This window comes from Tricharina praecox (assembly GCF_024521635.1).
Source record: "Tricharina praecox strain CBS 144465 chromosome Unknown BZA05scaffold_31, whole genome shotgun sequence".
NCBI classification, from domain to species: Eukaryota; Fungi; Ascomycota; class Pezizomycetes; order Pezizales; family Pyronemataceae; genus Tricharina; species Tricharina praecox.
The window spans coordinates 1-63,211 of NW_026250433.1; the positions used below are offsets into that span (position 1 = coordinate 1).

Sequence of the window (63,211 nt, forward strand, 5' to 3'; positions counted from 1 at the left end):
GCCCATACAAAACAAGCAATTAAGCGAGTGATGAGTGGATTCCATGCTCGGTTTCAGTTGCCGGGAGTACACGTACACTGTGCGCTTCTGGAATGAAAATCATTTACGCTCAGTGAGCTGTGAGCAGCCATCGGGAGGGAAAGCACAGGAACTCCGAGTCCCACGGTCATCATCCGGGGGGCAAATACGGACTGGTCGCCATCTCATCCTTCTTCTTCTGCTCCGTGACTGAGCCTTGAGGTCGTCCTTGTTCATACTCCGCAGCGGAGGCTTTCCTCTCCACATAGCATCCCCAATACCTCCACCGTCTTGACCACATCACATCAGAAGACTTCCTCTTAAGTTCTCCATATGCACGCCGTGCACCGTCTTGATCCCACGCCACACCTTTCGCACACGCCAGTTATTGCATCCTCCACCACTAATACGGTATGCAGCACTCGTCACGCTGAGTCACGGGGGAGATACTCATTCACCGCCACGCACGCACGTTCGTCGAAACAAAACGGACTGATCAGTCGTGAGTCCGGCAACAACCAACGTATGCCATACTAGTACAGCACTGCTGTTCAAGAGAACGGTTTCCGGAGCGGATTATGTAACAGACAGCTTCGTTTTCAGAAGTCAAGTCGGGGGTTGATCGACCCCCCCCCCCCCCCCCCCCCCCCCCCCCCCGAATCCCCGATACGTTGCGTGGGTGCGTGTATCCGCTTTGAATGCTGACCAGCAGGAAGACTACCTATGCCGTCGAGATCCGAGGAGCTCGATGCCACGACGGGCCCTACGGCCACCGATACCCTTGCGCCTGCCGATTCTATTGCGACCAGAGTGCGGTGGTGAAGGTTGGCGGTATGTAGTCAGTGTTCGACATAGTCCATTCCGTCCGTCCTGAGCCTCGGACTGGACAGGACTGCATCTTGGCAGTCTGTCTAGGAGCGGTGTTCGGACGGACTAGTCCAAAAAAATCGAGGGCAGGGCGGACTGCAGTCGACTATAGTCCGCACCCAGTTCACGAAATCCATGGACTGGACGGACTACTTGTACGCAGTCCGTCCAGTTCAGACTGCAGTCCGGACCGGACTATGTCGAACACTGGCTGCATTTCCCCGCACCTGAGGATGAGGATTCTTCGAGCCACGGAGCAAGGATGCGGATCGGGTAGTGGTAGATATAATACAACAACATCTCTAGTAGTTGCTAGGGATTTGTTACGGATTGTTTTGAAGACCGGTCACCAAAAGATAACTGCGCCCGGGTTTCAGAGGTGATGCTGCGCCCTTCCCAACAATACAGAACTGAAACAGCTTTTTGAATCTTGATGTTCTCGAGTCGTTGATTTCGATGCTGGGGTTGCGAACCTGTGCCTAAGTAGCAACATCGTCAGGTCCGTCTCTCCCGAGAAGCGTGCGAAATCTCTCCAGACTCCAGTGCACAGGTACGGCGGTAGAGTACCGCCGGTGGATCGCTTCATTGCCGCTCGAAGTTGCCATGGGAGTCGCCTGGTACCCCGCAATATATGATACAACATATCCAAACTCCGAACCTCTTCTATATCACGGCCCAGTCAACTTACCTTCATAGTTCACCCAAGAGTTAGCACCAAATACATTATGTCAGTGTTCGATATAGTCCGGTCCGGACTGGACGGACTGCGTAAAAGTATTCCGTCCAGTCCATGGATTTCGCGGATTGGGTGCGGACTGCAATCCGTCCTGCCCTTGATATTTTTTGGACTAGTCCGTCCAAACATCTCTCCCAGACGGACTGTCAAGATACAGTCCAGTCCGAGGCTCAGGACGGACGGACTGGACTATTATGTCGAACACTGAATGCAGCACCGATTGATGGCTTGTGCATGCGGAACTCGTTGTTGGTGGAATAGGAAATTGTTTCTGGGCTACCCATCCGTACTCTCCATAGCACCTAGAATATCCACGTGAGCATACCTCCAGAAGTACTATCGACAAGGGTGGCTGGTTGAGCTGTTGGAATAGTACCGTTTACCGATATTCCGCTAGAGAGGTGGTATGCCTGTGGAATTGGCCTGCCTGTCGAACCCGCTCAGACTTTAGGAGAGGAGTTTATGGATGATTGGTTAGCGTCTGAGCGGGTTCGACAGGTAGGCCAATTCCACAGGCATACCACCTCTCTAATCAGGCAACTTGACGGTGTGCGTAAGGGCAGCTACCCAGTGGAAAGCTTCTGTAAGTGCCCACAACATGTGGCGCCGCGCCGCCGTCAGCCACTGGTGCGTGAGTGTTGGTAGACTTCCTGTAGAGTAATGGTACCCGTATTGTGCCTCTGGTTTCAGAGCCGGATCCCTGGTAGCGAGTATACGAGAAAACATTCCGGTCTGACCACAGAGAAGGTGGCGAAGAAGAAGAAGAAGAAAAAGAAGAAGAAAAAGAAGAAGAAAAAGAAGAAGAAGAAGAAGCGTCTCTTGAGTCTTGAGTACGACTGGTAGGGTTGCCAAGATCGTATCTGCATGGACGGGAGGTTCGGTGTCCCCGTAAGAAGGGCGGGAATCTTCAAGAAAGAGCAAAGTAGAGTACTCTACTAGAGTACCTACCCTGTTGTGTAGCCTGAAAGTCTCATGTAGCGAACAAATCACAGCCTTCAAATCCTGTGTGACGGTTCCGAAGGCTGCGTTTATACATGAACTGGCAGCTACACGAACCCGAACGAGGAACCAGAGGCGCCTACATAATAACTAACAGACAGTCTAAGTAGACTTTGGTCCCCGTGCGCCTCATATTCTGGTCCTTGGCCATGGCGATCATTCCAGGCCTGGAAATGGGGGCTGGGATTCGTGTCGACAGTGAAAATATATGTTGAGAGGAGACCCGTCTCCTACCGTACACCGCAGTGTCGCCCCGGCTCATCCCCTAGTAAACGGCAGTCCCTTATTGATGCGTTTGTCCGTTCCATTCAGCAACATTTCGGACTGTACTTGATACGAGCGATACTGGATGTCGAACAGCCCCGCCACCGTGGTGTTCTCGCTCGTAGCACTTTGCCAGATGTCGAAAATACCCGCGGGAATTTCTGCGGTCACATCTAGATTTGGCCCACGGGTATTCGTTCCATTTGCGGTCCTTCCCGGCGGCCACGACTGTCCCGGGCACGGCATCGAAAACGCGCCACACAGCCGCGTGAAGCCGTACTCATCCCTCTCGGGAATGCCGACACCGAACGGGCCATCGTCGCGCACATACTCGAAGGGGCGGACCCTCGAGTGCTTCCCCGCAATCTGCTCTGAGAGGCCGAGAGGCGTGACTACTCCGGCAATAGCCAGGAAAACTAGCCCGAGTGCACTGAATATCCGCAGCGCGGTCACCCGTCCGTTCACGTTGTGGAAGTTGGTCGAGTCCGCGGACAGGATCGTCGGCCAGAACGTGGCGTGCACGAAGCGGCAGACGACGGACCTAAGGAGCTTAGAGGTTGATCGACATCGGGCTGCCGCCGGATGCAAGCACGTACCATGTTGCGGCCGTGTTGCCTTTGTTGAGCACTCCGGCTAGGACAAATACCAGCAGCAGTGGAAACGTGATTTGAGCTTCGGATTCGGTCGGGTCAGTCCTGGGTACATAGTCGTCGGGGATGGTGAGATGGAGCGAGTACAGACCGATGAGGATTGCAAAGTTGATGGCACCGGACACTTGACCAACCGTGATGTCGGTCATCTTGCTGCAGAGAGGCTCCTTCCGCATGTTCGATTCGCTGGCTTTGAATAACAGATACGGTATCATCGAGGGCCTAGTTGTTGACACCATAAATGGCGGCATCGCATTCCGTAATCATACCATCCCCACAGGACTCTCGCAGGGCGGCACATGGAAGGAAGACCTGCTTTGGGTCACGCCGGACACCGAGTGCGTCAACATGAACTTAACGCTCGAGTTCGTGATGCGAGGAGAGCTCGGCGGGCCGGGGCACTACGTCACCCTGCGGGATAACGGGGGGTTCAAGAACTTGGTCAAGGACTATCAATACATCGATCTTAACGATACGCAGGCTCGACCGACACTTGCGGGCCGCGCCTGGAAGGCCGCTTCGTTCAATAACCTGCTGTTGATGAGGTACTTGAACTTGACACGTACCGGAGTGATACCCGAGACCTTCAATATGACCGGTGAGCTGGGAAAGGCCCGGTTGGATCCGTATCAGCTTCGCATGCACGATACCGGCCTTAATCCTCTGCCAGGACTGCCATTCAACGATGAGCTCGACACCGGTAAGCCTAGGTTCTACATACTACCGTGTATCCTTGTATGTGCTTTGATGCTGATGAGCGTATGGGGATAGATGCCATTGCGGAAGGATATGGAGGTGCAGACATCGCCAGCATCAACCGTATCGCAGCGAAAGTGGGTCTCTTGATGGGCATGGCCAGCCCTCTCGGCAACAACATTGCGGCTTCGATACGGCGAGAATCCAACACGAACTGGAAGCAACCGCTCTACGTCTGCGCCTCCGCACTGAAGGCTTCGGTGCAAGAGGTGACCTTCGCCGTCAACGGCAGTTCCATCTCCGACATCCAAGTCATGGACGTTTCCAAAACAGCCCGAGTGAGACTCTGGGCAGTGGAAGACAGCGGGTATGCCATCGCCAACATAGACCCAATGTGGGGACTAGTCTCGGACGAGTGGGAGGACGCACCGGGCTGTCAATTCTCCGCAGCGACCGACTGTACCTCCCAGCCGGCGCGGGAGGAACCTTCTCCAGCGGCATCTCATACCAGCCGGATGCGATGGCCGGCACCCACGGGCTGCTCACCGTTCTGAGCGAAACATACACAAAAGTTCTGACCGTCGGCGCGCTTTCCGCGCCCGAATACCTGCCGGACTACACCGACTTCGTCAGCTACCCGATGTACACACGGTGGCAGAACCTGTCGAAGAGCACCGAGTCCGCCACACTAATCTTCAACCTCCTCTGGACGGACATCGCCGCGAGCCTGGTGACGGGCAGCAAGCCTCATCTCGCATCATCATCAACAGCATCCGCTGACCCCTCGCGGCCTGTCCTCGTCTTCGAGCGTCGCATCAAATACGACCTCCGCTACGCGATCCCGGCGATGCTCTTCGCGGCGCTATGGCTGGTCCTCGGGATCGCGTTCCTGCTCGTCCTGCTGTTCGCTGGCACCAGAGTTGCGCATATCACGCAGCTGCTCAATCACACCGCCACCGGAAGGGTCGTCACGAACATCGTCGCTCCGGATATGGCCCCGCCTGGGGCGCCGACAAAGGAGTGGGCGAAATCCGCCGGCGTGATGAGTTTTAGGCTGGAGAGTGAGAAGGTTGCCGTCGAGAGGGTGGAGGGGTGCCTGCCGGCGAAAGGGAGTTAGGTTGCGTACTTATACTTGGTTGGAAGGGGCGGATTTAATAAGATGAGATGTGGTGCGGCATCCAACGGTAACCAGTGGCCGTGGCCGTGGGAGGCAGGACGGATACGGTATAAATCGCTTATGTAGCGCAAGATATTCAGAGTAAATAAATGATCCCAAAGCTTTAAATGTGGTCACTCCCGCCGCAAATGTTCATATGTACTCACTCACTACTCAGTCAATGAAGGCAGGTGGCAATGGGTGGTTTCTGTCACCATGGATTTATATTTGTTGAAGTATTTGGGTAGAGAGATGGTGATATTCTATTCGGTACAGAAAGAAGTAGATACTGGTATTGCAATATCTCCATCTGATTCTGGGATGGTGGATGGCTGAGAACCTATGTAGTTCGAAAGTCTGGGGAAATCGGACCACCCTCTCGGAACCGAATGCATAACTTCGGTACTCTATATAGAGTAGCCTCGCAGTTTTCCAACCAATCAGACCCCACAGGCCGATCGTTAACCGAACCCACACCCATACAGGGCTCAGATACGTAGCGTCATTGATGATTGCAGGCGAAGATGCCAATGCTAAAAACAACCTCATTGCAGCACCGGGCCCAAGTTAACAATATTAAGGAACTGCATATTGTCGACTGAGCCACAACTTCACAGATTAATCTGCGGACAACCACCAGTACATCGTTGTCAGAAAATAAGAGCGGCGTGCTGTTGAACATCTGGGATTTCGGACGGGTCATCGGGGGAGATGAGCGTTTGCTTCCGGCTGCGGCTTTGGTAACCTTCAACTGGTCAGAAACCCCAGGTTGAAACTGAAAATGTAGCTGGTACCTGAGCAGTGTGGGACGCAGCTGGAACTGGCGTCTTGGTAGCACTTTTCGACCCTTGGCTGCGGACCTTGGGCGGATTTTTCGCCAAGACGTTGGGACTGGCTGTCGTACCTGGGGCTGCAGGGGGGACCTGTTTCTGTTTTGCTCGTCGATTCTGTTTTGTTTTGGTTGCTCGTGTTCTTCTTGACGGTTGTACGACGATGCGGCGGCGGCCAAAGTTGGCCGATCTGTTATATTTATGTCGGCGGGTTTGTCTGTCTCTCCCTCATCCTCCATCATCACTATTCTTCACCTATCGATAGTTCATCACTTGATTTCTTTGCTGCTTGCTTTCTTCAAGTCGGCCGACGGCCGCTCCGGCTCCTGCTCCCTCACTGCCAACCCAACCACAACAATAATCCGACATCATCAATGATCCCAATAATACCTCCCGATTACCCACCCTCATACATCACATTAATCCCTGCCAACAACCCGAATCCTTTGGTTCGGTTACTCACCATCTTCCGAGCCCTCCGTACCCTGATATTGAGCGGAGGATAATAACCGCCTACTACGCCCGCCACGCACGGGCCAAATGCATCCAATGTCGGTTGGTTCCGGATACCGAACGTTTTCCTTTTCCGAAAGTGGCACGAAATATGCCTGGCGAAGCAATTATTGAGTTTGCTCTACCGCGGTTGGTGAGTTCTTCCTTCGGTGCCTACCTATCCCACCGTCCTCATGCTAATTGCAATAGCTTCTACCACCTAGCATCGCACCGCAACCTCCCCCGCTACCGGTACTCCCGGTCTTCGCCGTACACTGTGTGTCCTGTGTCGTTCCGTTTCACAATGCTATTCGCAACGGAGGTTGGCTTCAGTGGATTGCAAAGGGCTTTGGCCCTTCCTATGATACCTGGGAATGGGCTTCGGCCCTGCCCACGGCAAAGGGTTTTGCGCTGCCGACAATCCCCGGTCAGACTACGAAGGCCGGCGGAGCACCGATGCCAATCGCAACGAGGTCCATCTGTCGGCTGTGCTTCACGCATACCTGTCTCACAATCCTCTTAATTAGGTGCAGAAATACCCCATATGTATGTAGAACCTGTTGTTGTTCTACGTTCAAACGGCTGATAATTGTTTCGGGGATAATAAGATCCTTTGCTTCGCGCCCGATTGGGTGGGCATCGCTGCTTCCACTCCCACCTGACTGCCTCTCTGTCTGGTACAGAAAACAAACCTCACAAAGCAAAGAAGTTATACTGGACGGTGAGGATGGCTACTCTATATCCCTGGGGCTTCTCGCCACAGGCCAGGTCTGGATGGATGCGGGAAATCAGGGGGGGCCGCCGAATCATGTATCGAATATGTCGTACACTAGGCCGGTCTTTTACATCGCGAGCGCCGCCTACTCCGCAGGGCTTACTGAAGGAGAGCTCTGCCACTATCTTAGCAGTGCGTCAATTCGCACCCTAGGACCACCACCCATCCCGCCTCGCACGAGCTCACTTCCACCTGTTACTGGCCGGATGTACAACATGGGAAACTGGAGCTCCGTCTCCCTGATTTCATCGTTGTCTTCTGGACCCAGCATGATGAATTTGGTTAGCATCTCATAAATCCGGCATGCACACCAACAATCCTGCAAGAAGAATTGAGTTTTGGCTTTTTAGTCGCTTGCATGTGGAGTGATTGTTTTTCTTATTTTTCTTTAGCACATCGAATCTGAATAGGAGGATGGTCTTGTTCATCTCCCATTGTGCCTGAAGATATTTTTGTCTAGTGTGAGAGATTCATTGTAATAAAAAGGCGTGGATACTTGGGAGAATCGAGAGTAACTCAATATCATGGTCCGGCGACAATAATACCAGTAGTAGATACTGCGCCATATCCCTTTGAATGTTTCCACTGAGTCGAGGTACGGCACGGAGGGGGTGGAGAGACAGGTGGGTGGAGGCAACTTCATAGTGTGTACGTTCTGATGTCGGGCTGACGTCAAGTGGTATGGTGAGGTAACTGTGCGGCCGACTAAGAGATCCCTCGCCACTGCCGTACCACCTATGCCCGTACCACAGGCCAGCCTCCTTCAGCCGGCTGATGTTACCGGTTTCTAGGCTTTGTTGAAAATAAACCAAGCCGAGTGATTTATGGTGAAGATCGGTGATGAATTGCCGAGATTTCTCCGGCAAGATGTTACACGAGGTCACGTGTGACCAATCATCGTCCCATTGGTTTTCCCCACCATCTTCTCCGCCAGCGCTCCTCGCACACGACCATCACCATCCTCGACCATGCCGCCAACTCTCCATCTTCGGCTACCGCCACCGCCCCTGAAGTGCCTCTTCAACTTGCGTAGCCAACGCCATGCCGTGCGGCACTCCTCGACTGCTGCGTCCACGCCCCCACCGTCGCGACGGCGGCCGAAAACTGCCATGTTCTTTCCAGGTAGAGTACCCATCCCACGCACGCACGCACGCGCGCGCTCCTCTGTGTGCCAGGGCTCCCTTTGCTTACACATGTCATGGCGCAACCACAGGCCAGGGCACGCAGAAAGTCGGGATGCTGACGCCACTGCTGTCGGCGTTTCCGCGCACGGTAAAGCCGCTGTTCGAGCTCCTGGACGACACGCTGCCGCCGGCGGACGGGCAAGCGCCGCTATCGCGGATCATTGCCGAGGGGCCCAACGAGGTCATCACCGCGACGGAAAACGCGCAGCCCGCGATCCTGTTCACGTCGATCGTGATCCTGCGGATCCTTGAGCAGGAGTTCAACCTCTCGCCGCGCGCGCAGACAGACTTCTTTCTCGGACACTCGCTGGGTGAGTTCACGTCGCTGGTGGCTGCGGGCGTGTTGAAGCTCGAGGAGGTGCTGCGGCTTGTAAGGCGGCGCGGAGAGGTCATGCGGGACTGCGCGATCCGCGCGTCGATACCGGAGATGGAGGGCGGGCCAGGCGAAACGGGAATGGTCGCGCTGCTGGTCGAGCAGAAGTACCTTCCCGGGTTAATTGCGAGCGTTGATAGCTTCATGCACTCGGAGACGCTGCCGAATGATGAGTTCCTGAGCATTGCGAATATCAACTCGTCCACGCAGATCGTCCTCAGCGGCCACTTGAAGGCGATCAATATGTGCATCTGCCACATTCGGAAGTTTTCTGGACATGACCCGCGCGCGCTGCGTCTTAATGTCTCGGCCCCGTTCCATTCGATGGTTATGGCGCCTGCTGTCCCGGTCGTCGCGAGGATGCTGCAGGAGATGGAGGTCGTCTTCCCCCCGCCGGATGGGGCGGAGGTGATCGCTAATGTTACTGCAAAACCTTACGAGTCCGCCGAGCAGTTGAGGCAGCAGCTGGCGATGCAGTGCACAGCGACCGTCAAGTGGGCGGAGAGCATCAAGTATCTCGATCTCGAGCGGGACGTGGCGCGGTGGATCGGGATTGGGCCGGGTAAGGTGGGGCGGAACTTGGTGGGTCGCGAGGTTCGGGGCGGCATGAAAAGAGTCGTTGGCGTCGAAGGTAATGACGCCAAGAACCTTGAGGATGCCGTGAAGGCGCTTGAGAGGATGGATGTCGATTAGTGCGATCCATGTTCTCTATGATGGGCGTTTCGATCGACCGGTGGACTTCTGCAAACTTGCATTGCGTTTCTTTAGATGTTTGGCGTCTTGGTGGAGCATATATTGAGTGATTTTCCTTTTTTTTCTTTTGGCTATGATAGTGACGGTTGGCACTTTCCTTCTCCTTCTTACTTGGCTCGAGTGGATAACCCTTTTACTTTTGCTTGTATTTTTACTTTCTCCCACTGTTTTAGGTATATATACCAGCTCATCACGAAATCTAGCTGATGAACACATATGCTTGACGCACACAACCCTCTCCCATCTCTCCCACTCTATCTATCTGAGCATGACCATCCCTCCATTGGCACACACAACCTGGCCGGTACAGTACTGCGCATCGGCACTACAAAGCATGCCGACAATCCCCGCCACCTCCTCGGGCGTTCCCCAGCGCCCTCCAGTCCCCGCGTACAGGTCCACCCGGTCCTTGTAAACGCCCGCCTTCTCGGCCGCGCTCAGCTGTGCCAGCGGCGTCAGCTGCAGCAGCGGCCGCATCTGGTCGTGGAACTCGGGAGATGTCGTCCCGTACCTGCCCATTGTTCATCAGCCGCCTATCCTTCAAGGGGGGGAGGGGGGCAACTCACATCCTAGTATCGACCGGCCCGGGATTGATAGCATTAACGGTGGCCCTCTCGGCGAGCTCCCTCGCCCACGTCCTCGTCATAGCCTCCAGGGCGGCCTTGGTACCACCATAGACGCTCTGCGCCATGAGTCCCATACTCGCGCTGATGCTGCTAACATTCACAATCCTGCCTGAGCGGTCCTTCGGCAGGGAGTTCACGGCCGCCTGCACCAGCAGCAGCGGACCACGGACATTGACGTCGTACTGCCGCGTGAACTCGTCGGCCGTTACCGCACCAAGGTAGTGGTTCCCTGACGTGCCAGAGTTGTTGATGATTATGTCGATTTGACGGCCGCCGGCGGCAGCGATCACGGATGAGGGACCGCTGACGCTCCCAAGGTCCGCACAGATGATGGAGACGGACACGGATGGGTATTGGCGTGCCAGGCTGCTGTGTACTTCTTTTATTGCCGCGAGAGAGGTGGGAGAGCTGTGGTTTAGCAGCAGCGAACACCCCTTGCTGGCCAGGTTGTGGGCTACTGCCGCGCCGATTCCTGCGCGGGGGTTAGCAGAGGCGGGGAAGGGAGACGGCGGGATACATACCACGCGAGGCACCGGTGACGATGGCGAATTTTCCGTCGAGGGAGAGGGCGGCGGCGGTGGACATGTTGGTTTCGTTGTTGCTTTTGATCTGGCAATTGGAATGGCTTCTTCGGTAGGTACGGCGGTTTGCAGGGCGAGCGGGCAATGGGGGGTTCAAATACCCCGTTCGACAGAGATTATTCCTGCCATTGCTACATACGCTCCAGCACGCACCAGCAATGGATCAATGCTCATCATCGTCGTCGCCGCCCATCTCCCCGCTGTGAATAGGCTGAAAGAACCCCCACTATTTAGCGTGCCCCGCATTAATCTACCGTAGATATGCAGATACGAGCGATCCCTAACCCACCTCGATATTGCAAGAAACGCGTGGGCTTATCAACCTTCCGGTGCATGCTCGTCCGCCCTTGCAGCGCGAGGAGCCATGCGTTCCGTGGCTATATAAAGCAAATATGTATGATAGATAGGTAGCTGGAGATGGACAATAAAATCGATGCTTGCATTTCAATTGACACTACAACCCTGACACTACAACTTCGACTTGAAGCCCTCCCACGTCAACTGAGCCGCCTTGAGCGACAACTCTGACGGCGGGCGACCACTGCCGAAATCAAACAGTGGGCCATCATGGAGTTCTATCGGGCCGACATACAGCTCCGCCCTGACACCGGATCCCGCACGGAACGACTTCTCCCACTCGAGGACGTCGTCGAGGAACACCTCCCTGCCGCCGACCGTAGTTCCCACGAACTTCACAGCCCGGTCCATTCCCTGCCACCAGCTCTCGGGCGCCCGCTTCGGCTCGGCGTGGTACCGGCCCGCGGCGAGCTCGGCCGCCGGTGCTTCAAGACCGATCGCCTCTTCGCCCCAGTACCGGAGGAGGTGCGGCGTAACGTAGTCTTCGCGCCCGAATTTGGCGAATGCCGGCGCCGATTGGTCGAAGGTTACCCAGGGGGAGACTAGGATTGCCGCTGCGAGGGGCGATGAGAGCGGCAGGACTGGCGGAACGGAGGGGTGTGGGTGCATGATGTGAGACAGAATCGAGAGAGTCAAGTGGCCCCCGGCGGAGTCTCCGCCCATGGCGATCTGCAAGACTTGTTAACGGAGAATCAAATCGCCAAGAGAGTGGGAGCGTACGTTGGACGGTGAGCAGCCGGCTGCTAGCAGGTGGTTCAGAGCCAGCACACCCTGGTGCAGTGGTACGGGGAACTGCTTCTCGGGGCCCAGAGCTGTCGTTCATCAGCAACCCACGATACTTGCTTAGCGCTAGGACTCGGGAGGGAGGGTGCAAACAGTATTCCAGTATTGCAACCGAGCACTCCTGCCCATACTTCTCGATCTCCTCCCTAATAACCCTTGCGAACGAGCAATGTCCGGAGTTGAGAGGCAAAATGAACCCGCCGCCATGGCAGTACAACAGCACCTTCTTATTTGCCGAATCGGTCTTCTTCCACGGCTTTCCGATCCACAGCAGCCGTGTCTCGACCCCGTCAACGCATATGTCCTCCACGGCTGGCTCGTAGCTGCTGCCCAGCTGCGGCTTCAGCTTGAACCATGCCATGTACGTGTCGACCGAGGGAGCCATCTTCGCCTGCGCCTGTCGCGTGTTGGTGCGGCCGAACATGGAACGGATCACTGCCGCGTTGACTTGGACTGGCTTCGGAGGCAGGGTAGACGGGGAGTAGATGCTGGCCGTTATGGACTTTTGGATAGTTGCCCGGACTTGCTGCTGTCAGTGATGGGCATCCGGGAAGGGTCTGGATGGGGGGAGCATACTGGCATCCGCAACTGCCAACGTCCAGCCGAGCTTCTCGGCGATCGTGAGGGAAACCGGCGTGTGGGACTTGAACGACGACATGGTGAGCTGTAAAGAATGCAATGGATGGAGTTGCAATGCTCAGGGGAAGTGAGGATCGAAAGGGAGCGAGGTACTCGGTAACCTCTTAAGTAGCATCACACTCACTGCTCCATCCTTAAGCTCGGTTAAGTTCCGATCCATAAGATGTGTCCCGCCCGCCAAGGCTCAGTGGTTATAGTTCCTCGCCTATCGAGCCATATCATAGAAAATCCGGGGGACGGGGTTGGAACTATGTCCGCAATCGGCGTTGCTTCCCCATTAAAGCATCGCGGTCGCCCGGGTAGGCGCGAATCATGCAGCCATCCGCTCAATCCGTCTGGGCAGCTAGCTAAAGGGTGTCACGGGCTACCTAGGTGGTTACTCTGTTTCCCGAAAGAGTGGTGCATCTACATACAAGATGCAGGTATATAGAGTGTTGTATTATGGCCGGGGCAGGAACGGAACATTCGTGGATGGATGCATAACGCGGGGTGCATGAGAGATGCTTGCTTAGTCACGCCTCCAACGTTTCGGCTTTGTCCTCGACTCCTCGCCCTAGTTACATATGCCCTTCCTACTCTCTGTAGTCGGTCCAGTGATGAGTTATAACTACGGCACCGTGTGCTGAGAAGTAATCCGGCGCGCCATTCGGACGTCCAGTGTTGGGCCGTTGAAGCTCTAATGAGGAGGTGTCGTGAGGCTAGGACATGGTACTTTTGGCGTGGCCGCCAGCGGTGGTCTCAATGGTTACACCAGTCTAGGTACTCTACACTTCACTCACCGCATGCAAGAGGGCCCCCACGCACTCCAATTTCACAGCAAGAGCTCCGCCTGTCCGTCGTATACCTATCATAAGAATACTTCATACAACATCAGGCCGGAGGAAAGGAAGGATGGCATTGCAGAGGATCCACAGACTGACTGGCCAGATTGGTCTGGTCCCCGGCCAACTACAGACGTGCCGTGGCAGTGTGCGTCCGGGCGGTGACCATCTACGACGCGGAGTTGGGGCGGAAAGGCACAGGAGTGCGGGGAACACACGGCAGGGCAGGGCAGACGACATGAAGAGGCTGGTGAACACGAGGAGGCGAGGGCGATAACGGGTTGCGGGATGCTGTCGATCCACTAATATAGCGGCCTCGCCATGGAGTCGGGCCTCAGGCCAGCACATGCTCAGCTCGACAACAGAACTAAGCGACGGCCCCATGGGGATCAGACTTAGGAGCCTCTCGGAGGGCGACCGGGCCAAGCTTATCTAGCGGAGGCACGTAACGGTCCGGCGCAAAATCGACAGCGCACCGACATTGGCGACTGAGTCCGAGAAGGTGGGCCTGACCAGACAAGCGGCCACTTCGACGATGAAGTTCATCTCCGAGGACCGGGAGTCAACGAAGCACGCGACAAATGACCCAACAGAACATACCTACTCTCACTGGGCAATGACCAAGAACCACCCGTCGGCGAAATGCTGGTGGTGTCGGCACAAGACACGAATGCGGGAGCACTTGCTTAAGAGCTATCTGCAGTGGAGACCTTAGCAGAAGGTCCTATGGGCGGAGGTACAAAAGATTACCGGACGAGGGGAGGACAGGTTGAGATCAGAGACCTCTTCGCGGACCGGGAGTGCAGCGCGGCCATCCTCTGGTTCCCCGACAAGATGGAAGTAGGGCGGTGAGTCCCTCCTCTTGGGCTGGAAGATAAACCAGTATCTTGAGATAAACTTTTGACATAGTGACTGCGTCGATGGAACCAGAATGTCCAGTCTCGGGATCAGAGAGGCTAGATGCGAGAAGGGCAGCGGAGGGGAGAGTATCGGATGAGAAGAAAGAAGGAGAGAATAAAGCCCCCGTTGTTTCTCGCACCATCAAACACGACGGTGGATTGGGAGGCCATGAAGGTAAGGGCGGAGGCGATACGACAGGGCGGGCAGGAGCAAGAGCAGGAGGTGGCGGCAGACTTAGTGGAAAACAGAGAGGAGGCGTTGGATTTCTCGATGGCATTGATGGGGGGGGATAGGATCGGGACCGGATTCTGACGACTTCCCACTGTCTCCTCTTTGCCCTTATTTTCTTTGTTTTCTCGCTGATGTGGCGAGCGAGAGCGTGGATATCGAGCTCGCGGCGCCGTGAGTGAAGCTGGGATAGAAGATATCTGGATGGCTCTGTGGGTCTTGCGGTAGAGTGAAGCTGAAGGCCCAGTGACACACTGGGACCTCAGAGTTCTGCGGTCTGACAGCTTCAGTAGCGGTATGAGACAGACCTCAGACCTGTGCGCTACTCTGCTCTGCTTGTATCCGTGCGGATTTCCCACTACAGCGATTCCAGGCTATGGTGACGGTAACGTATGGCCACAAGTATCCTTCGAATCAAATACCTGTTCGGACCCTGCTCTCGCTACGACACAGCCGAGCCCTTCGACAAGGTTCAGAGCGAAGTATGACGGATCGCCACCGCGCTTGTCGGCCCTTCTTCTCCTACACTTGATCTATGTACGAGTACTGTGCGAATAAACATCTACGCCATTTTAGCTGCCGTGAGGATGAAGGACCGACACGACTGCGCCTATGTACAAGCTTCGGATCATGTCTCAGACAAACATAGAGTCGAGGGAAGCTTAATCCAAGCGACTTCTGAGATATCCTATGTATCATACTAGTACTGGCGCTCCACCATACCTACTCTATTTTGGACCTTGGTTTGTCGCCACAATTCATTTGCAGGAGCCATACTGGAGTCTTAGACAAATTGTCAGTACGCCTCCGCTGTCGCAGTGCAAGATACGTGCCCATCTCGTTCGTATGTAATTCCTGGAAAGTTGGCCTCAGGCGTTTCGGGCAGGCAAAGTGCTGCTCTGGAGATCGATTGGTGCTTTGCCTGCTTTGCCTCCCCTGCCGCGTGTCGACGGTCGGCAGCCAATGAACCCGGGCACCGAGTGACAGCAGCAGCATAAATGACGTAACCGCCCAACATAGCAACTCCCATCATCTCGCGATATTAATTGTGTGTCACCACTCGTGGCCCATGACGCTGGGTTAGGGGAGGGAGGGGGAGCAGCCCCGTATTCCGGAAGGTTCAAGGAACGAACGAAAGCTCGGCCACTGATGACGGTGCCGATGCTGTGGCTGCCATCATGCGCAGGGATGAGACCGCGGCAAATCACCATGATCGATCGTTCATGGCCTGTAAACCAGTTTCGCCAGCAGCCTGGCGGGCGCGAAGAGCAGGAGAGGGTTTCGACGGCCAACAAGCGGGTTTCGAGACCAATATTGAGGGCGTATAAAATCACCCTCCAGTCCTTCATCCATTTGATCTTTTCTTCTTCTCATCAGCATCAGCATCGATACCAAACATCCAAAGATCAGATACCATCCTCACAAACATCAACGACCATCTTCCCCAACACACAAACACACAAACACAAACACACAAATACACAACCCACAACCATGCGCCACTCCACCCGCACCACTCCCGTCGTCCGCACCCGCAAGCCGAGCCTCCTCTCGCGGCTCACGCGGCCCCGTCCGGCGACCGCGACACGGGCGCCCCGCGCCCGCCGCACCTACGGCCGCAAGCCTCGCACTGTCCTCAACGCACCGGCCACCACCACCGTCACGCACCACCACCGCCGCAAGCCCTCCATGGGCGACCGCATCTCGGGCGCGCTGTTGAAGCTCAAGGGCACGCTCACTGGGCGTCCCGGTCAGAAGGCCGCCGGCACTAGACGCATGAGGGGCACTGATGGAAGGGGGGCGCATTCGCATGTCGGCTCGACTACCACTACGACTACTACTAGGCGCAGAAGATGGTAGATGGTAGATGTCGCGGAGGGATACATAGGGGATGATCTGTACTTTTACCTGTACTATTAGTTTCTTTTGTTTTTTTTTGGTGCTTTGTGGATAGCGACCGGTGGTTTTTTGATTTGACGACTTATAACTTTTTTTCTTTTTTTTTTCCTGCGATATTTTGGTTGAGAAGGAATTATACTTTATTACTGTCACTCTTTTCGGCCTATCGTGACGAACATTCGGAGTGATATTTTGTAATTAAAGCGAGTGATATCCTATGTACCCATGTACATTCGCTAAACAGCCTGTTTCACTTGACTGCATCATTTCCTTGGCGGCAGCTAGATGCCTGTCACCATGGCCACGCGTAATGATCCTTGCATCTAGAGCTCCTTCATCTAATACATGTATCTCGCCGCGCCACCCGTAGGAGTGAAACCATAGTTAGAGCTCTTGACAGTGTATACCAGCAGCGGATTCCAACATTTTTTGCCGGCGTTGCCAGATGAGCCATGAACATGATTCTACGAAATGGGCGTCCCAGCCACCTAGCGATAACGACCTTTGCCGCCGCCGTATTTATTGTTTGCCTCCTAACGGTCCACGTGTTCCGCTCCGGCGGGCCCAGGAAGGTCATTTCCGGCGTCGTCTACACGCATGGAAACCAGATGGCACATGGCATTTGGCCGCCGCCGCCGGACCGCCGCTGGGAACGCGATACGAAGGAGTACATTCTGGACGACGCTTGGGATGGCGAGGCGCCAGTGCAGTCGAGGTATTATAATTGGTCGCTGACAGAGGTCGAGGGGAATCCTGATGGTCTGTTTACTCCCTCCCTCGGATCCAGGGCTGGGCGGGGCTGACGGAAAGCAGGAGTATACCGCACGCTCATCGCGATAAACGCACAGTTCCCCGGGCCGCTGGTGGAAGTGAACGAGGGCGACACACTGATCGTCGATGTGCACAACCATCTCACCAACAGCACATCGCTGCACTGGCACGGCTTCCCGCAGAACGGGACGAATTTCATGGACGGCACCGTGGGCGTCACCAACTGCGCCATCCCGCCTGGCGAGAGCTTCCGCTACGAGTTTAAGGCCGACGGGCTGAGCGGGACGTACTGGTATCATGCACACTTCTCCACCATGCGGACGGATGGATTGTTTGGGCCGCTGGTTGTGCATGAGAGAGGGGGCGGGAAACGTGCGGAGGGAACAGATAGAGTCGTCATGGTGCAGGATTGGTATCATGACCTTTCCGCCGCGCTGCTGCCGTGGTATCTTGCGCCCGGAAATGAAAACGCCGAGCCGGTCCCGAACGGTGCGCTCATCAATGGCCGGGGCAGGGTCAACTGCTCGATGGTCGCCAAGCAGTATCGCTGCGATCCGTCGGGAGTGGGACTGGAGGTGTTCAACCTCGACCAAGATTCACCGCACAAACTGCGCTTCATAAACGTCGGCGCATTCGCCGAGTTCGATATCGACGTGGACGAGCATTCCGTCTCGCTAGTCGAGGTAGACGGTGTATCCGTGGTTCCCCACAGCATAAACCGTCTACGCATCAACGTAGCGCAGCGGTACTCCGTCGTAATCCCGTCGCAGCCGCGCAACAGAACGTCCTTCTGGCTGCGGGCCCGGATGCTCGCGCACTGTTTCGCCGAGATCCCCAAGGAGCTCGAGCTGGAAGTCAAAGCCATCGTCAACTACGGCACCTCTTCCCCCTCGCACCCAGAATCGAAAGGATGGGCGGACGTATCCCCACTGGAATGTCAAGAAATGAACCTGACCTCCGTCGTCCCACTGCACGTCCTCCCTGCGGCGCCGGCGAAGGCAGACCTCCTCGTCCCCCTGCGTAGCAACTTCGAGATCGGCGCGTACCAGCTCAGCCGCGGGATGTTTAATGGCACTTCGTGGAGACCCGAGAAGATGCCGACGCTGATGCAGGCCATTGCCGGATTGACGGGCGGCAACACGTCGTTCACAGAGCCGAGGAATACTGTCCTCGATAAGGCCTACGACGTCGCGCACCAGCTGGTCGTCAAGATCGACAGAGGCGCAGTGGTCGATCTGCTCATCGACAACTACGACGACGGAAATCGTTTGCCCTCCCCCTCCCCCATCCTAATTCCTCCCCCCGACTCTTCCCCCGCTGATAGAGAGAATAAGATCCATTCCACCTCCACGGCCACAAATTCTGGGTACTCAGCGGCGGCACCGGCTACTACAACATGAGTAACTACGGGAGCATCGACGGCACGAACGCACTGCGCCGCGACACGGTAACGATCGAAGCGTTCGGCTGGGTGCTGGTCCGGTTCGTGGCGGATAATCCGGGGTTGTGGGCGTTGCATTGTAAGTTTCCTTCCCCGCGGGGTGTGACTGAAGACGGAGCATTGATTGATTGGGGGGTGTCTAGGTCATCTGGCGTGGCATGCGGAGGCGGGGATGTTGATGCAGTTTTTGGTGGGCGCGGAGACGGTGAAAGAGTGGGAGGTGCCGACGCAGGTGGCGGAGATGTGTAAGCTCTCCGAGAAGCAGAGGGGCGGGCCGATGAGGGATGAGGACTTTTATTGGTAGATGTGCGGATACGGCAGTGGACACGCGCAAAGAAGATATTGAGTAATTTATAGGCATGCTTTACGATCGAGATCGCGAAAGAAAAAAAATAGTGGACCAAGTGACCACCCATGCTTCTCTCTTGCGGCGGGTTGATAGATGTTTTTATTAAATACATATTCGACTGTGATGGTCATATCGGAAGGAGTTATACCGTTTTACGATGGCATTTTCCCAAAAGAATTAGTTCACGACAGTGTCCGGTTCGAATCCCGAGGAGCTCATGTTAGCTGGTGCACGTAAGTCACCCGGCTATGGGGCCTAAGCACCAGAAAGACACTTCAGGTCGGCAACGACGCAGAGAGTTCTGGCCTCGGGGTGGCGGCGCTGGATCGCACGGTCGTGGGCTTTGGGAAGGTGACGTGGTTAGGTGCCGCGACTTCTATTTTCTTTTGGTTTTTTTTTTGGTTTTGTTTCTTTTGAAGTTTTTTTAATTTCCTGGAGGAAGAACTCGTTTCTGCAACAAAAACCAAAAAACCTCAACCTGGGCACTGCTCGATGTCCTCCCCCAACCAACCGGCCGGCTCATCAAGCAGTATTCTCAAATCAACATCCGATGCTGCGTGGGCCCGCAGGCTGCGTATATAGGACCGCCATTAAAAACATTACCACCACTGCGTTGCCACCGCATCAACACCAAACCAACTAATATCACCAACCCATATCGCCAACCAAAACCAACCATCGCCCAGAAAAAGAATGAAAAAGAAAGGTCAAATACACGTACACCTCCAAAACACAGAACACATAACCAAAAGCTCTAGATCCATCACCAAGCCTCACAGCCGCAACCGACCCACGGATCCCTCACAGCCGCAACCGACCCACGGATCCTACAAAGTCGAATCCGTAGCAGTCGTCGGGTACGAGTCCGCACGGGTCTCCCACGTAGCACCGGGCGCGGGGCTCCCCAGCTCGACGACAGGGCTCTGCTGCGACCTCCGGTAGGCCTTATCGTCCGCAAGGACGCCGGGGGGGAACGCGCGGGGGTCGGGCGAGTAAGCGCGATATCCTATCGGCTCCGCGTACAGCGGGGAAATGGGCTGCGACTGCGGCGACATGGGGGGCGCGTAGGCGAGGGTCGGCGGCGGCTGCTTCTCGTAGATGATTGAGTGGTGCGGGGGCGCGGGTGGTGCTGCCGCTGTGGCGTCGGAGTGGTGTCGGCGCCCGAGGTAGAAGAAGAGGCCGCAGATCAGCGCGATCACGCCGACGGCGCCGATGGTGATTCCTGCTATGCTGCCGGTGCTGAGACCGCTGCTGCTGCTGGATGCGGTCGGAGAGGCGACCGCAGTCACGGTCGTTTGTCCCCCCAGCGTGCCGGTGCTGCCCGGGAGCCCTGTGCTGCCTGTCGGCACGGAGGTCGGCGCTGGCGGAACTACGCTGTTGTCGGATTCTGAGGGCCAGTCTTCGCCTGGCTGAAGGACGAATGTGCCAGGTTTCTTGGCCGCCGCTTGGTACCCTGCTATCGGAGTGTCGGATCGGGGATTGATCACGCCGGCCATTCCCCACTGAGTACTGATGTTAGCTGAGGCCCGGGAACGGCGGAGGAGTGGTACCGACCACATTACAGGAATCTGGAGAATGTTAGCAACGCTGCGAACAGCTCCGAACTGGGGACGAGTACTAACCTGGTGCCGAGCAGTAGAAGAACATCGGATTTGTGTCATTGACCAAGATGCTGAATGTCGGAGGCTACGACGTTACATCGGTCAATACGGGATATCTCATCACCGCAGACTTCAGGACGGGGGTGGACAAACATTGCGTTCGATCGTCCTTACTGGCCTGAAGCCCGAGAAGAATCCCGTGACCTGTGGTTCGAGCTTCTCGTAAGGTACACATGGCTGCACCCACGAGCCGCGGACCACGGAATGGTTCGTAGGATAGAACTCAAAGACTATACACACACGAGACGATCAGCAACTGTTCCCTCAACCTTCTAAATCCACCAACAGCCCGGCCGGGGACAACAAACTGATAGTATCTCCAATCGCGGCCGTCAACTGGTCCGGATCGAACCTATGTGCGGCCTTTTTTTTTTTTTTCGCACTCGCGCATCAGCCATCCATCCAGCCATCCAGCCAGTTTCGGGCTCCCCGCCTCCCCCCCTCCTCCTCCACGATGGTGATTCACCTTTCCAACCGTAACGACATGATCCGCTGCGGCGACGGCCATCACGGCCACGGCCAGCATCAGCAGAATCGCATTTTTCGTCCTCGAGCTCGTCGTCGTCGTTGTGGTCGTCATCGTCATCTTCATGGTGGTTTGTTGATGCAGGATGAGTGTATTCGTCGAGTGGAACAAAGAAAGATTGGAATTAAATGGCAGGAATCGAGGGGGGCGGGCGGGTGAGGGGGGGAAAGAAGGACAATGGGTAGGTAGATAGGTCAATGGCCAGGCCACGAAGGGCCAGGCAGTCCATCCACCAAAAACCTGCTAACTACCTTCATAACGCCCCTCTCTACCCACCACCTTTCATACATACTAGACGGAAGGACGGAAATCGATTTGGACTCGTGTGGTCGCTGGATCCGTGTGGTCGGTGTGGTCGATGGAGGCGGGGGCGAGTGTAACCAAAAAAAGGCTGCATATCTAACACCCCATACCTACTAGTTCCTCTACATAGCCACCTCTTGAGCCTTCGTTTCGCCCGATCTGCGATTCTGTGTATGATAGGTCCCAGAAGCGGCTTTTCCACCTTGCTTCGGGTATGTAGAGTAGGCATGCAGTGGTGTCAGTGAGCACTGAGCCCAAGATGCCGGCCATTCGTGAATCGTGCTCGTGGTAGGCTGGTGCAACCGAAGAGCCATCCCATCCCTTCGGCTTCGGGTGGCATTGCGGCTTGCTCGTATGTAGATATTGTATAAGTGGGGATTTCTCAGTCCTGCCAGCCAGCAAAGAGAAGAGTCAACGAACTTTTGCGGCGGGCCTACTCTCCTCTACCGTACATACTCTAGACGAACAGATCTGATGTGCGTGCGTGCGTCGTGCGTGACACAAGAAGGGCTAGGCAGTGGGCTGGGCTGGGCTGCAGTCTACAGTCTGCAGTCTGACCTGGCGGTGGTGGCACAATTTCGTTTTCGGTTGCGGCCTGGAGTCTGTGGAAGAGAAAGAGGGGTGGGAGTCTGGGAGAGGGGGCTGGAGAAGCTGAAACCTGGGATGTGGGTGGGTGGGTGGGTGAATGGGTGGGTGAATGGGTGGCCAATGCACTCTGACTCTGGCCGATTTGCACTGCAGAGGAAAGCCCATTGTGACATCCCCATCGATGCAGCCGCCGTGTTCACCCGTCTAGACTCTACTCTGCTCCACTTCGGAGGCCAGGTTTCTGGTTTCTGGTTTCTGGGCCATGTGCATTTCGAATTCGGTGGGGGAAACAGGTAATTATCAGCATGCTTCTTATGTAGAAGAAGAAGACTTCCAGAACATTTGCCACCGGGATACGGTACGGTATCGTACTTTACCTACCTAGAGTATCTATCAACTCGGGCCCAGTGACCAGTCACGGCCTCACATTCACGGCTGCGAAGATGTTGAAACAAACATGCTGAAGTGGCACAGACTTGAAATAAACATGCTGAAGTGGCACAGACTTGAAATAACCATGCTGAAGTGGCACAGACTACTAGTACAGTGGCAGTGGTGATCGGTTGGTGGCATTGTGGCATAGGGAAGTTCTTTGACTTCTGTCTCAGATGCAACAAGGAATAACTAACCCCAAGAATCTGAAATCGGATGCTTAGAGCTTAGAGTTGATTAGCGTGAGTGCTCCCTATCATAAGGAGTACGAGTAGTGAAGCTTCGCTCAGAGACGAGGCGCGTGGTTCTCGCCGTCGGACAGGACGACGAGCATACTCTACATGCCTACGGTACTCTATTCATATTTCCCCCCGTATGTAGCAGGGTAGAAGAGGTGAGTGAGTGGTAAACGTACCGTATTCGTCCCATCGTATTTAGAGTACAACCTTGAACACGCAAGTCCACTCGCGAACTCTATTCTCACTCCTCACGAGTCACTGCTCAGCACCCATGTCTCTCGTCTACTCGTCCCGTATGTGTGCACTGCGCACCTACCTACCGCAACTCGTATATGGTTTATGGCTAGAGTACCATCTCGTACCGAGTCTTGGGGAGCTTAAGCCTTAGCGAAGCTGATCCCTCCACTTAAAGTCCACGACCCCAAGAGTCCAAGTTACCAAGTAGGTATTTCATACCGGTGTGAATGCCACGATCTCATGCAAGGGCGCGGGTATAGCTTCGCGGAGGGTGATGCGAGGAGGGGATAATATACTCTACCGGTATGAGGAGAGGCGAGGAGGGGCGGAGGTATGAGGTATGAGGTATGAACGCGCAAACACCTGCGTTTCTTGTTTCCTGCTTTTGCCGGAGGGGTTTGGTTTCGGCCCTCGGGCCCGTAGATATCGAGGGAGTTGTCGGTTATCTACCGTGGAGACATACGGCGGTGAGGGAGGCAGCATTCATCACTGACCAGTGACCAGCCTCAAGATTGAAGACATTCCCAAGAATAGGTACCGTATTTAGAGTATCTACAAGCTTGGCCCTCCAGACTCCAGAATCCAGAGTCCAGAGTCCAGAATCCAGAGTCCAGACTCCAAGTCCAAGTCTTCACCACCGCTCAATGAAGTGCCCATGCCAAGCATAGTTACTAGATACCTCGTTAGAGTAGCCAACCAGCGGCACAGCCTGCTGACCAGGGTAGATAGGTGCGTCGCCAGGTGATCTTTACGGGAGTCCCCCCAGCGTTCATCTCCACATCGCTGAGAATGAATTTTGCGTGATCTTGGTGAGCTCGAGTCGTAGACTCGGAGCCGAAATGCAATTTCTTCTTCTTCTGCTTCTTCTCCTTCTTTCGAAATATCGAAGCAAGGTGGAATAGGTACCGTAGATTGCTGGAAAGCATGGGAAGATAGGTACCTGGCCACGGTGTGTGGAGCAGAAATGTTGTCAGAGCTTTCCCTTCATTCCGGTGAAGCATCAGTAGTCACTCTTTCCTTCCACATCAACTCGTAATGCGGTTTAGTTATCTGCTCCAAGTCCCCACACCAGATCACAAAAGTTTTGGTCCAGACTCTACGCATGATGTGACAATAACTCTGTCGGGACGGGGTTACACGAAACACATGCTAGTCAAGGCTGAAGATAGCGCTACTAAAGTTATCATACATTACGTCAAGGTATCGTCTACATACGTTCAAAACTCAGGAGTATCATAAGTCCCCTCCACATCCTCTCCGTTCGCCATGATGTACTCCCTCGTTTCATCGATCTTCTTCTGTAGCTGCTTCAGCAGATCATCCTTCCGGCCGGACTCTACGCCCGCCTTTTCGACCGCGTGCATGGCGACGTGGTAGCGGCTGACACCGTTGACGAGCAACATATCGAACGGCGTCGTTGTCGATCCTTGGGGCATTCATCAGCAAATCCATTATCCGTCATCTCAGGAGACGAGCCGGGGACAAACCTTCCTCCCTATACCCAGCCACCACCATCCTCTCGGCCACCCTGTGCCGTCCAAACACCAATCCGGCAACATCGTTGACATAGCCGTGATAGTTCACGACGATTCCCTTATCACTCGTGAAGAGCTCATCGAACCCCTCGTCGGACAGCGCATGCGGATGGCTTCCGGTCGGCCCGAGCACCATCAGATCGGTAACGTTGACGACGCGCACTCGGATCTCCGGCGCCAGCTTCCGCAGCAGCGCGGCTGCGGCGACAACTTCGAACGTCACTTCCGTTCCGATGCCGACCAGGACCACGTCGGGTGATTCTACCGAGGCAAACTTCCACGCCGATGCGCCGGCGCGGCAGTGGGCGTCCGCCGCTTCGGGCGAGAGCCAGACGGGCGTCGGCTGTTTACTCCCGACCATGAGATTGGTGTAGTTCTTGCTGTTGAGGCAGTGGCGCATGGTGGAGAGGAAGCAATTCGCGTCCGGCGGGAGGTATACGCGGGCCATTTCCGGCTTGAGGTTCAGCACCGCGCCAATAAACGACGGGTTCTGGTGCGAGAACCCATTGTGCTCCTGCCGCGTCCACGTCGAGGTCTCGAGGTAGTTTATGCTCGCGTTCTGGTTGCGCCATGGCACTTCTTTGGCTAGCTTGACGAATTTGGAGTATTGTACCATCATCGTGTGCACTATGCCCAGGAAGCTCTCGTAGCTGGGGAAGAGCGCGGTGCGCCCCGTCAGCGTGTAGCCTTGGAGCAGCCCCTGGCACGTGTGTTCGCTCAGAATCTCGATCACCCGCCCGCCTTTGGCGCGGGAAAATTCGTCCCACTGGAAGTTTCGGCCCGTGTGGGAGAGCACAGCGGAGAGTTTGTTGCTTTCCAGCTCGTCGGGGGAGAAGATGCGGATTCCCTTCGGGTTGGAGGTGAAGACTTTATCGAGGTACTCGCCCACCACTTTCATGGACGACGCCTGGCTGCCTTTTTCGACACCGAAGGAACGCCAGTCCGGTGCGCCGATAGGGTTGTACCCGTTGTAAGTGTCTTTCAGTTGGCCGATCGGTTGAGTGGGGATGAGATCCAGGATTTCCTGGACGGGGGCACCAGAGTCGTCGAACAACGTAGCGGGATCGTACGACCGCAGCCATCTCTGCACCACTTGCCGTCCTTCGTTGTCCTTCTTCGCGTCCGGGATCGGGACCTGATGGCTGTGGAAGCTGCCCTCAATAAACTCCCCCTTGTACGTCTTTGGCCCCGTCCACCCCTTCGGCGTCCGCAAGATCAATACTGGCCACCTCGGTTTCACGATCGGGGTTCCCTCCCTGGCCGTCTTCTGGATCTTCCTGATCTCCGCCACTGCCCAGTCCATACTGGCCGCCATGTCGGCATCAACTTCGTCCAACACCTCACCTACAAACCTAACCTGATATCCATAGCCGGTAAACAACGCAACGAGCTCCAGATCATCCATACACCCATAAATCGTCCTCTCGCTGATCTTGAACCCATTGACATGCACAATCGGAATCACCCCGCCACTTTCCTTGGGATCGAGATACTTGGCCGCATGCCACGCAGTCGCTGTCGGGCCCGTCTCCGCCTCTCCATCGCCCACAACGACAGTAACCAGCAAATCGGGCTTATCCATCACCGCACCGAAGGCGACGGCAAGCGCATACCCCAGCTCTCCGCCCTCATGGATACTCCCCGGCACAAGCGCATTGATATGACTCGGGAAGCCCCCTGGCGTGGAAAACCCCGTGATCAACGCCTCGAGCCCCTTCCTATCCCTCGAATATTGAGGATAGAAGTGCGCTAGAGACCCCTCCAGCCACAGCGAGGACAATATCCCGGGAGCGCCGTGGCCGGGACCAACGACGTAGATCATGTCGCAGCCCGTGTTCTTTACCACCCGGTTGATGTGCGCATATACCAGTGTCAGCCCGGGACAGGTTCCCCAGTGTCCGAGCAGCCGCGGCTTGATGTCGTCGGATGTCAGGTCAGAGGTGACCAGGACGTTGCGGCGGAGAAAAATCATCGCTGCGGCGATGTAGTTTGCTGCGCGGCGGAAGCTGCGCAGCGAGTGCGCTTCGGAGGGGGTCAGGGCATTTTCGAGGGGGAGCTTGACTGAGAGGCCGGCCAGTGAGGAAGGGAGGGAGGAGGCGAGCGGCGCCGGGTCGGCGTGGTCGATTACTTCACCGGGCATGTTTATTTTTCGCGGCCGTGGGTGGTATGTATTGGTGAGTTGGGTTTCAGTTCGCAGTCGGAATGGAGGGAGTTGTACGTTTTATTCACGGGTTTGAGGTATGGAGAATCGTAGGTACTCCGGAAGATTTGGCCTGGCGTTTGATATGACGTTGTTTCTCTATCTTTCGTGATCGACATCTTGATCGTCGTTTCATGTATTTGGCGCCGGCTTCCCGGAACCCCGGTCACGACACGGGACAGCACTCCATGCCGTATGTCAATCTGACGTCACTTGACGGCTACTCCAAGAATAGTTTCATAGTTGACGGAATATTTACACGCCTATCATTTAAGATACCAGGTAGAAATGATAGCTTTAATTGTTCTCGGTCGCTGGATATTCACAGTAAGGTGCTCTTGACGAAAAATCAATACGATAATCCAGCATGGCCGACGACGCAAAGCCCCACAGTAAAAAATCCCGCCTCATCCTTTCCATCAATGCCGGGAGCAGCAGCGTAAAGCTCTCGCTATACTCAGCGACGTTCGGCAGTGAGCCGGCTCCGCTGGTATCCTCTTCCATATCGGGGCTTACATCTCCACCGGCGGTGTTCTCCTATACCCACGTCTCGTCACCAGATTCGCCCTCGAACATCAAGAAGCAAGAGCTGAAGGATATCACCTCGCAAGATGCAGCGCTGCAGCACTTCCTCGAGCACATGGCGGCCGACGGGGCGCTGAAGGAGCTCGAGAGCGGGAGCGATATCGACCTCGTGTGCCATCGCATCGTCCACGGCGGGGATTTCGACAAAGCCATGGTGCTGAGCAAAGAGACGATCCGGGAGATTGAAGATCTGACCGAGCTTGCGCCTCTGTAATCACTCCCTCCCTCTCGCACTCCTCATGTGGCCCGTAACTGACGATGTTTTTTTGTTTGCAGCCACAACGCCCCCGCCCTCGCCCTCGTCCACATCGCCATCTCACAACTCCCGCATGCAAAGAACATCGCCTACTTCGACACGACCTTCCACTCGACGCTCTCGCCGGCAGTGCGCAGCTACATGGTCGCGCCCAAGAACCCAAAGGTGCGCAAATACGGTTTCCACGGGATCAGCTACTCCTTCATCCTGCACTCGGTAGCCGAGTACCTCGACCAGCCCATCGAGGAGACGTCACTGATCGCCCTCCACCTCGGCTCTGGCGTGAGTGCGTGCGCGATCAAGAACGGCGCTAGCATCGACACCTCGATGGGGCTGACACCGGCGGAGGGCCTGCCCGGCGCGACACGCAGCGGGACCGTAGATCCAACGCTGGTCTTCCACACGACGTCGTCGGCGTCGTCGCTATCGCGCGCGAGCACGAGGGATATGCATATCACCAAGGCGGAAGACGTGCTGAACAATCACTCGGGGTGGGCCTCGCTCGCGGGCACGACGGATTTTTCAGAGATAGTTGCTGGGTGGGAGAAGGGCGGTGAGAAGGAGACGTTGGCGTTCGAGATCGTCGTGGATAGGATAGTGGGATATGTTGGTAGCTACTGGACGAAGCTGGGAGGCGAGTGTAATGCCCTGGTCTTCTCTGGGGGGATAGGTGAGAAGAGCTGGCAGCTGCGTAGGGAGGTCGCCGCGAGGTGCGCTTGTCTCGGGTTCAGGATCGAGGAGAGGAGGAATAAGAGTGCGGAGGACAGGGAGGGGACGGTTGTGGGCATTGGAGGGGAGAGAATGGCGGATGAGGGCGGGAAGGTTCTGGTCTGTAGGACGGATGAGGAGGGGTGGATGGCCATGGAGTGTGCGATGGATGAGAGGTTTTGGTAGATGTCCTGTGTATACGTCTGGGAGACTTTAAGACCTCGATCCCGCTCATACAGAGAAATCCCGGAGATCGAATCAAAGAGCTTTCCGTACACAAACCCAGTGTCTCCGTAAAGGGCCCTATTCTTCCATTCGGAGACAAAACCACTTTTGTAGGTTGACTCCTTTCATTTCCATGTGAACACTCCGCCAAGTACCAGTAGGGCGGACGGAAGGCCTCTTTGATGCCGGAGATCTCTTACGGATACACATGTTGGGTTAGACGATGCTCTCCGCTCCAATTTATTGTGCTATGATAAGTCGTAACCACCTCCATTTCGCCGTACGTTTTTTTTGTTGGACTGGACTGACCGATGGTGCCAAGCCAGTTGCTCTCCACACAAAATTCACTCTATCTCACTCATCCCGCTGCGTTGGGACTGGTAGTTCGTGAAATTGTAATGAAGGTAGTGACGATTTAAGGCTTCCTCCTTGGACATATCAAGTAACTTTGCCACTCTCAAGGTGGAGGGGAGTACCTTCCAGCTTATTTTGATATCTGGGGCCTCATAATTGGTGGCGGTTTTCTGGTTCCACTGCGGTGCAGTAGTGCCGTTGTTCGGAAGAGGACGCTGATTCATGGATTCCCACTCGAACAGCCAACTCCAAACAGTCTTCGGAAGAATTGGTCAGAGTACCGGGTACGAGTCAGGCCTGCTTAGCGAGATATGTAGTCGCAATAACCGGTGCCGTTGAACTAAACTACCTACCGCATAGGTACATCATGTCCCGATTCGGCAATCTCGAATGCCCGAGTGACATCGTGTGGACGGCTAGGGACAGTTGAATCGTCACCGTTATTCTCGTGATACTTTCAACTTGTGTCTTCCTCGACTGGTTCTTCCAAAGCACGTTCAGGCTAGTCGTACTCGTCGACCGCACACAAACCCAATCAAATCGCGACGCCGATGCAACTGCATCACGGCCGCCAATTCACCGGGACGACCTTTCCTTCCTTCCTTACCTTCACCACCATCACAAACGACGATTCACCACCGCCTGCGACGACTCAGCACCACCACCGACTAAGACGATTCATCAACGACGATTCAGCGACAATCCTCCTCTAACCGCAAAAATGGAAGCTTCTAACCGCCTCATCCGTTCCACGAGCGACAAGATGCAGTCGATGCGCGTAAGTTGAACTTCCACTTCTACTTCCACTTCACTTCACTTCACATCTCTTCACATCGCATCGCATCACATCGGATCGCATCACAGTCATGTACACACCTGCGGAAGATCACCTTGCTGAAACTTCCCTCCAGCGCCGCATCTCGGATAAATTCTCCAAGTCGCCAGCTGGTAAAGACGACAACATCGTCAAATCGAACTCAGAGTTCCACCCGGCTCCGGCCCAGATGCTCGTCGGAGTGAATCAGGATCGCATGCAGAAGACCCTCGACGCCTGGCTGATCTCGCCATCGGAGCACGGCTCCCTCTCCCCCACCACCACCCGGTCCTCCACCTCCACCGTAGCTACCACGTTCAACCGCTGCAGTAGCGATCAGACCTCGTCCACCACCGGCACTACATTCCACCGTCGCCGCAGCGACCAGACATCGTCGGCCACCAGCACGCCCAACAACCGCCGCAGCAATCAGACCACGTCGACCACCGCCACCACCAACAACAGCAACAGCAAGAACCGCCACAGCAACAGCAAGACCACCGCATCCGCGTGCAGCAGCGACCTCAGCAGCAGCAGCAGTTCCTACTCGGTGTTCCCGAAGCCAGTCACGCTGGTGCCCGCCCCCAAGAGCATCCCCTACCAGCAGCTGTTGCACCAGTGCCGCGTGCTCCGGCACGAATGGCTCACGAGCCTTTCCAGCCTAGTGATGATCGCCGAGATGGGGGCGACGGGCCTAGAGATCCTGATGGCGCGCGCCATCTCCAGCGGCGGCACCATCACGTACGAGCTCAACGGGCTGGTGCACAGCTTTCGCGTGGTGCACACGGCGGTGCCGCGGCCGACGACGCAGCACACAAGGGTCGAGCTCCCCGCGCCGCTCACCGCCGCAGGAGCGTACTCGCTCGCGGAGTGCTGTGCCGCGTGGGCCGGCGTCGTCGCCGCGCTCGACGATGGCTTCGAGAAGTGGCTCGCTGTGTCCCCCGAGGCGGCCGTCGACGGCGCCAAGGGCTGTCTTAGCAGGCTGATGGCTATCCGCTCGGCGGTGGTGAGGACGGCTCCCAGGACTGAGGAGGGACCGGGAAGGAGGGGCGCGGAACACGACGCGGAGATCCTGCTGCAGAAGGGTGTTGTTGCGGATCTCAAGGCGAAGGTCGAGTCGGCCGGAGCCGAGTTCTTACGCAACATCCGGAGCGGCGAACTTCCGGGGGACCCGCAGGTGTTCACGACGTGATGGTGTGTCGGGATGTTTCCCCGGGCGGTATATAGCCAATTTTTTTTCCCACGTATCATTACCCTATATGGGAAATGTTTTTTTCTTTTTGTTTTCAATTTACAGTGCTGCACTAGGAGAAAAATAGAAAGGTACACATGTTCTTTACGTGCCACAATGCAAAGGTTTAGTTTGTTTCACAGATTTTCATTCGATCCCCCATCGCTGAGCGCTAATAGTACAGGAAAGCATCGCTGAGCCCGCGCTTACTTGGCTCCCATCTGCTCCAGCTTCTGCTCAGCACGGCCCTTGGCCTCGTCGCTGACGTTGGGGTTCTTGAGAGTAGCCTTGTAGCCACCTATACATCTCCACTGTCAGTGATCGATTCCTTTTACGAGTGGAGTAAAAACAGAGAGGGTGCATACCAATGACGTTGCCCGTGTTCTTGGAGCCGTCGTCGCCGCTGCCGCCGGCGGAAGACTTAGTCTCGCTACCGAGCTCGTCGAGGACCTGGCGGGAGTGCTCCTTGGCCTCCTCTGAGGTGTTGGGGTTCTTGAGGTTAGCCTTGTGGCCACCTGTGGATATGCACGAGCAGTCGTTAGCAAGAGATCTTCAGCTTCAAAGGAAGCGGGAAGGAGAGGGAGAGGGAGGCGAGCCGATGACGTTGCCGGTGGAGCGCTGGTTAATGGAGTCGGAGGTATCCATCTTGTTTGATTCTTGTTGTATTGGGTTGTATTGGAAAGGGAGCAGGTGGATTTGCGTTGTATATAGATGTGGTGAGTGAGATCGAGTGGTTGATGGAGGTTGGAAAGAAAGGACGAAAAGCTCCACCTTATATTGATTCGCGAATGCCTCTCTCCTGCAAGATCATCGTCCGTGACGTCGCAATCACCTCAGCGGCTTGCGGGGGAACAATCGCGATGCATCATCACCATCAGCATCAGCATTACCATCGCCAATGAGCACGTACGGTATCTACGGTGACGATGGCAACGAGGGAGAGCGGAAGTGATGCCCCGAGCTGAGACAGCGATTGCCCGCAAAAAAAAAAAGTGCACACGCCACGATTAAATCCGGAGAGTCATGATGTATTCTCTTCGCTGCTTCTGGTGTCGTGGTTTGTATGTAGTGTAGCGTGAGCACGTTGCTTGCTTGCGCGCATGTGACGTCAAGACTATTGCGCCGGAGCCAATGAGCGGCGATAGCCTTAGTTAGCCTTCCCGTTGCTCTGCGTGGCGGGATGTAGATCCCCCGCACGGCGCACGCATCTCCCTTATGTAACTACTAGTTAGTACCAGCACAGAGTCCAACGCCGCAAGGCGGGAAACTGTACATAGATCACGTATGCGTGCGGACAAAGCGCCGGGGTGCTTTCTTTAGCCCCGATCATGGCATCGCCGACCACTGCAGCGGGATCTTCAATATTTCAGAGAAGGAATCACCGGCTTAGAAGGTGAGATACTGATCTCTGGGCTGTTTCCGGTCTGGGCGTTTGCTCACAGGGCTCTGCGCCGGACAATAGTCCGGACCACCACCAGCTGGCCTGCGCAGCCGAGTTTGAAGCGGCTCGGAATGCCAGCGGCGCTGGAAACTGCCTCCATACAGCCCCGGTATGGTGGTGGTGCGGCGGTGCCAAGCAACGCTGAGCCAGCCGAAGCACCGGCGAAATCGCGCCAGGCCTGTGCTCTGATGTACCCAGCTATGCCTCGGCACCGTGCGTACCGATCCCCCGTGGAAGGAGCAGCGGGCCGATTCAATGTGGCCGGAAGCTAGCAAGGCAATCGCATCACGATATCACCAGCTTAGGTACATGATAGTGTCCTTGCGTGCCCCACTTACGGAAGATCGGAGAGAGGGCCATTGAGCCGTCGGACATGGTGGATCGGGAGAGGGGGAGTGGGGCAAGTGTAATCTTCTCGTGCAACGACTCCAGAGCAGGTTACAATATAGGATTTACTGTATAAAACTTGTCATGATACGAACGGTCGGATGAAATAGGTTGAAAATTACGGGCCTCAATCCCAAGTATTACAGAGTCTGCTAATTACAATAAAGAAAAAAATACATTTCCACCCCTTTCCGTCTTTCTCGCGTACGTTTTATAATCGTACACTCCTAGGAGACCTCCTGGTGCTCTTAGAAGTCCTCACTCTCCAACCTCTCCTTAGCACGCTCCTTCGTCTCTGGCTTTACATTGGGATTGCTGATTGTGGCCTGGGGAACTCCATTAGCCAGTTATCTCACTCGCAACCGAAAGCTAGGATTATGCTCACCTTGAGCCCGCCCTCAACGTTCCTAGGGTTGGGTTCGCCCCCGTGCGAAGCGGCAGCGGAAAATTTCTCGGTATCGCCGCCTTCGAACTCGCGGTCGAGAACCTCCTTCGAGTGTTTCTTCGACTCTTTCGAAGTATTGGGATTGTTCAGGTTCGCCTTGTGGCCGCCGATGACATTCCCGGGGTTCGGCATTGCGGCGAGCGGAGCGGTCGAGAAGCTGCGGATGGCGTTGGTTGCGGCGGGGATGAGAGATTGGACGAGGCGGGACATTGTTTTGTTTGTCGGTTTTCTGAGTGCGAGGATTCAGTCGATGAAGGGCCGATGCTGAGAGGGATCCGAAGCGGGATATTTATGCTGCCAAACAATCAGTGAGGTAATCGTGATTGCAGGCCGTAGTTATGCGGCCATGACGAAGATCACGTGCATCGGTTGATGTAAGAATGATGAAAGTTGGGTTCCACCGGCGAACGGCAAAACGCTGCTGCCTCCATGTAGTCTGTTCTGCGAAAGGTCGGGTAGAGACAAGAGTGTAGAGTGCCGATTGTATGACACGTGCTTCGATGAACATATGTACGTACAATTCCAGTAAATACATGAGCGCGAGAAACAGCGATGAACGCTAACTAAATGTGAGAAACCCCCCATACTCCAAGCCATCTTCTCCGAATCATCCAATACAGCATCAACACGCTGAGCCAGCTCACAGTGTTAATCCGATACGCACACGAGCTAGTGTTTCGTTTGCGATTAGCCATGGATTGGAGCTCGAGAGGCTGAGTAGGGACTTACTCTAATTTACAGTTCTTAGCGGCATGCGTACCACTTGGATGAACAGGCACTGACCGAGCGGCCAGTGTGAAATCTGTCATTCACCGCCACCGCAACATTGTACCATGAAAGACCGGCCGTCCTTTGAGTCTTCATGAATATCTCCTCTTCGCGCGACCACCGGGCACCACTCGAAGTGCTGGGAGGACAGCCTCTGCTGGAGAAATATGGTGTCGGATATTCGAACTCCAATTGGCGTCGATTCCGCCTTTTCTCTTCCCTCTCCTCTTTCTTCCTCTCCTCTCTCCTCCTCTCCTCTTCCCTCTCCTCTTTCTTCCTCTCCTCTCTCCTCCTCTCCTCCTCCCTCTCCTCTTCCTCCCTCTTCTCTCTCCTCCTCTCCTCTCTCCTCCTCTCCTCCCTCTTCCTATCCTCTATCTGCCTCTCCCATTCAGCCTCGGCCTTCATCCACTCCTTCTTGATCCGCTTTCTTTGTGCCTTCCTGGCCGCTTTATCTTTGTCTGAGTTTTCATCTTCGCTCTCGTCTGAGGATGAGTCTGCGTTTTCATCTTCGCTCTCGTCTGAGGATGAGTCTGCGTTTTCATCTTCGCTCTCGTCTGAGGATGAGTCTGCGTTTTCATCTTCGCTCTCGTCTGGGGATGAGTCTGCGTTTTCATCTTCACTCTCGTCTGAGGATGAGTCTGAGTCCTCCTTCTTGGGTCTTTCCTCCTCTGTTCTTCTGAGCTTTTCGGCCTCCTGCTCCTCCTTCCGTATTTCCTCCTCTGTTCTTCTTATCTCCTCGGCCTCCTGCTCCTCCTTCCGTATTTTCTCCTCTGTTCTTCTTATCTCCTCGGCCTCTCTCCGCCGGCTCTCCTCCATCTTCTTCGGCAGCGCCTCGTTATTCTTCAACTTCCCAAAAAGCATGTCGAATATCTCCTCGGCCCTCGTCTTCGGGTTCTCGTTGGCCGCCGCGTTCTTGGCTGCGTCGCTCGCCTTTCTCTGTTTCTCCCTCTGCGCTGAAGCCGCCTTCTGCTCGGCGTTCTTGTTGCGCTCATGTTCTACCGTGCGCCCTCATCAGTACCGCACCCACGACGAATGAAAAAAAAAGGATGAATCATGACCAACCAAGATCCCACTGTTCTCCCTTAATCCCACTAAACCCACATCTGATCTCATAGTTTCTCCTACTCTCGGGATTGCTGAGGCACTGATATGCTTCGTTGACCTTTTTTTCTCCGTCAGGTCGCCACAGCCACCACCCCATCACATAGTGCAAAGCCACCTTCTGGAAAAGCTGAGTACACTCCCTCTTCTTCGACGCGGGGCAACGATCCGGATGTGCCAACCGGGACGCGGCGAAATACGCCACGCGGATGTCGCGGGGGCTGCCCGAGGGCGCGGCGCCGAGCGTGCAGTAGTAGCAATTCGGTTGGTGACGCATCGTGTTGAGTCGTTAGGTTTCTGTTCTGCAGTCCGATTTGCAGACGGATGATCGATACGGTGTGATGAAAACACCCCCCAAGGAAAAGCTAACCAATATACAGGTTCCACGGGGCGATCTGAGCCTCAAATACAAGCTGATAGAGTCCTGCCCCAGCTGGCCCCATCCCATGAAGTGGAGTTTCGATACGGCAAGGATGCAACCCGCGAGTGAGCACCCGTGACCCTCGCTTCGTGCGGCGCTTGGGGATAAATGCGTTCCCCATGGTGCGGCAGCTGCAGTGGCTGGAATGTGATGTGCAGTCTACGGGAACGCGAGCGCCGTGGGTGTGGGTAGCAGAAGATGGGTAGGTAGTCACGTACATACGGTACCTCCGAGTTATCCGTTGCTATATCGGGTATTATCGGCCTGCCAGAGCGCAGCGGTGCAGTCTAGTCCTCGTGCTGAACTGAGTTCTGACTGTGTAGGATATCGGAATGCCAGGTGCAGCCTGCACGACGGAATATGGTACGTGGGTCTGTTTTATAATTGGTGTAGTAAGGCCTCGGCAGCAAAGTCGCCTGTGTAGTGTGGAGATCCGTCGGCGTCTTACTGTTTACATTCCAGCAGAAGCCACGATGTCGGCAGATCCTGGAGAGCAGGCTGAAAACTTATGGACTGATCTCTGACTCTGAGCTCAGCCTTCAGAGTCTCGACTCGAACTTTTGCAGAAGCAAAAGTCCAAACGTGGGCTAACTATAGGTACATGCGATCACAGGGCCACAGGCCCCACGTTGGATGTTCTGAGCTGCCTACTGCCAAGTGGTAATCTCCCTCGGGCTTTAACCACGTCTCGAGGAATGACATTCAATAGGTACCTACTTCTTAGGTAAACGATTCCAGAAGCCACAGCCGCCGCCACCACCACAACCACACGATGTCGCGGAAGACATCATGGGGCTTCCGGTCCTGTAGCCGCTCCGGAATCCGGATGGATGGATGGATGGTTGCCATGGTTCGACTCATTGATGTTTCACGTTGATGGACAGATACCTAGCGCAGACAACCGAGAGACGGGACCCGCGCGGCAATGAGGCGAAGAGACGAGGCATACCTACGGGAGCCAGTACCAGGGACCGCGGGAGTAGGGGACCGCGGGAGTATGGGTTCGCTAGAGTAGAGTATTTGTAGCGCTCTTTGCTGCCTCCGGCGGCGGACCTACCGCGGCTGGTCCGCTGTGGCTGTGGCTGTACTCTACAGTACATCAGGGTGTGGGCTGTACTCTACATCATTTACCTACTCTAGACCCAGCAGCGCCTGCTCCTTCGGCAGTGGGCGCTGAAGAGCTATCTACCGTACTCTACTTACCTGTCGAGGACGCCAGCCCCACTCCCTTCCATTCTTCCTCCTCTTCTTCTCTCAGCTGTCGTACTCCACCTGTCGAGAATGCCAGCCCCACTCCCTTCAGACTTCCATTCTTCCCCCCTCTTTCTTTCAGCTGGCGTTACTCGTTACAGCACATTCATGCTATGGATAGACGGTATCTACAGTAATAGTGGTAGTCTAGAGTACCATAGGTACTTCGTGAACCCAGAGCACGGTCCGTTGACACAGTACCGTACCGTACATACCATCGCAAACAATATCCGCCACCCTTGCTGTAATAGCCACGTTCAGTTACCTACTGCATTCGCACCGCCGGTCTGGTGGGCGGCTGGAGCTTGGATTGGTTTGCCCTAGTTAGTTAGGTACCTAGTGCTACGATGTGCAGGCGAAACGCAACGAGCGGCGAGCAGCGGGGCAAGGCGCACTTTGTTCAACGGAAGTTATCGATTAACAAGCCCTGAACAGTGAAGACGGCCACGATACATACTCTACAGTCGGAAGGTTCCATCACTATATCCAGCAAGTGCTAGGTAATCTACCATAGGTATGGAAGATTGGAGTGATGTGTGCACGCGGGCGCGGCGACACGGACACTCGGTCATTGAAATTGGGATGTATGTATGTAGTACTGGAAGTGTGCAACAGGCAGAGTTCTCGTTCAATTGACGGCCTAGATAACGTAGATATCGTATCGCATATATTCCCACCGTCCAACAACAATGACAACAATAACAACAACAACGACACCATAGTCCACCCGCCCGCCAGCCTCGAGAGAACAACAGCCCTCCACTTCCACTTCCGCTTCCGCCTTCCCGACCGACCGACCGCAGTCCTCCGACACAACAAAAAGAAAAGAAAAGAAACCCCCACCCCTCCCACGAGTATGTGACTCCCAGGAGGTGGAAGAAGAGGAGGTGGTGACGGTGGTGGTAGTAGGTGATGCTGCCGGCAAGGGCTGATCGAGAGCAGCGGCGAATTGAGGTTGATTCTTCAATGGCTATCGATTTGACAGTCGTTATAGAATCGAGCGACGTCGTGAACTACCAAAATTTGGTAGTCATACCTACTCGAAGAGTTCGAGTATATAGGTATTCCAGTTTTGGCTAGCGATGCGCAGTCAAATCGGCGTCGGAGAAACTCGCACTACCAAGTTGGTAGTTCGAGAATCGCACGAGCGCGCACTACCATGGTCATTAGTAGTGGGCTCGTTCATCTTCGCAGATCTGCGAAGTGTGTCGACGCTGTCGGACGCAACGACGGAGTGCGTCGACGGTACCACCGTGGTGGTGGGTGTTGCTAGGGGGGGGGCTTCGGGTTTCGAAGTCTGCGTGAAGAGGGGGGGAATTTTGGGCGGCGGAGAGCGCCATTTATCGCCTGGACGGGTGCGCGGAAATCGGCTCATTCCAGAGTGAGGGGTTTGTTGTTGCTACATACATACCGTACGCCGTACGTACCACCACACCGCATGACTGCGGCAAGAATGGGGCTGTATCACGTTTGCGGGGGTAGGTGGTTATGTGCCCCCCATCATACATACCACAGTCCAGGGAATACCATACTTGGCACTGCGCACAGTGTGTTATCTACAAATGTACCCATGCGCGGTCCTCACTTCCATCATCCATGATCACTTGCCGTGCGGGATCAAGGGCGAATCGGCGATAGCTTTTGCGCTCGTGATGTCCCAGCTACCTAGGTAGTTAGCTAGTTGACTGCTGGAGTCTGGAGTCTTGGATTTTATTTTTGAATGCAAAATGCTACATACTGGCTTCGGGACGGACCGTCTTTCGCGCCTGTGCCTGTGATCTCGGCGTACCAGTATGACATCGCCACATCCTGATAATGGAGAACATGAGTGCACGGTACATACTAGTACTGAAGTGGATGATGAGCTATATTGGCGAAGACAGAGAAGGGGACATGGGGAGGTAAACAGACGTCGTCTATATAATATACTCTACCTACACGAGGCTGGAGAATACCGTAGCGTGCTCACATTCACCACAACTCTCCGACCAGTGGGTCATGTTATTCACCACTTGACGTTGTCCTTCTTCGCCAATTCCTCGGCCCTATCGCAAAGCTTGGTACGGAACCCACACTTCACTGAGCCAGCCTACTCATGAGGTCGCTGCTCGCTTGCCCGGAGCCGGTCAGCTACTTGTCAAGTAGCAAAGTTTGCGATGAGGTTGAAGCATATACTTTCCCCGGGTTTTAAAGTGCGTTGGTGTCGTTGTTGGTGTTGGTTTTCAGAGCCCGTTGCGCGGTTACAGTCAATTCAACGGCATGACACCCCTGGATCAATTACTAGTAGCGGCTCCATCATGTCCCCGTATTAGTAGGCGACCTATGTATGACATAAGCTCGCCACGTCTCCGTCGTCCTCGCTCGCAGTCGACCACCCAACATCCAAAAGTACACAGCAACATGTACCTCACGATCCCGCAAACCCTCCTCTCCGTAGGTGTTCTCTTCCTCCTCGTGGCCATCCCCACGCATGCCCGCACCACCACCACCTCGCAAGAGCGAGCGCACTTCATGCGCGCAACACTGCACACGCTGCAAGGCCCATGCCCGCGGAACCCATTCACCGCGCTGATCGTGAACCACACGGCGTCGCCGGCGACAATCGTGTGCACGGGTAGCAACAGCGCATACGCCGACGGCTACCATCCCGTGATGCACGGCGAGATGGCCGCAATCATGAATTGCTCGCGCTTGCTAAGCTCCAGGGAGGCCTGGGCAGATTTGAGCATCTACACGGATGCTGAGAGTTGTCCTATGGTTGGTTTTGCTCGAGGGAGAGGGGGGAGGAGGAGGAGGCACGGCTGAACGCGGGGGTGCTGCTGCTGATGATGGTGATGGTGGGCTTACATACGACGATATGCAGTGCGCCGCCGCCATTCGCTGGGCTGGCATGAGAGAGTACATCTACGGCACGTCGGTGGCGACGCTGCTCGCCAATGGTAACTACCTATCTAGGCACTGGACGCGTGCCACCCCACCACTTCGGAGGAGGAGGAGGAGGAGCTGACGGACAATTCCCTGGTCCCAGGATGGCCACAGATCACGATCGATTCGGACGAGCTGTTTGCGCGGTCCACGATGTTGACGCCGCAGACAGAGTTGGTGTCCGATGTGCTGGCAAACGAGACGGATCCTATGTTTGCGTGGCAGTTTCGGCCCCAGGCTGAGTGTCCGAAGGGCTGTCACAGGGCCGGGACCGATTGCGTTCCGGTGGGCGGGGAGGACACTCCCGTGCCGAAGAAAGAACTGTAGCGTAGGTATGTATGATAGCATGTGTATATGTCTGGAGGATTTCTTTTCTGTTGGTTGGGGACTGACCAACAACTGAGCCATACTTTTGGGGGCCGTGCGGGTGCTGGTTGGGGGACCTCTTGAAATTTCTCCAGGTATCACCACACCCAAGTAATAGCAATGCATGCAGATGCGGCGAGGATGCCGACCCCACTACCTATATGAGTACCGTGTACTCAGTGTACCCCACAAATGACATTTATTCATAGGAAGCGGGGAAAAGTGATATCATATATGTTCTAGCCTGCCGGGCAAAATGTGTTTTTTATAAATAGACTGGCCCGGGGGGCAAAAGACTGGATATGCGATCTGACCGGACTGCCGAGTCAGAAAATATTCTGGACAGACCAGTCTCTGCACATACTTTTTAACCCGATAGACCGGCCTGCTGGGTGATTTTGGTCGCCTGGCCAGTCCACCGGGAATATTTTACGAGTAGACCAGCCTGCCGGAAATGATCTATGTGCATGTCTGTGGGCATCACATTTACGGCGATGGATTGAAGTATATCAGCAGTCAATAATGTACTATCGAGTCAACGCCCAAATCTTTACACAGACCTCATGTGAATCTACACGTTATTGTCCCCTCAGCCGTGCACCCTAGCCGTGCACCCTTTTTCTCTTACTCAACACCCGTCCAATGTCTTCCTTAGCTATTCCCTTGTAGGCTCAGCCCCCCCCCCCCCCGAATACACATACCGCCACAGAAGACCGTCGTTATGTTGCCAGTACGCCGCGCCCGTTTCTGGCTGGATGCTGTTTGGGCACCTAGGAGGAGACTGCGGCGGCTAGTTGTGGGTGCTGGTAAAACAGCGGCGACTCGTGGACTGTTCTCAGTTCTGGCAATCATTACTTGAAAGTTCGGCAGAGGCATCTGTAGCTTCTGCTATCGCAGTAATGACGGTGATATGTAAAGGCATGTATGATGCTTGAAGATGTGAAGCCGAATATCAAATGTGTCAAACCTGATATTTGTCGATTCATGGTGGCAAGAGGAACAGCTCTTTCATAGTAGCAAGAAAAAGATTTTTTCTAATGGCACCACAGAAGGTTTTAGTTACCGAGTAGCGCCGGGAACCTGCGAGCAGACTGGCCTCCTCACAAATATGCGGGCAGACCAGTCTACTCGCAAAAACGTTTCCCCACTGTTCGGTCACTTCGTATGTCCAGTCACTTCGTCTGGGGGCCGGTCACTTGGTCTGGTGGCCGGTCCATTTTTAAAATACTAGTTTTTCCCGGCAGGCTAGAACATATATATACCAAGCAGAACCACAAATCCAACAATCAGGCACTTTTCCGTCGTGAAACTGGTGGTGCCGAATAAGCCTTGAACTCGTCGTGAATCTTGGGTCAGTTCGATTGGTCTTCGGCGAACGCCTCCGCGCTCGAAATCAAGAACCCTTACCACGCTCTCGTTTCTGGTTCGGCCACATAATACATATTCCTGTCTCAAGAATGTGCACAGTGCAGTGTGATGCCAAGATACATGATTACCGTACATACATGCGGCCAAGGGGCTCCCTGCCCGTTGTGCCCCGCATCTCGCACATGCTCCAGGGTAGATTACTTTCAAGAACATATTCTAAGTGTAGGGGTAGCTAGAGCGATAACTAATCGGTTGGACGGGAAGTGCTTACTACCAGATACCCTACATACTCCAGGCAGCTGTTGGTAGGCACTCTATGGCGAGTCCTCGTAAGGAAGGTGGGCCGAAGAATGTCCGGGGATTAGAGAGCTCGAGCGTGAGTGATGTGGGGGGGTGGGGAGGGGGAAAAGAGGATAAAAGCCCTCCACAGGTCCCCACTCCTTCCTTTCCTCTTCACGCAACCTTTGATCCCCCTCAAAGCTGATATATTTTCCCTTGGTGCCTGGGGAGACCCCACTCCCCGGCTGTCGAACCTTTTATGTTGTGTCCGAAAGGTTCAATGGAGTCACCAAAGCTACCCCGAGTCTGCTGCTGGACTACCACCATGTGGAACGACACAGACCCGAACGATGTCTCCCGCCCCGCTGCGGGGGATTCAGCACAGGGCTACATCCGTGGCCCGACCCCACTGCTGCTTCGAACTCATCGGAGCGATAAGATACCGTACGCCTGCCGCCCTCATCGGCATGATACGTATTTCAATAAACAATGGACATTGGACAATGGACAATGAACAGTCAAATGCCCTAACCCGGCATGATCGGTCAATTAAAAAATCAACCCCGCCGCTGCCCACTCTCAGCTCTCGCCGGCAGCACCCTCACACCCATCACAAAAAAAATCTCCTTCTTTTCTCTTTTTCTTTTCTCGTCGAAAGTCGGCAGTACTAATGGGCAGGCTTGGAGGAGGGAGTCGGAGGAAGGCGTTCTGCAGGAGGGATTTTTGTTCAGTTTAGTCATCAGGAATGCGGAGTCGACGCCGTATGGAATAAGAGTCTCTGTTGTGGAAATCGTCGCGTGCCTCAATTGTAGAAGTCAAAAGCAGTGAAAGACCAACCCGAAACTAAACCTTTGCTTCCTATCAGAGCATTCCGTCTCATTCGGCATTTTCTAGTACCCGTAAGATCTAAACCAATCCCCTCTCGCCGATCGACGAGAACGTTACCATCGCCAACATCAACGTCAGAAGAAACATTTACACCTCGATACCCCCCCCCCCCCCCACCCCAGTGACCCCAACCCCGCCAACACCAAATTAAATTCCCTCACCACGTACATACACGATACTGCAAAACAAATCTATCCCGCTTGCCCCCTCACTCCAAATCGCCAACCGCAGTGCACTCACTACGCATGCCGTGTGGCCCTTTTCGCTCTCGGGCTCGCTCTCTCTGGCGCCTCCACTGCCTCGGGGACTACCATAACCCCACCCAGCTCCACCGGCTTCCCGTAGTGCAGCGTCTGCTCCGCGCGACCGCCACCACCCGCCCTCCGCCGCCGCCGCCGCCGGAGGAGCCAGAAAAGCACAAAGAGGAGTAGCGCGACGCCCACGCATCCGGCGATCGTCACGCCGACAACCGTAGCGGTTGTTGGGGCGGCCGCGGACGGTGGATCGTTCCGGCCCCCGCTCCCGCCGCCCCCGATTATCCCGCCGTCGCCGAGGTCACTGCTCGATGGAATGGGTACCACGAACGTGTTGGTCCCTGACGGCCTAAACGTCGAAAACGGTACCTCCACCACCACCACCGATGGCGTGCCTGTGGCCCTGGAAGACGTGAACACCCCGACGCTAGTGACCACGTCCGTCGCCGTTCGAGTGATGCGAGATGTAGAGGTGAATATCTCGCCGTCGACGGGAGCGGGGCCGTTGTCGCACGTAGACGTCGACGAACAATGCTGCGTGAGCATGCAGCATATCGATCCACAGTCGATTGGACAGTTCTGCGGGTTTCTTCCGAGGAGCAATCGATGTCGTGGTAATGTACTAGTAGCCATGGGATCCATTCGGCGCGGGAGGGGGGGGGTGGGGGGGATCAGAGATCACAGTCTGCGCATGAATGGCCCCTTATGTACTCTACTCTACCCCGACCTTACATGCGCAGGCCAGCGAAGTACACGTTAAATCCCAGTGGCTGGTAGTTACATATGTGCTATAGCTAAATATGAAGAAAAGCAAATATACATACGGGCCTATTTTTCGGCAGCGTCAGCCAACCGGAACTGTCCTGTCCAGAGCGCCACAGAATCACAGCATATCACGGTAGAGTATATCACGGCTCATCACATGACTCGCCCGGCGGCTGTGGCTCAGCTGAAATTCACCCAGGTCTGACATATCAATGCGTCCGTTTCTACATATCCTCCCGTATACACGAACTCCAATTTCTAATACTCAAGGCTTGTCCGCCGGTCCACCGGCTTTCCACCCACCTCTGTCCGTTCATTCTGGCCCCGGTACCCCTCGGGAGCCTGCCGCCCCATCTTCCAGTCCTGATCCATCTGTATATCGTCTTACTTCGGGTGTAGGGGGACCTAGGTTGCTCGCCGTATGTTTTGCTTCCTCCCTTCCCTCGATGATGAAGTTCATCGTAGGGACTCTCGCCTCCACAGCCGTGGCCCGTGGCAGCGTAAGACGCGTCACGTGATACTACCGAGTGATATGTAACTAGTGCTGCCTCCGTCACGCCAAAAACAAAAACAAAAACCATCACCACCCCCGGTGGGTAGCTTGGAAACCCCAAAAGTTGAATACAAAGGTCTTTCACCCAGGTTGAACCCGGAGCTTTCCCCCAGCCCCCCTCGCCGATTGCATGGCCTAGTATACCACTAGACCACGCGGGTGTTTTTTCCGTGCTGGAAACTTGAATTCGATGCCCATAAAATGGTCGGTGCCCCCGCGACAGATAAGGTGCGCCACAACGCTTTCTGCGTTGAGCGAGCGAACAACTTCATGCCGTGTGCTTTGAATGGATTTGATGCGACGTCTTTATGCGTTTGAACGAACGATGAAGACAGCGCGGTAATCACGGCGACCCTTTTAGAGCTACTTAGGGCCTATTTATAGCCTATTGATCCACAATCGATCAGACAATTCTGTGCCTCTCTTAACTATTATCTTCCGGATACGCAGCATCACTCGTCTCTCGAGTGACTGTCTATGCGCCGTTTTCTGCGTGGGGACGTCAGAGCCCACCGCTCTGCACCGTTAAATACTGGCCGTAATTCAGCGGGTTGGGGTGCAGATGTGGGGGTAAGGGGCTGGGCTCGGCGATACTAGGTATATACATCCTCCTGGCTACGATGCGTAACTTTCTGGCCATCGACTCGAGGGGCCAAACGTTGTAGTGCCATAGCTTCATCTACCACTACGTATTCGCGGGGATGTACTATAGAGCTCTGACCACACGTAATGTTTCGAGAGTTTCAAAACGGAACTGTCGGCGAGGAAACCTACATATCTCATCTGTCCCAGGAATACAGTACTACCTACCTAACCTAGTACTTGTCGGTCTAAGTCACAGTGCTGCATTTATGGAAGTTTATCATCCGTACCAAAACTGTATGTACGCATTTCGAATTTAACCATAAACTTTATATTCTTAGCCACCCACCTGTGTCGAGGCATAGCAATGGCCTGCGTAGTCGGTGATCTCAGTACTCGCCAAAGTGCGTACTCCTGTAATAGATGGCGTATTACTACGGTACTTCATGGATTTGATTCATGTACATGCGTAGTCTACATCAGAAACTATCGTATGTAGCTGTTGCTTGACAGCACGACCGTCCTAGATATATCATAGTTGCCCCCTTCACTCCCTTGTATGTAGGTATATATTACCAGCTCCTGAGCTCTCCTGTAGTATCCGACTATTCTTCCGCTTCCTCGTCCTCCTAAGAAGTATTCATTCTTCCCCTGCCTCAGCTCCTCCTCTGCATCCCCGCCATCCACATCCTCATCTTGGCCACCCTCGTCCTCGCTATCTTCACCATACCTAGGTGTCTAGCCACCATCGTCCACCACCGTCCACCCGCCATTTCAATCCGCAAGGAACAGCCTGGCGTCAAAACGGAGCTCGGAGCTCACGCCGTTGCCGCCAGAGCCGCTGTCACTGTCACTGTCACTGTCACTGTCACAATCACCGTCCAGAACCGACTTGAGCGGCTAGCCACGCATGCCTTAGCCCTACATCGGGGCAGGGCATTTGCAGAATTCTGCTGCGGCTTGTACAACACAATACATATTCCGGTTACTTAGTTCGGGAGGGCCACAGCCCGTGCGTGCCGGATCTGGTCGGTCGGTCGGTCGGTCGGTCAGTCGGTCGATGCCTCGGTTGGCAGTTAGCGGCTGGCGGAAACATTCGGCCTGTTGCGGTCTCTTACATTACAATCAGAACCGCCAGCGGGCCCTCCCACTCTCACGCCCTCCCGCAGCCATCCGCGCCCATCCACGAGAGGCTCGCTAACTAACGCGCGCCTGCGGTAATCCGGCGGCGGCGGCGGGAAAGCGGCCGCGCCCCGCAGCAGCTTAATTAGCGCAGCCGATGGTATTAGTCGTAGTATCCGCGCGCCGGCCGAAAGCGCAATCCGCCGTCACGGGCATCGCGGCATCGCGAGCGGCGGACTCCCAGTTCCGTATGCAGCCTCCGTGACTTCGTCCTTGTCGCCATACTCCCGCGCACCCTGGCAGCGGCGGATACGGATACGCATTCGTGGACGATCATAAGATCTCACTCTCGTATATGCCGAGATAAGAACGCTTGGAGCAACAGTAAAAGCGTCCGGAGCAATCACCGTGTGTACAAGTTTCTGGGAATCCCGCGTCGCGCCGCGGCAAATGCGCGAGCAGGCCCCGAGTCCCCGATTGGCGGTCAAGCTCGAGTGAGCAGTAATGAATTATGACCTCCGCCGTGCCCGACCCGTTGCGCGCGAGCAGTCAAAACTACACGGCGCATGCCGTCTCTACTATAGGGATTCCTCCCCCCTCTCCTCTGACCCTAGTAGGTGGGCAAGACCGGTACCCGTCCATATCTATTGCCTCCTCGCCTCCTCGCCTCCAATTAGAGCCTTGGAGCTTTGGAGCCTTGCATTGTGCACCGTCAGGCGGGCCGCCGAACACGCGAACACAGTACACTCGAACCGTCGCTCGAACACTGTGAGCGCACGACAGCCCGCACCCACCCACCCACCCAGATCCACACGGATCCACACGGATCCGTGCGGAGTCGTAAGGAGCCATGCTGAAGACATGCTGACGCCTGAAACCCGAAGCACCCCCGAGTCCCGAACCAAGCACCTACTCGGGCCCGTTTAAGGCAACCAGCTAGCCGAATACCCACCGTCATGTAAATCACGGCGTCCGGGGGGCCGCTAGAGCGTAGAGGCCAGATTGTACATGTCCCCACTGCATCGTGGTAGAGGGAATTCCTTCATACGGATCCCCACCTCGTCGTTACTCGACGTTACTCTGCTGGGGGGCTGAGGTGCGGGCTAGAAGGAGACCCACCTAGCTATGACACCTATTACGAATACTTCCAACTCATAACTCACAAATCCTCTATACCTGAGGGAAAATGTATGATATGTATGATATGTATCATACGTCTGAAACTTCTGCCCATATGATGTACCAATCGCATTCCGCGGCGTGCGTGCGTACTGCTGTGCGGCTGAGTCGTGTGGGAATCGAGAATTGAGGAACACACATGCTATCATACATGTGATGAAAACAAATGAATGCAAGTAGTAATGCCGTCTCGGTAACGAAATGTGCACTGCAGAGTGCGCTGATCCCGCTCGTTAACGCGCATCTTTGGTGTAGGTACTCTACTTACTTACATACGAGCACCACTGTTTTCCCCAAGAAACGTACATACCAGTACCTTCTCCCAGAGTACTCTACAAGACGCCATCGCAATCGATTGCTGTTACCCCCTTCATCACAACAACAAGAAGAATTATACAATACGATTCCAGCGGTTGATGGAACAAAATCAAAACTCCATTTGCTCTGTAAAAACAACCCCAAGTACCAACCAACCAACCAACCAACCAACCTCACACGGACCCGCAACACAACCAAGATGAATCCCTAATGAGAAGAAGAAAAAAAAGGGCGAAAAGTATAGAAAAGCAAAAGCAAAGAGGCAAAGAAACCCCCGTTGAAAACTTAGCATGTGGAATGAAAAGCGTGGGTAACAAAACCAGGAGAGCAAGTACTTGTGAGAGATCGCAAGACAAATCAAACAAGAAAAAACAACCGTCAATCCCCAAAGTAAAGAATTAGAAAGACAACCCAGAAGAAAAGGAGAATGGTAGAAAGAAACAAAAAGGGAAACAAAAAGGGAAACAAAAAAACATATACAAGCTACAATAAAGTAGCAGATGCCGCTCGATCAGACCAGCGGAGAAAACATCAGTCATTCTCGTTCCCCCCGTCTACCCAGTTTCTTGTCGATTCCCCTGCTCTAGGTACATCCCTCATACAAGTCGTCCAACTCAAAAAGAGTCATTGATACCAGAGCACACGGCAACCTCTCACCAGGTCCGGTGCCCTAACCGTCACATGTCAACGCCATTGTGGTAGATACCACGAATGACACGAGCAGGGTTACCAGCAACGACGGTGAAAGGCGGGACGTCCTGTGCGGATTGCATGTCAGTTAATTGTTACTCTTGACGGGGTCGGAAGCGGATGTGACTAACCCGTGTGACCACACTTCCAGCTCCGACGACACTTCCTTTTCCGATCGTGATGCCACCCCTGAGAGCAAGCGCCACATTAGCATACATTCCGCCACATCATTGCCCGCAATAAGAGGCTAACTCACAATACGATGACATTTCCTCCCAACCAACAGTCTTCCTCGATCAGAACCGGCTTGGCCATCTCTGGTCCCCGGGCTCCATTGCGTTTCCGCGGGTCGATGGGGTGGGTCGCAGCGTAGATGCTGACACCGGGCGACAGGATCGTGCGCGCTTTGATGGTCACGTTGCAGCTGTCCAGGATCGTACATCCAAACTCGATGTAAACGTTCTTTCCCAGACGAATGTTGTAGCCGTAGCTGCACGTGAACGGAGCGTCCACAGTGACATCTACGATATCACTCTGGTATCCATTGTCCGTGACGTAGGTGATGGCACCAGGTGTTCCAGGGGCAGCCCCAGTGCTCACCACCTCCCACTTATTTCCCGGTCGCAGAATATCGAGGAGCATTCTGCCCTTCTCGCCCTCCGACACTTGGCTGTTTGGGTTCGACGCGATATTATTGTATCTCCAGCAAGCCGCCTTGCAGGCCTCACGTTCGGCGACCAGCTCGGGCGAGCTAGCGTGGTACAACTCCGAGTTGATCATCTTCTCCTTCTCCGACCTCGGACGAACCATCGCGCCGGATGCCGCAGTCAATGCTTGGTGCGAGGAAAACGACACACGACGATCCGAACCGCCCATCGTAGGACTAGCAGCTACGTTGGGATTGACGTTTGGGGTGCTGTTGTTGTTGTTACTGCTGCTGCTGTTGTTGTTTCCATTCTCGTGTTGTGGGGTAGATGCGGAAGGCGTAGGACCGTTATCGCCGCGTAGAGGCAAGTAGGCGTGGTTCGCAGACCGTGGAGACATGCCGTCTTGCGTCGGTGTTGCGTTTCGACCGCCAGAGAGCTCATCAGCGCGCGCGTGGTAAGGACGGTCCTCCATTCCCATCCGATGGGAAGCGCTCGTGGGCGTCGAGACGGGGATGGTATGTGTGTGGATTGGGGAGTCCACCATGGGTTGATCTTCCTTCGACTGAATATATGGTGGTCCGGTAACAACTGAGGGAGGTATCTGCTTGCCCGGGGGCTTCTGCCAACTGACTTTACCTGAATAACCTTCACAAACGAAACCTCCACGTTTGCAATTAGTACCTATTGAAAATGTCAGTAGATGTAGTTGACACCCAGCTTAGATCGACAGTAAATAAGAACAAACACGGGATAGCAGTCTATAAAGGAAAGAAGTGAAGGGCTGGATCAAGGGCTGAGAGAGTGTGTCCGTGCATTGTTGGTGGCGGTGGTGGTTGCGGGATGGGGAGGGGGTAAGACAGCAAGGTACAGGATGATAAGGCGTTGGGAAGCGATCGACAATGAAATAGCCGCCAGAATTGCTCGCGCCGACCACAACAACGAAGGGGGGAGGGGGGAGGGGGCGTATGATGGCTAGCTAACGAGATACCGTAATGACACGGCGGAAAGACACGACCGATTTTTTTTATTTTTTTTGCAACTCATGCAAAGCGGAGGAAGAGCGGATTAAGAATGAAAAAGAAAAGAAAGAGCAAAAAGCAGTAAAAAAAATATTCTATTTGGCTAAAGGAATGGAGGGGAGGGGAACTGACATTCTGGCTTGCCTTCATCACACTTCTTCTTCCGTCGGCGGCAGGTGATACAGCCAGTTTTGGTTCGGTTGCTGAACACTCTCTTTCTTCGCTTCGGATCCACACGCACACCGGTTATAGGGTCCATCTGTAGGCTCTGTGGATGTGGGGATGTCTCTTCCATGGTGTTCCCTCGCACACTCCTATCCCCGTCTTCGGACATTGCGTCCATGCGATGTAGACCGTGCTCGGGCATTGGCATCGGCCCCATTGCCGCCTCGTGGGCAGCCAGATGATGATGCTGGGTCTGCGTCACAGGACTCACGGATCGCTTCCTCTTCTGGCCGGCCAAATCCGATCCGAGTGCTTGCCATGGATCGTCAGCGGTAGGCGGCGGCATGCGCGGAGAATTGGACCGAGAGCGGTCGTGATGGGCGTATCCGTTTCCGTTTCCGTTGACGGGCGTTTGAGGGTTAGTGCTGGCGTTGGGAGCGCTGGTGTTCGGGGTGGAGCTGGTGTTCGGAGCGCTGGGGGTCGGAGCACTGCTTTGGTTCGGAGTGCCATGATTCGTAATGTTAGGGTTTGGGGCGCTGGGGGCGTTGTTGCCGTTGCTGCTACTGCTGCTGCTATTGTTATTGGCAACCGGCGTCGGCGTGCTGCTGCTGCTGACACCGTTGCCATTGCTCGCTCCGTTGTACGCAACAGTAGGTGCCTGGCGGGCGGCAGGCACCGGCGTCGACGGGGCCACAGTAACTGGTTGCCCACCACCGAAGATGGTTGTAGGATTGCGGATGGGCGCTAATGGCGAAGGCGCGGGTGCGGGTGCGGTTCCATTCGTGGGTGAGCCATCGGAGGACGAGCGGCGAGCAAAATTGTTGGTTGTGTTTACCGCCGTGAATTGCTGGGGCGGAAGTGGCTCGCCGCCATGTGCCGGCGAAGTAGGGCCGGGTTCAGTACCATCGTTGGACATTGCGTGAAGCCTCACTGAGAACGTCCGTGCTCTTTCTCTCTGTTTCTCTTTCTCTCTTTCTCTCTCACACACACTCTCTAACACTCTCTGTTTCCCTCCTTCTTCAATTGCCACTTTCCGAGGTGGCTGGGTGTTGTAAAGTTAAGGACGCAAGATCAGCTGAGCGAATGGATGTAACAGTCAAGGGGGGGCTGGGATGGGGTGGGCGCGTTCGATGATAGCTGGTGGTTGTTGTGGTGGTGGTGGTGGTGGTGGTTGTGGTGGTGGAGGAGGGTTAAGCTTGGAGGAGGTTGCGTTGTGATATAGCGAAGCGCGAGCGGGAACGACTTAAATAAGTAGTAGCGAAGCCCGGAGTACAAGAGTTGAAGACGGCGCGCGCGTGAGTTTCTGGTTGCAAGTACAAATGTCTGCAGCAGCGGAAGCGTAATGTCGGTACCGGCTTGCCGGATGCCTTTAGCAAGGAGCGAGCGTTGACTGGTAAGAATAGAAAAGTGTCTCTCTTTCTTTCTGTCTGTCTGTCTGTCTTTTTTTTCCTTTCTTTCCCTGTGTTCTGATTTCTCCGTGATCTCTGGGAACGCGAAGGAAGCGGGGGACGCAGAAACGGGGGTGGGTGTGTGGGAGTTGAAATGGGGTGAGAGAAGAAGAGTTGGGGTGGGCGGGCAGACGAGGCACTTTTTCAGGGTGGTGAATTGGGGGTGGGAGGGACGGGTGGGGAGTGGAGGGAGAGGAAGGGTGGGTGGTGCTGGTACTGGTGGTGCTGCTGGTGGTGGTGGCCAGCAAGCAGTGGGTGGAAGGATGAATGAGTTGAGTAGAGTTAGGTTTTCGAGGAGAGGGCGGAAAGGCGGAAGACCAAGCGCTGAGGGTGGGCGGAAGAGGATGCTCTGTTGTGCAGTACTTGGGCGCGACAGGATTGGTCGATGCAGTTGCATGGTAAGCGGACCCGACCGGCTGGGCACACGCAATGACCCGGCGCTGACCCCCCGCCTGACCTTTGCCGGGGCAGGAGCGCGCGACTCGGGTCCGACTCGGGTCCTGGACCGAGCAGGACAGGGATCGAGTCGATGGGACGCGCGGTGAACGGGGCGCGGAAGGGAGAGACGAGAAGAGCAGAGACGGAGAGAGAGCGACACTAGGCGGCAAGTGAGGAAGATGGAGAACCGGGTGTCAAAGACGTCAGAGTTCGCCGCGAGCGACAATTAGCACTGCACAGGTATAGGTAGTACAAGGGTGGTGGTGGTGATGGTTATCGCGGGCGATTGAGCGGTTGGCATTCAGGGCTTTTCCCGCGGTGAAAGCGACGGACCGCCAGGCAGGCGAAAGTGGTGCAATGGGCGACCGCAGTGAACAAGACAGACCGCCAGGCAGGCAAAAGTGGCGGAATGGAGTGGACGACCGCTGCGAATAAGACGGACCGCCAGGCAAAGTGGAGTGAACTCTGGAGTGGGCGACCGCAGCCGTAGCGGTGTGCAATGTGTGGCCAACCTGGCGGCTGATGATCGATGGCATCATCGCAATACGAGAAGAATGAACGCGGGAGGATTCACAGGCACGTATGTACTCTACATACATACTGGTACGTACCAACTGACCCGCAGGAGCTGGCACTGAAGACAAACGAGCACTTGGATCTGGCGCAACAAAGTACCGGATCTCGCTGGTACGTATGGCGGGTGGGTATGTACAGTACTCGCAGCTGGTAATCCTTCCGGGACCAGACCAGACCAGCGCACTCACTCACACACCATACACGCACACACACACACACGGATAACACAGGTTCTGAAGACTCAACATACAGAGGACGCTGCGGAACAGGTTTGTTAGTTCGACTATCAAGCGCTTGCATGCGACTGACGACGATGCTGCGAAAAACCGTTGAAGAATACCATCACAACCTTGCGGATTCTGATCACATTCGCCCCGCTCCATCTACACACCTTTCGAATAGCGCACGACGATTGACCGGAGCTTCTTGCTTGCCAGCTTCCTTCCTTCCTTCCTTCCTTCCATCCATCCATCCATCCATCCATCGTTCCCTTCCCTCCATGGGTAAACGGGTTGGCGGGTACAGAGCCCAACTCGACAGCCAACGGTGGCGATGTGTGGGGGATAATGGGGGGGAGGGGGATGCGAGCGTGTGTGAGAACCAGAGTTGGTGACTTGGATCGATCATGCAAGAGCAGCGAAAATGGGCAAAGATTGCAAGGGCAAAACACCTAGACGCTGCGCGGATATCTCAGCTGAGGGCACGGCAAGAGTGTTCCATGTGACCTGCTGGGGGGGGAAGGGCTAAACTCGGTCGGGCAGCGCAGACCCGCCGCCGCCTCCAACACGATGGTTAATACCGGTAATCCAACCTTGTCTGGCCGTCCAAACATCCTGTCCCCCCCTCCCCCTATGCGAGCGAGAATACCGGTACTGGCTACTACTCTGGAGTACACCCTCCTCATTGTCGGTCGAACTTGATGGAAGGCGCGGGGCGGAGTCTGGCGTTCTGGCGTTCTGGCGTTCTGGCGTTCTTTCCCCCCCTTCCATGCGGTGGTCACCGAGCTGAACGCCCGAGTAACGTAACGAGAACGTCAACCGGACACCATTAGTCGCCACTCGGGAACGAAACGAAGAAACAGGAAAACTATCCTCCGTACGGCACGGTTAGTCGGCGCGATGAACAGGATACCCAAGTACCTGCCTAGCGTTCCCTGGACTCCCGTCTCGTCCCCCCACTCCCCTCGCCTCAGGAAAGCTGACATATCGCCCTTGTCCGGCGGCCGGTCGGTTCGTGCCGCGGATCGCAATTAGGACTGCCCTCCCGCGGGAAGTGGTGCGTAGGCCCATCCTCCGTCCCAGTTCGCCGCCGCCGACGCCGTGCGACTGTGGAAGCGACCGACTCCCGCTTGACTGAACAACGAAGCCCCGAACGGACAGACGATCAGACCTGATCTCCGCGCGAGTTCTTTGTGCGGCTACTTTCCACCAGCCCGAGCGGACTGATGATCAGACCTGATCTCCGCGTGAGCTCTCCGAGCGGCGACTCGACTGCCCACCAGCCCAAGCGGACTGACGATCAGACCTGATCTCAGTGTGAGTTCTTTGAGCGGCGACTGTCACTCCCCACCCTCCAGCAGCGCTTTCCCGAAGTATCGTCTCGAGTCTCGACTGGCTGAAGGCTGGGTCGCCAAATAGTCTGCAGCGAAAACACAAGCGTACATATGCAATGCATGCATCCTGCCAGCCACGCCTGCGATTGGGATAAGTCGACGAGATCAGATCGTATGTATGTATGATTGTATGCAGTCATTTTCTCTCACGTACACTAAATGCCTATGTGTGTGTGTACCACGAGTGCGCCTGGCCGGAACTGGACGAGAGGAAAGAAAAGAAGGAAATTTAAGAAAGACAGAAAGAAATAATGTGGAGAAAATCGAAAAGAGAGCAAAGGGGTGCGGTCCGAACTCCACGTCTGGCGATTGTCGCGGATCATCATTGCCCGTTGGCTAGGAGCCATCGGCATAGCGTAACCAGGTTCGCGCAGCACCACCACCGCAACCACCACCACCAGCATCACCACCAAGCAGCACCACCACCACCGCAGCTTGCAATCCGCAACCAACAATCCACAACTCACAACTCACAACAACCTACAGCTCACAATAATCCACAGCTCACAATAATCCACAGCTCACAACCCACAACAACTCACAACACTACACAATCCAACCTGACGACGACGACGTGTCACCGCGTCTGTGCCGGAGCATCACACCTGAGGCGCAAGTAGAGTGGGTACATGTAGCCCACCTACCTACTTGCATGTGCCTTGCGCTGCCTCGAAGTTTAGGTCGCTGGTGCTGGTGCTGTTGTTGTTGCTGGTATTATTATTATTATTATTATTATTATTATTATTATTATCATGATTATCGCTCTATTTTCTGTTTGCCGCAAGCGTTATATCCCGTGCACGCAGCGCCCATCGCTAATTTGTTGGTTTTCTTGATCGCCTGCCAACCGACCTCTTGCAGCCGGCGCTGTTGCAGCGACCAACCAGTGCGGTCGTACGAGTCGACGGTGCCGCTTTCCCCCAGGCATGCGATCCGAAAATGCCACGTAAAGGCGAGAGCTTCCGTGTGTGTTCGCGCCGATAAAAATGAAATAAAAAAACGTTTGTTCGCTTCGCTGTTCTTTCGTCGAAGTTTCTTCCTTCATCGACCCAGGCCGGGAAGCCATAATTTAGATGCTCTAGATACTCTATGCTCACTCACTTATTCTACCGTAGCCGTCGCACACGTGAAGCACCCACCCACCCCCATCCCCCCGCACGGGCACGGGCTGGTGCTTTCCCAATCGGTAAACGCGATTACCGCATGACCAATGAACCCAAGAAACCCTCACCGTAATCTCCCCCCTCCAATCGGGGCCCAGACTCACTATGTTTTGCTTGCTCCACCCCTCCCCCCACAGACGTCGGGGGTTGGACTCGGAGCATCAGCCAGCCAGCCAGCCAGCTCCATCGGGGGTTGGATTCGGAGCATCAGCCAGCCAGCCAGCCAGCTCCATCGGGGTTGGCTCAATCGCTGCAATCAATTCCTATCGTACATGCCTATCCGTCGTTCGGATCCTCACTACTGCAAACAGGACAGGACAAGACAGGACAGAACAGGACAGAACAGGACAGAACAGGACAGAACAGGACAGAACAGGACAGAACAGGACAGGACAGAACAGGACCAACTCAGCCTGGCAGCTCTCTTGGGATCACTGTCCCGCCCTTTCGGATGGCCCGATCGACCGACCGACCGACTGACTGCATCGAACCAGAAACGACTGGCCAACGCGACTGACTGGCTGACTGGCTGACTGGACCGACCGACTACTGGCTCGTCGTCGTCGAGCAGAACGATTAGTCACACGAACTCAAGTTATCTTCATACCTCCTACATACATTCTTCATCCACCCCACCTATGTAGAGTAGTTTCCATGCAGCCCATATACCCACATACCCACCTACCTACTTCTCCACATAACTACGTCCCAACTACATACCTCCTACATATCCTCTAGATAATCTAAAGCAGACATGCCTACCTACCTACTCTAGCGCACACCGCTTCCCCATCCTTCGGAACTGACGAGCGGCATACCGGTACCCCCCCTCCTCTCGATGGCGGTTTGAACTTTTTGGCCTCGTGCCTGACGAGTCCTCCTAGGTTTCCTACGCTTCCCTTTGGCTATCTGGCTGGCTGGCTAGTTGGCGGGCGGGCGGGCGAGTCGGCAGTGCTGCGCCCAAGAAAGACATGTTTCGCGGATTTGCCCCCCATGTCTCCCCCTCGAGCACACACAACACACGACGCGGCTGTTTCAGTGGCACAGCCTCCCAACTACCCAAATACACACGCACGATTCCATCGGGCGGGCAGGCATGGGTGATAGGTAGTAGCATAGAATAGCTAAGCGTGCGCGGCGACGACTCATTCCTGCAAACCCCCCCCTCCGAAGCGTGTCAGCCGTTCGTATCCGTCGTAGAGGCGTCTGACCGTGATGGACCACTGGGCAGTGCCGAGCAGTCGTCGTCGTCTTCGTCGTGTGTGGTGTGTGGTGTGTGTGTGTGGAGGGGGCGCTGGGGGGGTGGTTACCGCCTGGCGCTGGATCGACGCGACTCACGCACGCAACCCCCCTTTCCGAGGCGCACCTTTGGCTGCTGCTGCTGCTGCTGCTTCCTGGTCCCATGCTCCTGCTGCTGCTGCCCTATGCTCGCGCCACGGCCTTGCACGCACAACGTGAGGGAGGGGGGGGAGGGGGCCGCACGTAGAGTACCATACATAGAGTAGAGTGCCTCGTATATCGAGCTTATGGCTCCCACCAAGAGACACGAAGGATAAGCGAGGAAAGCGACCTGGCGAGGTGTTGCTCTACTACTAGTAGTATAGTACCCGAATGATGCTCTTTGTGAACCACAGTTTTGGCGCAGATGGCGAGCTGAGGACTACCCACCTACCAAGTGTATAGTAGCAATAACCAAGCAAGTACATAGCAGCTGAAGAATGTCACCGTCGAGTATCTACCTACCTATCTCCATCCCGTTGGTCCCGTTGGACTCGCTGGCCACCGCCGCCGCCGTCGTCTCTGGCTGGCTGGCTGGCTGTCGGCACTCGACGACGATTTCGGATCTGCAGCAGTCCGCTTGCATGCAGAATGCCGGTTGAAGGTTGCTTTTCCGAATCATCACCAACCAACTTGCACACACACAGACTCACCAAGCGGGTATGTGGGTAAGGGTGGTATACGATGCCGAATATGACAAGATTCCGACAGTAGTATGTACCGGTGGCTATCAGATGGCACAAGTTGCTGTTTCCTTCGTCTTGTTGGAGTGATGGAGGAGCTGTCGGCCGCGGGAGAGAACGAATGTGGTTAGCACTATAGTGGGCACCAACGTTGGCGGGCATGGCGGGCATGACGGGATCGTCTTCTTCGTCTTCTTCGTCTTCTTCGTCTTCTTCTTCTTTCTCGATCACCGTCTACAAAATAGACGGTCAACCCACTATCTCCGCTCTCCCTTCTGTGTGCGCTTCCTTTCTCGTCAGGCCTGCGGATGCATTGACAAAGAGCCCTCGCAAAACCGTCTTCTTCTTTTCCTCCGTCTTCACGAGTGTGTATTATGTCGCGTAAAGTTTTGCCGACACCCAGACCCCCCGACCTATGACCTCTGACCGGAATTTCGGTCACGGCGACCCGGGCGACGAACGATTATTTCGGCCCGTCCTCTTTCTCTCTCTCTCTCCTCGCTCGGCGTGAGATGACAAAAAAAGAACACCAAACCGAAAAGACGGCGCAATTTCACAATCTCACCGAAGCGGTTCACGAGGAACTAGGATTGCCGAGATTCATAATTCGTCTCTCTCTCGCGCGCGCGCCCGGCGTGATTGATGGGGTGAGAGCCTAACCAGAGGGAGGGAAGGGGTGTGATAATACACGGTGACCCGCAATATAGGTTTGGGTGTGTGTGTGTGTCTGTGTGTCTAGACCCGACAAATCACTTCCCTTCTCCGGTCTTCATCAGTGGTGCCCCGCGAGTGCTGGGTCCCTCACCCCCCCCCCCCCTCCCCTTCTTGAGTCTTCACCCTCGGCTTTTTCTAGCTTTGCATTTCACCCACGGCGCTACGCCTCGAATCCGGCAATCGAGCGGCTTGCACTTCCGCTTTTGGCGCCGTCTTCCTTGTCCTACCTAAGCATGTACGCAGTCAAAAACCTTCAGGAAAGGAAGGAAAAGCAAAAAGAAAACTTTCTCTCCACCTAGTTCTCGATCTATCTCTCGTGAAGAGAGAAAGAGAGGCAGAGAGCGCGCGCCCGCAGTTCGCTTCCCTTTCCGTGGCTCTGTTTCCTCACACTTACTTCATTCCCCTACCTGCGTACTCTATGCATCCCCCCCTCCCCCATCGCATTTACATATGTCCACTGATTTCGCAGTCTCAAAACTACGCAAAGCCATCGCAGCGGCTGCGTCCAGTCCAGCGTACGTGACGCGTGATGTGTGTGTGTGGGGGGGGTGCATTTAGCCCCTTCGCCCTCCGCCCCCCTATTCCCTATCCGACAAGATCCAGCACCCTCTCTCCCCAACGCAACCCAACCACAGCGCATCCCCACTGGGTCACAATCTCGGTCACAATTGTCACACCACACACCCGCATCGCCAGCCTCCTTCGAAATTCGTCACGGAGAATGCCGCACTCGGAGGAGGGGGGGGAGGGAGGGACCGTCGATCAATTGCCGCCCTGCCCAAAAATCCGCAACTCCCCCCCTCCCCGCCTCCACCCCTGGACTGAGTGCGCTTTTCGTTGCGGATTAGCGTCGCTGAGTGGCGCCGAGCGCATGTCCAATGTGCGACAAGCACAAACTAGGAACTCTACCTACATATGCTACATAGAGTACGGTAGAGTAATAATCGGTCGGCCCTGAGCCTGAGCTTGAGCCTGAGCCTGAGCCTGAGCATGAGCTTGTGCCTTTTGGCTCGAGAGGAACTCAGCCGCTGGAGGGAATGGAATGGAATGCGACAACCAAGTCTGGTCCTTGTGGGCCTTCTTGCGAGTCCGTCGTCGTCTGTCCGTGTGGAAAGAAAGAAGAAAAACCAACAATCGCTCCTCCCCACGTACACACGGGACTGGCGAGGACGAACCAATGCGGCGTGTGTACAAGTGCCGTGTCGGTGCCAGTGGAGTCGCCCATCCCTCTCCTCTCACACCAAAGGCGAGGGGAGCGGCCGGGGGATGGATGGGAAACGAGGTTCGCGGGTATATTATGGCGAGGATCCTACCTACACTCGCGACACCGCGGTCCCGAACTCCGGTGAGGATGACCGCTTGGGTGAGTCCCCGGCATTCAGTGGCGCGTCGGGCGCGTTAGATACGCTGAGCAGTGAGCGTGCCGTGCCAAACTTCAGAGCTTCCTAGGTACTTGGGTACATGGGTAGCACGGCCACCAGCACCAATTGTACCGGTATCTATGGTACTTGTCGTATGTACTCGTACATACATGTCCGAATTACGATGCTACATAACGAGAGTACATACGATCGATTGAAGGGAAAGGGAAAGGGAAATTCAACAAGCCCACTTGCGCTCTTGCGGTCTCACCCGTGTACCGAGGGGGCAAATCACAACTCCTCCGTATCGCAACATTACCGTATCTACCGTATTCTCCAGGCCCACGATGGCGACAGGGCCGGTAACTACATACGGATTTTGCCTACATACCCACTCACCCACCTACATACCGACCTACATGCACACCCATTGGCGCGGGCTCTGATCCGACAAGATTTCGGGGACGGGTGGCAGGCAAGTGCCCATAGCGGCAGTTTTTCTCGCAGCGCTTTGCGGCGGCGGCGGCGGCGCGGACGAACCGTCTCATCAATGAGGATACACGTTCCTTATGTATGTAAATAAAACTAGTAGACACACACAGGCGGGGCGTGGCGTGGCGTTCGCAGGTCTCACTTCCCAACTTCGCTCCCCCCCCTCCTCCTCATCCCTCCCCACCACCTCCCTCACTCCTTGCCTCTCTCTCTTCGGCTTTTCTTTTTGCTTTTCTTTTTCTTTTTACTTCTTCGTCTTCGACTCTTTTGGTTTAGGCGTATTCGTATGCAACACACTCCTCACGAAAGAACGAACGGACGGACGGACGATGGCGATGATGGCTGATTCATGGCTGATGGCTGCTGAACAGCACAGCGCAGCGCATACGTAGTCCGGTCACTGGCTGGTGTGTCCGGCTGGCAGAACGATTGGCCGAGCATGGGGGGGAACGAAACTACTTCTTACCTAACCATACTGAGTAGATACTAGTTACAGCAGTAGCAGCAGCAGCCCCCCTTCCCCTCTTAGGACTTAGTTAAGCCCTCTCGCATATATACATACGCCAACTTCCGCGCAAAGTCATCTAGCCGCTGAGGGCCCCGCCAGATCGGATATAGAGCAGAGTAGAGTACGCCTTGGGCTGGGACGACGGGAGAGGAAAAACGAAACGACGATAACGACGACGAGGAGGACGAGGGCGGGGACGACAAGACGGCTGGAGGAGGGGAGAGTCATGCGCTCATGAACTCGGATAGTTAGTGGTCGGTTGGTCATATCTACGGTGGTGGTGGTTGTGGTGGTTTCGGCCAACAAGTGCAAAAATCCAAACGCACGGACATAGCTTGCGGTATTGCAACACTGCAAAACTAGAGATAACTGACGACCGGCGACTGACGACTGACGATTGACGACTGACGGGAGTCTTGGCCGTGGTTATCCAACGTATGTAGAGTCCGTACATATCATACCTACAGACGAGAGCTCTACACACATACCAACCGCCGTGATCCATCACCGACCCAATTATCGCACAAGTGCATAACCACAAACCTACGTATCGAACGCCCGTTGCATTTCCCACGGCATGGCTACCGTATCGAGGACATTTTCCCTAGCTAGTTGGTCCCCCACACAACAAAGAGCTCAAAAAAGAAAGCATAAAATACCCAAAAGGTGGGCACTCGGTTAGATAGATAGGGATCGCTGTGCATCCTCCCCTCCTTCTCTCCTCCAACTGCGTATGGTTGGGGACCCCTAGAGCCGATGGGGTGGGATATTCGTGGAAAAATCGAATTAATTACAAAACGGGTAATAAATAGCGATTTGTGAGATTTATTTAGCAAAAATAGGCATTTTTAATTCCATTTTAGGCCTATTCAGACCAAATATCAGCCCAAAAAGGTTCTTGGCTTACCCGATTGGCTGTCCATGGGCCCAGAATGGGCAAATTCAGTGCAAACATGGGTGAATTGGGTGACAACAGGGGAGGGACATTGGGTTGGCCTCCATACAAAATGAGTTATTTTCTAAATTCTTCTTCTCCACAACCACGCGTCTTAAAATTAATCGGACTCTATTCAAATTACGGCCATGCGATTCTCTATCGATTAATAGAGAGTTTTTGTTCAAAAAGCTTTTTTGGTGGAGGAGATAGGTGTCAAAGTTGGAGGTGTTTTTCCATCGAGTATATGCGTCCCCAACCATACTCGTATGTATGATATGTATGGAGGCGATGCACTAGTAGAGCAGAGCAGAGAAGCTCTCGTGGTCCTCGGTCGATATTGCGCTGCGGTCCAGATGGCGATTATTATCTACCGTATGTAGGTATTCTTGCTTTTGCAGCCGCGACTGCACCATCACCACCACCACAACCACACGCAACAAGCCGTCGTCGTCGCCGTCGTCGTCGCACCAGCCCCCCCACTGGCTGGTTGGCCGACTGGCTGGGCCGGGTGGGCTCACGGTCCCTCCCTCGTCAGGAGAATAGGTACCGGTAGTTAATCTTCAGTCCCCAATTCCCAAGTCCCAGGCAACTGCCTACGGTACATACTACTTCTCGGTCCAATTCGCATGAGATGAACCCAGCGATCGGAAAGGGGACCGGGGGACGGGGAGGGAGAGATTTGTATTGGGTATCCACTTTACTATACCTATACTATATGTATGTCGAGCAACTCCACTCCACTCCACGTAGGAAGAATGGAATGGAATCAATCGGACGTTTATCTAATCATTAACAGTGATTAACAGTGATTATTGATTAATCCGTCGACCGGAGACTCGAGAGGTCATCCCAAGTCTATCCCAATCCCAGCTGTACTGTACTGTACAAAACTGCACTCTACTGTACTGCTGTATATAGGCGAGCGAGCGAGCGAGCGGCTGGAGAATAGCCACTCCACCTTTACCTCCACAATCTCGATCCCCATCCCCCGGGCTGTATCCAGCAGGCAGGCAAGCAGGCAGGCAGGGGTTGCAGGAAGCGGTGGGATGTGGATGTGGAGTGGATGTGAGGAGAAAGTGCTGAAGATCCACCACCACCAGCAGCAACCAGAAATCACCAGCAACCACCAACACTGCGAGACTGAAAGACCAAGAGACCGAGAGATCCTGCAGCATCAGCAGCCGTCCTAACCAGCCAGCCAACCAACCAACCAACCCTCAACTAACCAACCCTCAACCAACCAATCCTCAACCAACCCTCAACCCTCAACCAACCCCGGTCGCGATCAGTACTCAACTACTGATGGGCGGGGATTCACGCGCCACCTGTGATTCTGTGGAGATTTTGTTCGAAGTCCGAACCCTTGCCTTGCCTTGCCTGCGGAATATACCTACTTTCTCTCTGCTATACCCAAGCTCCAACGGTATACGAGCGTCCGCCGGCTGTGTGTACTCTGCGTATGATATGCGGGCCAATTTAGCCGATGCGTGTGTGCAGCGAACACCTAGGCACTCTATGTCCGCTCACTCGCGAGTCGCGGTTGTGTTAGGAATTCTTTTTTTCCCGCTTCTCTTCTCATCTCATCCCATGGCTGCTGTTGGCCTCTCCTCTCCTCCCCCCGCAGGTTCGGACCACTTTGTCTTGGGGTGGAGGCGAAGGGAGGGAGGGGTGCTGGGGCGATCCTTTGCTCCAGGGGGGTGGTTCTCTTTTTTTCTCTCTTTCCCCCCGATCCGACCGGCGACTAATTACCCACTTACCTAGAGAACCTACGTGCCACTCTAGAGAGAGTACTCTACATGCGCGGCGAACGAAGAGAAGAGAACGAGGAGAACGAGGAGATGTACGGTGCATGGCGCATGCATGCTGAAGTTACAGATTCAGGTTCAGGTTCAGGTTCGTATATACCCCGCGGCGCGCGTGGGCTAGGTACTCTAGTTACGCACTTACGCACGCCGCTAGGGAGAGTAGGCGGAATGTCCGAAGCC

At 55.0% G+C, this 63,211-nt stretch overlaps 17 protein-coding genes across 17 annotated transcripts; 7 read left to right on the forward strand and 10 right to left on the reverse strand.

The window, feature by feature from the left end:
• Window positions 1-3,401: 3,401 nt before the first annotated feature.
• BZA05DRAFT_174896 (uncharacterized protein) lies at window positions 3,402-5,601 on the forward strand. The gene is made up of 2 exons (XM_051479240.1): window positions 3,402-4,244; window positions 4,306-5,601. The coding sequence occupies exons 1-2, from the start codon at window positions 3,673-3,675 to the stop codon at window positions 5,345-5,347; spliced, it is 1,614 nt and encodes a 537-aa protein (XP_051335724.1). The 5' UTR covers window positions 3,402-3,672; the 3' UTR covers window positions 5,348-5,601.
• Window positions 5,602-6,335: 734 nt separating this feature from the next.
• BZA05DRAFT_409839 (uncharacterized protein) lies at window positions 6,336-7,937 on the forward strand. The gene is made up of 3 exons (XM_051484832.1): window positions 6,336-6,862; window positions 6,919-7,235; window positions 7,317-7,937. Exons 1-3 carry the CDS (start codon window positions 6,821-6,823, stop codon window positions 7,777-7,779), a joined length of 822 nt encoding a protein of 273 aa, XP_051335725.1. The 5' UTR covers window positions 6,336-6,820; the 3' UTR covers window positions 7,780-7,937.
• Window positions 7,938-8,451: 514 nt separating this feature from the next.
• Window positions 8,452-9,733, forward strand: BZA05DRAFT_448441 (acyl transferase/acyl hydrolase/lysophospholipase; the record flags this gene model as incomplete). Its single annotated transcript, XM_051487253.1, has 2 exons — window positions 8,452-8,605; window positions 8,697-9,733. 2 exons carry the CDS (start codon window positions 8,452-8,454, stop codon window positions 9,731-9,733), a joined length of 1,191 nt encoding a protein of 396 aa, XP_051335726.1.
• Window positions 9,734-9,892: 159 nt separating this feature from the next.
• BZA05DRAFT_174905 (uncharacterized protein) lies at window positions 9,893-11,212 on the reverse strand. Its single transcript, XM_051479241.1, has 3 exons — window positions 10,941-11,212; window positions 10,360-10,891; window positions 9,893-10,304 (listed from the first exon to the last, which is right to left on the reverse strand). Exons 1-3 carry the CDS (start codon window positions 11,002-11,004, stop codon window positions 10,052-10,054), a joined length of 849 nt encoding a protein of 282 aa, XP_051335727.1. The 5' UTR covers window positions 11,005-11,212; the 3' UTR covers window positions 9,893-10,051.
• A 256-nt stretch (window positions 11,213-11,468) lies between these two features.
• On the reverse strand, window positions 11,469-12,798 carry BZA05DRAFT_448443 (Alpha/Beta hydrolase protein; the record flags this gene model as incomplete). Its single annotated transcript, XM_051487254.1, has 4 exons — window positions 11,469-12,026; window positions 12,078-12,169; window positions 12,234-12,662; window positions 12,717-12,798. The coding sequence occupies 4 exons, from the start codon at window positions 12,796-12,798 to the stop codon at window positions 11,469-11,471; spliced, it is 1,161 nt and encodes a 386-aa protein (XP_051335728.1).
• Window positions 12,799-15,963: 3,165 nt separating this feature from the next.
• On the forward strand, window positions 15,964-16,886 carry BZA05DRAFT_476942 (uncharacterized protein). Its single transcript, XM_051488282.1, has one exon. It carries the CDS (start codon window positions 16,223-16,225, stop codon window positions 16,586-16,588), a length of 366 nt encoding a protein of 121 aa, XP_051335729.1. The 5' UTR covers window positions 15,964-16,222; the 3' UTR covers window positions 16,589-16,886.
• A 69-nt stretch (window positions 16,887-16,955) lies between these two features.
• Window positions 16,956-19,257, forward strand: BZA05DRAFT_409849 (multicopper oxidase-domain-containing protein). The gene is made up of 4 exons (XM_051484833.1): window positions 16,956-17,386; window positions 17,441-18,664; window positions 18,733-18,918; window positions 18,983-19,257. Exons 1-4 carry the CDS (start codon window positions 17,080-17,082, stop codon window positions 19,141-19,143), a joined length of 1,878 nt encoding a protein of 625 aa, XP_051335730.1. The 5' UTR covers window positions 16,956-17,079; the 3' UTR covers window positions 19,144-19,257.
• A 558-nt stretch (window positions 19,258-19,815) lies between these two features.
• Window positions 19,816-21,542, reverse strand: BZA05DRAFT_174997 (uncharacterized protein). The gene is made up of 6 exons (XM_051479242.1): window positions 21,316-21,542; window positions 21,158-21,212; window positions 20,943-21,079; window positions 20,811-20,874; window positions 20,743-20,756; window positions 19,816-20,690 (listed from the first exon to the last, which is right to left on the reverse strand). The coding sequence occupies exons 1-6, from the start codon at window positions 21,439-21,441 to the stop codon at window positions 20,016-20,018; spliced, it is 1,071 nt and encodes a 356-aa protein (XP_051335731.1). The 5' UTR covers window positions 21,442-21,542; the 3' UTR covers window positions 19,816-20,015.
• A 2,653-nt stretch (window positions 21,543-24,195) lies between these two features.
• On the reverse strand, window positions 24,196-27,222 carry BZA05DRAFT_409857 (phosphoketolase). Its single transcript, XM_051484834.1, has 2 exons — window positions 24,662-27,222; window positions 24,196-24,600 (listed from the first exon to the last, which is right to left on the reverse strand). Exons 1-2 carry the CDS (start codon window positions 26,847-26,849, stop codon window positions 24,392-24,394), a joined length of 2,397 nt encoding a protein of 798 aa, XP_051335732.1. The 5' UTR covers window positions 26,850-27,222; the 3' UTR covers window positions 24,196-24,391.
• BZA05DRAFT_378823 (Acetokinase family-domain-containing protein) lies at window positions 27,223-28,736 on the forward strand. Its single transcript, XM_051481871.1, has 2 exons — window positions 27,223-27,704; window positions 27,771-28,736. The coding sequence occupies exons 1-2, from the start codon at window positions 27,277-27,279 to the stop codon at window positions 28,642-28,644; spliced, it is 1,302 nt and encodes a 433-aa protein (XP_051335733.1). The 5' UTR covers window positions 27,223-27,276; the 3' UTR covers window positions 28,645-28,736.
• A 2,413-nt stretch (window positions 28,737-31,149) lies between these two features.
• BZA05DRAFT_409861 (Conidiation protein 6-domain-containing protein) lies at window positions 31,150-31,824 on the reverse strand. The gene is made up of 3 exons (XM_051484835.1): window positions 31,679-31,824; window positions 31,448-31,597; window positions 31,150-31,380 (listed from the first exon to the last, which is right to left on the reverse strand). Exons 1-3 carry the CDS (start codon window positions 31,725-31,727, stop codon window positions 31,289-31,291), a joined length of 291 nt encoding a protein of 96 aa, XP_051335734.1. The 5' UTR covers window positions 31,728-31,824; the 3' UTR covers window positions 31,150-31,288.
• A 1,137-nt stretch (window positions 31,825-32,961) lies between these two features.
• BZA05DRAFT_409864 (Conidiation protein 6-domain-containing protein) lies at window positions 32,962-33,650 on the reverse strand. Its single transcript, XM_051484836.1, has 2 exons — window positions 33,296-33,650; window positions 32,962-33,236 (listed from the first exon to the last, which is right to left on the reverse strand). The coding sequence occupies exons 1-2, from the start codon at window positions 33,563-33,565 to the stop codon at window positions 33,159-33,161; spliced, it is 348 nt and encodes a 115-aa protein (XP_051335735.1). The 5' UTR covers window positions 33,566-33,650; the 3' UTR covers window positions 32,962-33,158.
• Window positions 33,651-34,333, reverse strand: BZA05DRAFT_409865 (uncharacterized protein). Its single transcript, XM_051484837.1, has 2 exons — window positions 34,085-34,333; window positions 33,651-34,024 (listed from the first exon to the last, which is right to left on the reverse strand). The coding sequence occupies exon 2, from the start codon at window positions 33,950-33,952 to the stop codon at window positions 33,692-33,694; it is 261 nt and encodes an 86-aa protein (XP_051335736.1). The 5' UTR covers window positions 33,953-34,024; window positions 34,085-34,333; the 3' UTR covers window positions 33,651-33,691.
• On the reverse strand, window positions 33,822-35,809 carry BZA05DRAFT_175127 (uncharacterized protein). The gene is made up of 3 exons (XM_051479243.1): window positions 35,186-35,809; window positions 34,085-35,118; window positions 33,822-34,024 (listed from the first exon to the last, which is right to left on the reverse strand). Exons 1-2 carry the CDS (start codon window positions 35,499-35,501, stop codon window positions 34,100-34,102), a joined length of 1,335 nt encoding a protein of 444 aa, XP_051335737.1. The 5' UTR covers window positions 35,502-35,809; the 3' UTR covers window positions 33,822-34,024; window positions 34,085-34,099.
• A 2,982-nt stretch (window positions 35,810-38,791) lies between these two features.
• Window positions 38,792-40,399, forward strand: BZA05DRAFT_409875 (cytidine deaminase-like protein). The gene is made up of 3 exons (XM_051484838.1): window positions 38,792-39,653; window positions 39,760-39,835; window positions 39,925-40,399. Exons 1-3 carry the CDS (start codon window positions 39,156-39,158, stop codon window positions 40,146-40,148), a joined length of 798 nt encoding a protein of 265 aa, XP_051335738.1. The 5' UTR covers window positions 38,792-39,155; the 3' UTR covers window positions 40,149-40,399.
• A 2,439-nt stretch (window positions 40,400-42,838) lies between these two features.
• BZA05DRAFT_175222 (uncharacterized protein) lies at window positions 42,839-44,013 on the reverse strand. Its single transcript, XM_051479244.1, has one exon. It carries the CDS (start codon window positions 43,616-43,618, stop codon window positions 42,962-42,964), a length of 657 nt encoding a protein of 218 aa, XP_051335739.1. The 5' UTR covers window positions 43,619-44,013; the 3' UTR covers window positions 42,839-42,961.
• A 4,159-nt stretch (window positions 44,014-48,172) lies between these two features.
• Window positions 48,173-50,110, reverse strand: BZA05DRAFT_343185 (uncharacterized protein; the record flags this gene model as incomplete). The annotated part of the gene is made up of 4 exons (XM_051481073.1): window positions 48,173-48,253; window positions 48,317-48,374; window positions 48,442-49,513; window positions 49,984-50,110. 4 exons carry the CDS (start codon window positions 50,108-50,110, stop codon window positions 48,173-48,175), a joined length of 1,338 nt encoding a protein of 445 aa, XP_051335740.1.
• Between the last annotated feature and the right edge of the window lie 13,101 nt (window positions 50,111-63,211).

Excerpts from the sequence above, each read along its gene's own strand:
- BZA05DRAFT_174896 (XM_051479240.1), top strand. The coding sequence starts at position 3,673 with ATGTCGGTCATCTTGCTGCAGAGAGGCTCCTTCCGCATGTTCGATTCG. Across the intron at positions 4,245-4,305 it reads CTCGACACCGGTAAGCCTAG|ATGCCATTGCGGAAGGATAT; the intron begins GTTCTACATACT and ends GTATGGGGATAG.
- BZA05DRAFT_409839 (XM_051484832.1), top strand. The coding sequence starts at position 6,821 with ATGCCTGGCGAAGCAATTATTGAGTTTGCTCTACCGCGGTTG. Across the intron at positions 6,863-6,918 it reads AGTTTGCTCTACCGCGGTTG|CTTCTACCACCTAGCATCGC; the intron begins GTGAGTTCTTCC and ends TAATTGCAATAG. Across the intron at positions 7,236-7,316 it reads CTCACAATCCTCTTAATTAG|ATCCTTTGCTTCGCGCCCGA; the intron begins GTGCAGAAATAC and ends GGGGATAATAAG.
- BZA05DRAFT_174905 (XM_051479241.1), bottom strand. The coding sequence starts at position 11,004 with ATGTCCACCGCCGCCGCCCTCTCCCTCGACGGAAAATTCGCCATCGTC. Across the intron at positions 10,892-10,940 it reads CGTCACCGGTGCCTCGCGTG|GAATCGGCGCGGCAGTAGCC; the intron begins GTATGTATCCCG and ends ACCCCCGCGCAG. Across the intron at positions 10,305-10,359 it reads GGGCCGGTCGATACTAGGAT|GTACGGGACGACATCTCCCG; the intron begins GTGAGTTGCCCC and ends AACAATGGGCAG.
- BZA05DRAFT_476942 (XM_051488282.1), top strand. The coding sequence starts at position 16,223 with ATGCGCCACTCCACCCGCACCACTCCCGTCGTCCGCACCCGCAAGCCG.
- BZA05DRAFT_409849 (XM_051484833.1), top strand. The coding sequence starts at position 17,080 with ATGAACATGATTCTACGAAATGGGCGTCCCAGCCACCTAGCGATAACG. Across the intron at positions 17,387-17,440 it reads GGTCGAGGGGAATCCTGATG|GAGTATACCGCACGCTCATC; the intron begins GTCTGTTTACTC and ends GACGGAAAGCAG. Across the intron at positions 18,665-18,732 it reads CAACTACGACGACGGAAATC|ATCCATTCCACCTCCACGGC; the intron begins GTTTGCCCTCCC and ends AGAGAGAATAAG.
- BZA05DRAFT_174997 (XM_051479242.1), bottom strand. The coding sequence starts at position 21,441 with ATGAAGATGACGATGACGACCACAACGACGACGACGAGCTCGAGGACG. Across the intron at positions 21,080-21,157 it reads CGCGATTGGAGATACTATCA|TCTTTGAGTTCTATCCTACG; the intron begins GTTTGTTGTCCC and ends GTGTGTGTATAG. Across the intron at positions 20,875-20,942 it reads TAAGGACGATCGAACGCAAT|CCTCCGACATTCAGCATCTT; the intron begins GTTTGTCCACCC and ends GTAACGTCGTAG.
- BZA05DRAFT_409857 (XM_051484834.1), bottom strand. The coding sequence starts at position 26,849 with ATGCCCGGTGAAGTAATCGACCACGCCGACCCGGCGCCGCTCGCCTCC. Across the intron at positions 24,601-24,661 it reads GGCTGGGTATAGGGAGGAAG|GATCGACAACGACGCCGTTC; the intron begins GTTTGTCCCCGG and ends GAATGCCCCAAG.
- BZA05DRAFT_378823 (XM_051481871.1), top strand. The coding sequence starts at position 27,277 with ATGGCCGACGACGCAAAGCCCCACAGTAAAAAATCCCGCCTCATCCTT. Across the intron at positions 27,705-27,770 it reads CTGACCGAGCTTGCGCCTCT|CCACAACGCCCCCGCCCTCG; the intron begins GTAATCACTCCC and ends TTTTGTTTGCAG.
- BZA05DRAFT_409861 (XM_051484835.1), bottom strand. The coding sequence starts at position 31,727 with ATGGATACCTCCGACTCCATTAACCAGCGCTCCACCGGCAACGTCATC. Across the intron at positions 31,598-31,678 it reads CTCCACCGGCAACGTCATCG|GTGGCCACAAGGCTAACCTC; the intron begins GCTCGCCTCCCT and ends GCATATCCACAG. Across the intron at positions 31,381-31,447 it reads GAACACGGGCAACGTCATTG|GTGGCTACAAGGCTACTCTC; the intron begins GTATGCACCCTC and ends GGAGATGTATAG.
- BZA05DRAFT_409864 (XM_051484836.1), bottom strand. The coding sequence starts at position 33,565 with ATGTCCCGCCTCGTCCAATCTCTCATCCCCGCCGCAACCAACGCCATC. Across the intron at positions 33,237-33,295 it reads ACGTTGAGGGCGGGCTCAAG|GCCACAATCAGCAATCCCAA; the intron begins GTGAGCATAATC and ends GGAGTTCCCCAG.
- BZA05DRAFT_409865 (XM_051484837.1), bottom strand. The coding sequence starts at position 33,952 with ATGGCTTGGAGTATGGGGGGTTTCTCACATTTAGTTAGCGTTCATCGC.
- BZA05DRAFT_175127 (XM_051479243.1), bottom strand. The coding sequence starts at position 35,501 with ATGCGTCACCAACCGAATTGCTACTACTGCACGCTCGGCGCCGCGCCC. Across the intron at positions 35,119-35,185 it reads GGGAGAACAGTGGGATCTTG|AACATGAGCGCAACAAGAAC; the intron begins GTTGGTCATGAT and ends GGCGCACGGTAG.
- BZA05DRAFT_409875 (XM_051484838.1), top strand. The coding sequence starts at position 39,156 with ATGACACCCCTGGATCAATTACTAGTAGCGGCTCCATCATGTCCCCGT. Across the intron at positions 39,654-39,759 it reads ATGCTGAGAGTTGTCCTATG|TGCGCCGCCGCCATTCGCTG; the intron begins GTTGGTTTTGCT and ends GACGATATGCAG. Across the intron at positions 39,836-39,924 it reads GGCGACGCTGCTCGCCAATG|GATGGCCACAGATCACGATC; the intron begins GTAACTACCTAT and ends CCCTGGTCCCAG.
- BZA05DRAFT_175222 (XM_051479244.1), bottom strand. The coding sequence starts at position 43,618 with ATGGATCCCATGGCTACTAGTACATTACCACGACATCGATTGCTCCTC.